Below are 53,676 nucleotides of genomic sequence, written 5' to 3' on the forward strand. Positions count from 1 at the left end.
CTTCCAATACATGTTGGAACACGGATGCAGGGATTTGCTCCTAATCAGACACATGAGCACAGTGAGGTCAGGAAATGATGTTGGGTGATGGAGTCTACAGTCCAGTTCCGCTGATGTCATTTCCAGTCAAAACACATTTCACACTGGAAGACTCCAGGTCCAGATATCAGCCTGCTTCATATTTCTCAGGCATTTGTGCATTTCTCAGATCACATCATAGATAATTCACACTATGCGATCATCACACGTCACGTGATCAGGCATCGATTTGCCTCAGATTTTAGGCTTTTTGTTGCCGATCTCCAGAAAACTGTCAGTGAGTGAAAATCAGACCTATCATTTGGTGTGTGGCCGCCAAAAGAAATGTTAGCATTTCTAGAACCTCCTCCAGATCGTTCACACAGAATGCTGTTTTGTGTTCTACTGCGCTGCTTTTCCATGGTTTTTCTATGAAAGCATGCACTAGAGGCAAATGTTTTTTTAGACCCTTTATCTTCCTGTATTCCTTTAAAGGAACACTCCACTTTTTTTTGAAAATAGGCTCATTTTACAACTCCCCAAGAGTTAAACAGTTGCGATCTCCGGGTCTGACGGTAGCACTTTTAGCATAGCTTAGCATAGATCATTGAATCTGATTAGACCGTTAGCATCTCGCTCAAACATGACCAAAGAGTTTTGATAACTTTCTTATTTAAAACTTGACTCTTCTGTAGTTACATCGTGTACTAAAACTGATGGAAAATGAAAAGTTGAGATTTTCTAGGCCGATATGGCTAGGAACTATACTCTCATTCTGGCGTAATAATCAAGGAACTTTGCTGCTGTCCCATGATATTACACAGCGCCTGAAAGTAGTCCCCAGCTAGGTAACTAATTATGATATAGCTGGGGACTACTTTCAGGCACTGCGTAATATCATTGCGCCTGCTGCACCCACGGTACAGCAGCAAAGTTCGAAATGAGCTCTCTATCGCTGCTGATTGCATTTAAACGGCTTAAAATCACTTGTTTTTAAAGAGCAATGTTTAAAAATGTATGCAAACGATAAGTTTTTGTGGCCATGTAGCACAGCAAAATCATGCAAGCTTGTAACAGCGATAGAGACGGTTGACAAATTTCTACTGGTTAATGGTGTCTACTGATATATCACCCACCACTATACATAACTCACATAAAGCCTGCATCACATGGACACTGGCCTGAAATTATTCATGATATTTATTTAGCTAAAGTTAAATTGGTTCTATAAATATCACAAAATTATATCCATATTTCATAGCCTTGTCTGTTAATGGCTGAAATACCACCACAGTTCTGTTTTGTAAGGGTAGTATTTCCTCACAACACACACTCAAACCTTCACTTCCATCAACCCAAACCCACTGAATGCTCAAGCTCCACATTAGACCAAACAATCACAGAGAAGAGAACAGGGCAAGGCAACAGAAATGGTCAATATTTACTATTCCAGCCATATAGCGATACCGGCCTGATGTTTTTGTACTTTAGTCAGGCCTAACTAGGCACCGAGGCAGTTTACAGTATACCACAGAAGCGATGCTACATGCCAGCAGTTAGAGAATTATACACGGCTGTCATCGGTTCCTCATCAACTCACACATGATCCGGGATGTGTTTGCGAGCAGTATGTTTAACCCGCGTGAGTTTGCATCACACGCACCTGATGGATTACATGTGTAAAGCGAATCCAGCTGAGGCCCCTGGGCTGGCATATACACAGCAGATCCCACAGACGTTTCGCAGTGAGTAAGCGATCCTATTGCAGCATTTCAAACTCAAGCCAGGGCAAACCTCAGAATATCGAAACTGCTGCATGAGGTATTTTTCCTATGCAGGCCATCGCTATTTGTTTTTCTTCAGTTCTTCTGGATTCTCATTACTTGTGAAGATCATTGTTACCCGCCTATAAGCGTCCCTCTTACTGACCACAATGGTTGGCATGGCAACCACATTTCCCGGCCTCTGTGCCAGGGTTCTGGTGACTGCTGGCGCCATTGCGACGCAGGCTAACTGAGGGGAACGGGGAGTAAAGAGGTGATGTGTTTGTAGAGGAGTTTGAGGAACAATATTATTACAGGCAGACTGGAAACTCATGGTGAGAGAGGAGTTTGCTTGAGCACGGTGTGTAGTTCAGCGTGCCATCCAATAATATCCCTGCAGTTGGAAAACACACATCAGTCACAACAAGAACAAGAGACCGAGAGACTTAGGAGAGAATGATCAAGAGATGTTTCTATTGCAACAAGCTTATGATGATATTAAGCCCATCGTGTGAGTCATACAGGCCTACTGGTTCACATACTGTGTGATTCTGTCCCCTGCCATGACAGTTTCAGTTCTGCGGTTTTCTCATTACAGAGTTACCCTGCATGAGCCCAGCAAAATTACAAATATGAATGAGACAAATATATAAACGATCTAAAATGACCCAGTGCTATCAAGAGTGGTAGAGCTTATCATACACTGTCCCCTAGTGGTCAAACACTTACAAGCATTTAAAAGATTCAGATTTTGTTGCTCTATTGTCCCCTTTAAGAATAACGAGCATTAACTTTGAAATTGTTACAGATGTGCAGATAGTGCTGCAAAAAAAAAAAAAAAAGAAAAAAAAAAGATAATTTAGTTGTCATAGGACAAAAAGTCAAATTATACCCCACAACTGGAGTAAGATGACCCTCAACCTGGGGCAAGAAGCCTTCAGGGTCTTCTGTGCCAATTCTGTGGGTCAATTCTTGGCAAATATGATCGTTTCACTACAAACTACTTGCTTGACTACTTGTTTCTAAGTTTCTTTCATATGTTGAACACAAAAGAAGATATTTTGAAGAACCAAACAATTGTTAAAAAGTAAAAAAGTAGGGGGCCATCGACTGTCTGATTACCAGCATTCTTCAGAATATCTTCTGTTATGTTCAACATAAGAAAGAAACTCATACAGGTTTGGAAAGACATGAGATTTTGGGGTGAACCTCCCCTTAAAAGGAGTGGGTATAGCATTCATCAGATGAATTGAGATGAGACTTTGTATCATCTATGGTCAAGAGAAAAATAAAATCTTGACTTAAACCTGCTTAGTTTATTTAGTCACAAACTTTTGAATGGCCATTTATGGAAAAGTCACACAGAGTATATAGTTATGGTATCTACCAGCAGGTGCTTACAGGGGCATGCTAACCAGCAACCTTGATACACACCCACCACCCTCATTCATTCCAAACTGGCCCAAAAGCTTCTCCGGTGCGGGCATCACAACTAGAATGTCAGGATCTGTTTAGACAAGCAAAACACAACACGGCTCCACTCGTCATGCCCAGCTAAATTCTCAGTGCCCACAGTCTAGTGTGAGCCAAGCGAGCTGGAGAGAATGAAGTGAACACGGCCGTAGCCAGCTATGAGGTCACCGAGGTCCGGACCTCGGTCATTTTTTTATATTCAAAAATAAAATCTCAAGCTCTCTGAATGATTATTTAGCCGTTTAAACCACCTCATATCACATGAGTGTTTGCAATTCATGTCGCTGCGAGAAGCTAGCGCAGTGAACGGGGCTTGAGAGCGCGTTGAGTGAGAGCGCGGGTGCAGTCTCCGTTTGTTGCCAGATCCACCTATTATACGTGTGGTTTGACTCGTTTTTCCAATTTATTGTGACACTTTGGGGCGTTTATAAAGTGGAAAGTTGAACGTTAGTGTTAGTGATATATTCTTATTTACAAAACACAAGCTTTGAACTTATTTCGGATATCTTTTTCTTTCTTTTTGTAATTGCTTGTTTTTCGTAGCAATATCTGGCAACATTGTACATTCATAAAAAAAGCTTATAGACAATCTGTAACTTAATTGCTGACAGGAAGATACCACAATCGGTAAGACAAACGCAGTGATCATCGTTAATATCTGAAAGAAATGTATAACACTATCAAAAACAATAGCATAATACAAATCTGTTTGTAACAGAATGAAATGGGCTACTATGCCAAATAACGTTAACGTTACTGGCCAGCAGACGTCTCATGCTCTTTAGTTAACCTTAAGTCATCAAAAAACATTAATTAAAGCAGTGTTTCTCAACTGGTGGGTCGCAAAAACGTTTTGAGTGGGTCGCGGAGTGTGCAGTCAAAGAAACAACAAACGTAATTCTGTTTTTTCTGACGCTAGACTATTATTTTGAAAGACGTGCTTGAAAGTGGTTGACTCTTCTAAAAGTAGGCCTACCTGAGAAAAACGCTTTTTCCTCATTCAGTATCTACGGTCAAATGAGATGTTGTCAAGTTTTATGTCGGTGTCATTATTCTAACGTTATTTTTATAACTTGTTATAAAATAAAAAATTCCCTCACCTAAAAAAAAAAATAATAATAACTTTCCAGTCCTGTCAGTCATACTGTGCTGGTTGCGCGCACTCTTCAATTACACCGCACATTTACCATGGCAACAGACCTTAACCCTCAAAATGCCACTTTATTTTCACTGTGTTTTTTTGTAATGTATTTCTAAATGACTGTGGTCTCATCACATACCAACTTATTAACAAAAACAGTTTTGGAACTGCTACCTTACCTTTACCTGTTACCTTATACCTCATACTCATCAGTATGTGCATTTTCTTATATACAGTGTGTATGTGTGTACATTTATATACACACATATATATATTATATATTCACTTAAATGACAATATATAATTGTCATTTAAGTGAAATTACTGAACTTAAATATACGAGCTTGATAAAAATGATCATTCTAGAAGAAATTTTCAGACGGCATATATATATATATATATATATGTCAATTTCCAAAAAAAAAAGGGTCGCAGCTTAATGTCCATGGTAAAATGTGGGTTCAATGGCCTAACCAGTTGACAACCACTGCATTAGAGCACAGCCAAAGTTATTATTACTTATCCATATAGCAATGTTTATTATGGAAATCTATTACAGTAATCAGTATTGTTACATAGCCCATTGTGATGCAATAAAGAAGGTCTAATTTAACAATGTTTATCCTCCAAAACAGACAGAACAGAGAGAGTGTAGAATGGCAAAAAGGTTCCGGCAAAATACATTAGATGTATTTCTTAAAAAAAAGCCTAAATTGAAAGACACACACACACACACACACAAACACGCGCACACACACACACACACACACACACACACACACACACACACGGAGAAACACTATAGCAAATAGCCTGTAAATAGTTTGTAACATGTAAAACATTATATTGAATAAAAAATATTTCACAATCATCTACATGTCTGTCTATTTTGAAGTTTAGGCTATAAGTAGTACATTTGTGGGTGTTATTATAGCACAATTCTTAACACCTTACTTCGGACCTCACTAATTTTCAAACCCTGGTTACGGCCTTGGAAGTGAAGTGTTCTTTCCTGACGTCAGCAACATCTCAGTGTCGTAAGTCTAGTGTAAATGTTTGCTCCATGAGCATTCTCCAGCCTCCATGCACTCTTTCCACTGCGTTCTCGAAAAGAGACACTACTTTTTTTCTACCAAAACACGTCTCTCCAAAGGCAAACTTTCGAAACTGTTTTATTTGATGTGCAATTCCATCTCAGGTCGACACAAGTGCACACTAATAATCTTACACACACTTCGCATTTTGTGTTGACGCCATGCATTTTTGCACAATTATGAATCTGTTTAGAAACAAAGAAAGCAACAATCTATGGAATATAGAAGCCGTTTCTACTTCAGTAAAAAAAATAAAAAAGGAAAGTGAAATACATTTTTAAATAGGCCACACTGTAAGATATAATCTCACAATTACCCTTTATTTTTTACTCTGAGGTAAGCAGGTTTCCAATAATGGAAGCACGTACATTTGCATATGCGCACATTGACAATTCATTATTGGCTTTTATATTTAGCAAAATTCTGGTACAAATATGTACCCCATCTAAAAAAAAAATGTCATTGCACCAAAGTACATTCAACAGGCATCTCTCAGGACAGTGAAAGTGCTTATGTGAAAAATCTACTGCCATTCCATACAGTGCAATATGAGTAAATACACAGCTGCTACAGTGATACGGCATGATTAATGACCTCTGATTTATGTAAACGCTTCAAACTCTCAAACATTCTGTGGTCCAAATATATGAACATAGGAAACCAACCAAGCACCATCTTTCTAGACAATTTAAGGAAACACAACTAATCAAATGTATCTGTAGTGGTATCTAAAAAACAAAAAAAACAACAACATCCCAAATGGTCTGACAATAAGGTAGCCCACCTCCCAACTGTTCTGATTGGTCAGATTTGTTATGTGCAAACCCTCTTTCAAAAATGTGATTTGTCTGTTAGTAAACAAAAGTTAGCAAAAATCACTTACATCAGCTTCAAATTCAGTGCATTACTATTATTGTTTGCTAAATGTGACCGACACAAAGCTACTAGTGCTATATGAACATATCAGCATCTGTGTATTGGAAAATACAGAGATTATTACATACTGAGAATAAGAGAATTACATAAAGCAATAGTGTGTTGTAGAAGAGCAGAGTGAGAGAGAGTCCCTTGACTATTACTTAACATAAAGCATGCACCATTTAATGTTTTTAGATTGCTCTCAGCACTGTTGTCTATAAAGTGACTCCGAACAACATACAATATATACATCATATGTAATCTTTCACCACACTACACATCTAAAATAAAAACTCTCAAAGTGGCTGGCCAGAGAAGAGCTGTTGAACTTGTGTCAGCACAAACAAGAAGCCCTCTTACACAGAGCAGTGTCCTCTTACCAGCCCACATGGCTTTACTTACAGGGCAGCATGATTTACTGTGATTCTCCCTCCAGCTATTCAGCACACTTCAAGTCCTCACAGGTTATTATTGTAGACGGCATCATTTCAAGTCATTTTTTAGCCTGGGTGTCCGACTGTTTGAATTTAAGACATTTATTATAAGCGGACTGTTTTCTGCAGAGGTAGTGTTTATTTGAATTCTTGTGACAGTCTGATGTCAGTACACTCTCAGAAAAAAAGGTACAAAAGCTGTCAATGAAGTACTTTTCTTTTTACACCTTTGTACCTTATTTACTCCTAAAAGGTGCTTCTTAGTGCTTTGAAGGTACACATTAGTTTTTCAAGTGTGCCTATTTTCTAAATTGTACACATTAGCACCTTTTTAAAATGTACCACCCCAGTGACAACCTTTGTACTTTTTTTCTGAAAGTGTATGATCTACTCGTATAAAAGCACATAGTACTTTGAACTGGTGTGAGAATATGAATAACATTAGCTTTCAACTGATGCACCACACTGGGTTTGACTTAATGAATAGCATTTCAGTGTTACACATAGGGACATGTTGACTGGGATTACTTTTATTGTCTAAGACTATAGCGCCACCAAGTGGTCTGGCAAATTTAGCAAATTTTTATTCAATGTTTTATCATACCCAAAGACTTGCATCTGTAAATATTACATTTAAACCTTATACCAGATCCATAACAGTCAAGTTATGAAACAAACCATGTATATATATTTCTGATGGTTTTATGTAAAAAACCCTGTAAATATGTGTTCTCATTGCACTGGCTACTGGATTTAAATTCAAGTTACACTTATATTCATATTATTCAACCTTATGAAGTAGAAGTTACACTTAAATTAAAAGTAAAACTAATTAATTGAATAATTACTACAGAGAAGATAGGTTGGATCCCATACTATGCTGTCAGTGGTAACGGTGAATAATGCAGAAGGGGGGTGAAAAGGCATTAAACCAATTGAATGACAAAGCAAGACAAAAATAAGATATATGAAACATGAACATGCACATGGATTAGAGTCAAAAATAAAGAAAGAAAATAGTATACAACTTAAAGATCAGTTAATTTTATTTGACTTTGTAACCACTTGCATGTAAATGGTATATTTACCTAGGTAGTATGAACAATAAAATTAAATTCTTACTTTACGTCATACTGATTTTCAATAACATTTTTTGCACATACCACTCATTTTACCCATTATTTAATCTACAAGTTAACTAGCGTAACAGTATTTAGGGGTTGAACCTTCTAAAATACAGGACGGTCAAAAAAATAATGAAAGACACAATGTACAGGCCTTAAAAAGGGGAAAATATATAATAAATCAAATACATTTCAATTAGCTTAAGCAGTACATTAGTTTCCAAGGGCAATTACATCAATGTCTTTACTCTCTTCCATCTGTGGTCACTTATGTGCGCACCATCTGTTATAAATGAATCTGAAAACTCAATTAAAAATTGCAAAACAAGACAAAATAAGCAAGGTATCTTTATACCTTTCCACAATATTCACACTTCGTCCCCTCTACAACTTTAAAAATTCAAGTGTATGTTTTCTCAAAATATCTCTCAGTGTGCAAATAGACATTACATGCATCTTCCTGAGTCTAGATCAACACGGCAAAAATGGGCAAAACAAAAAGCTCTCAATAATTATAGTGCAATTACATGTCAGCATAAAATACTTGCTCTAAAAAACACAAACATGGATTTTCTCTATCATACGGTATATTAATACTAATTCATGAAAATATTTTTAAGGCCTAAATGCCGTTACTGTAGTTAGGGGCCCCCAGGTAAGTTAGACATTTCACCCAAAAATTTAAATTGTCAACATTCACTCACCCTCACATGGTTATAAACATGTATGACTTCTCTTGAATGGGAAAGAACAGCATGAACATTCTGTTAAACATCTAGTTTTGTGTTTTACGTAATAATAATAATAATAATAAAAAAAAATCATACAGGTTACGACATGAGGGTGAGCAAATAATGACCAAATTTTCATTTCTGGGTGAACGATCCTTTTAAGGGACACAATGTGAAATAGGCACCCAGACTCTGTCTGAGACACAGCACAGGAACAGTGTTTTGAGGTTAGACATGCTGGTCCCTCACTATGACATGTTTAGGGTCAAGTTGATGTATTCCCTGCCTTATGTGCCCTGTGAAACTATGCTACCAGACTCCAGTGAGCGTGCGAGTCTCATGCTGATCGACACATTCCAGTTACTGTAGGTGCTCTGCTACGAGAACAACTGCTGCCGCTCTCTCCATGTAAGGAGAGAGGGATGATCCAGGTCACAAAGACTGTATGCTGAGTCGTACCCTGATTCTGTCTGCACTGACCTCCATCTTTTCCCTTTCAGGTTCCCAGCACATACAAACATTCACAAACACACTTTACCTATCATTAACCCAAGCTAGCTAACAGAGACGCATATTTACTGCTAGTATACAATGCAAATACTGTTACATATTTATATAGCTATATTATCTCAGGTTAAGTTTACTTTGGACAAGGGATTTTGATTACTGAAGGCCACAATGTAAATGTGATGCTGAAATCAGTTCAAGATAGGAGCTAAATAAAAAACATCAAAAACTGAATTTGTCTCAGCCACCATCTTCAAGTCCGTGCAAAAGCTTCTGCCCTGAATAAAGCTCAAGTGCTGAAGGGATATGTCCCAATACCATTTCAGACTTTTGCTGTGATACAAAGCCGCAGTGCTTGGTGGCTTGAATGTGTATGTACATGTATTAATGGAGCATAACATCTGCAACAAAGCTTCTTTGGTTATTGAATAAGCATATCGACATCTTCTGAGCGACATTCAAGAATCTCATAAAGATTGTGAACTGAAAATAAATAAAACTACAAAAGAATAAAACTGGATGAGTAATGGAATGATTGTGACAGTTGATGTGATGTGCAAAGAGAGGAGTTCCTCAGATCACAGGAAATGACATCACTGCCAGGGCGTACGATTTTGAGAATAATAAAGTTGATAAATTTTTGCATCTTACAGCTGAAGTGCGCTATTTCTGTGACACAAAGTTAGTTCCACCCCAAGCTCATTGGTTGCGCTGATGCTATAATGTCCAGCTCAACAAGTCTGCTCAAACAAACAGTTTGTTTTGTGCCAGAAATGACACACTTCAGCTTTAAGAGTGTCTTTTTGGGAATAAATGAACAAATTTTCTTTTAAAATCTTTCTCTGAATTTTCGGTGCCTCGCACATGACTAATAAACGATATGATGGCCATGAATTAAGAATTCGTTCACACAACTTAATTTGTTCCTTCTTAGTTAAATTGTACTACTTAGTTCCCTCCTTTTAATTTAGTTCAACTGTGAGGCTTATTTACCTAAAACAAGGGAACAAATTTTTAATTTGTGGCCATGATTTCTATATGGCATGTGTAGGGTTCCGTAGTGCATTACTTTTGTAATATTATTAATAAATAAATGCCTTAATTCATTCTTTATACAACCGTCTTCCTTGAACAAAGCAAAGTTTGTTCTTTGTTCTATATATATACACACACACATGAATCCATATGGGAGGTCAGCACTGTTTTCAGTCTCACTGAAGCTTCTTAACACATATTAATGAACCTGAAAAGCTTCAGGATCTTTTCCATTCCCTACACGGATATTCTAGTTTTGGATTTTAGCTGCCTGCTCCTTCTCGACCTTCTCCTTAGCTTTCTCTTTCTCCACCAGCTTCTCCTCCTTCTGCAGCATCACCATGATCTCTGCCACCTGGTTGGTGGAGATATCGATGTCCTCCTTATCAATCAGCTCTACCACCTAACACACAAACACACACGCCAGATAAATGCCAACATCAAAATAAAAACCAACCAAACAGGAAAAGGAAAATCAGTGAGAGACCAAACAAGTCCCCTGTTGTTACCTTTAAGACATCATCAATGTCTATCTTGCCATCTTTGTTTTCATCGAGTGCATCTGCGATGCTGAGCAGCTTGTGTTCAGGGATGTTCTGTATGTGCTTCATGACTGCAATGAGCTCGTTGATGCTTATCAGATTCTCCCTGTAGGACAGGAACAGACTACATACAGTGAATGTTTACTTGATAACACAAGGGGTAATATGGTGGAGGGCGAGTAAGTTCACGGATCAATCAATCGCATGCCAAGACAGCCGTGCAGGGTTCCCAGAAGAGTCGCTCATGATTGAAAGAGTTAATTAATGAGCAAATGATTCAATAATCTTTAAGAATTTTTGACTAAATCATACAAGACTTATTTGCAGAAGAAAAAACAAAGGCCTTAAAATAAGTGATCCATCTAATACTTGCAGCACTGAGAACAAGATTTAACAGCACAATCCTAATCACACAACTGATTAAATCCACAATAACCAGCATTACGGAAATGACAAGCAGACTGCTGATGGATTAAAATATTAAATAAAAAAACACACACACACTTCAGACCCCCCTCAGACCTATTTGTTTAAAAATATGGTGTTTAGTCCATATTTTTATGTTAATGCTTTTGATGAGGAAAAAAACAAAAATGGCGAGAGGTCTCTCCTGTCCTTACCTTGGCAAGTCACTATGTTTCTCAAAGAACAATCTAAAAAGAACAACAAAAAATTATTTTTAATTGGACTGGGAACCCTTTCTTTTGGATCGCGTTTGCAACCTGTTAGGTTGTTCTTCCACCACCATTTTACTGAGTCCATTGCAATATAACTGATGACACACAGAAACCACCATCAACATTCAACCCAATTCCATACAAACTCATGCAAATCAAGGACTCTTAACTTACCCAATTGGTGGTGTGGTCCCGCTGTCCATCTGTCCATCTAGCACCATCTTGTCCCTCTCCAGCTCAGTGACGATCTTATCCATTCTGCTAATCATGTGGTTGACCCGCTTTGACAGACGTTGGCTTGCTTTAGACTCCTCGACCACTTTCTCCTGTCCTGCTTTGGACAGCTCTCGCTTGATCTCCTCCAAGTCCTGTAGAGAGACATAGTGGATTTCACATGTTTAAAAGCTTATAAGAGAAATGAAAACGGGCTGTTGGTTTACGGTACATACCTCGCTGTACTCCTGCACATCATCCTTCAGGTCCTCCAGCTCCTCTTTCTCTTTGGTGAGGAGATTCTTCTGCTCCTTCAGTTTGGTGCAGGCGTCACTCAGCATGTCAATTTCTTCCTTAGTGATCTCCTCCCCCTGGAAAAATAACACCGTGTCCATCAACACTCTCTCTAGGGAACACGCACACATTTTCATACATGCACAACAGTGTTGGGGAACCTTAGAATCAGTGGTGGACGTGACATTTTAGTGCGGGTTAAGTGCAAACTTTGGAAATTTTTCAAAATCTACAACACATTTAATGTGGAAATATACACAAAATGGATGAAAATTACATATGTAATCAGCTTCAGTTATTTTTCAAAATAAAATCACTAAATAATATAATCTATTCCAAAGTCTTGTCACTGTGGGATGACTTCACTATACTAACTAATGTTCAAGGTCAAACAAAGTCTGAGCTTGCTCTGTTTCAAGATGACACAATGTAATGAAATTATCTATGTAATGCTTTGTCAAGCTACATCTTATTGTCCTTAACTTTTGAATGGTTGTGTAACTTACTGTAAAAGTGATGCTAGTTTGAGAACGGTTCAATTACCATCACACATCTGAAGTGTATTAGTTACTCCCCAACTCTGATGTAAAGAGATAAAGAGGTTGCTCTTTTATAAGAGGATCAGTCAGAGGAAAGGAAGGTCTTCCATACAACAAAGGTGATCACAGAAAGGTTACTAAAACCAACTGAAACACATGGTAGGGCTAATTCAGTGGGTCTCTAAGCAACATAAAACAAACAACCATGAGGATTTGCTGCATGTTTCATATGCCATGTGGTACAGACATGTACTCAAAGTGCTGGGGTGAAGTGGAAAGGAGGATGCAGATAAAACCACACGAAAAACTTCTGCTCTTTCAAATCACTGTATTCACACAATATTATGCATCACATAATATACACAATATATTACAATATCATTTGATTCAGTAATTATTTTGTGCCTGTTATGCTAAAAACAAGCCTTATAAGAGCCTAAGTCTAACTCTAGTTGAAAAGCTTTGATTATTGTAAATGTGGGGAAAGTGAGCAGTAAAGTGACTAGGAGAGCAGAGCATCAGTGTGGTGATCTCCAGATGGGAGAGCAGTTCAGCATCTAACCTGAATGCGCAGATACCTCTGCCACTGCTCAAACTGAAGAAATAAACACGCAGAATGACACAATATTCAAAAACAGAGAAAGAGCGGTTCTTGTGACATGAATGCACAAGATCCTGTTCTACACAATCAAGTCAAAGAAGTGGATTAGCTGGACCATTTTTACTGAATGATTTTAGCTAAAGAAAGTTAAACTTGTACTACAATACCATTTTATGTATTAACAAGTATATCGACACATTCAACGGCATTTCAGATATTCCCAATTCAAGCAGAATGTACTTTATAACCATGATAGAAAATAGCTGACTGAAGGCATTGCCATGATTGGCTGAGTGACTTGCCTTAAAAGGGTTATAAAACACTTTAAAATGGCTTTCACTACTCATTAACAAATACTTTTAAAAATATTTTATAATGCTTGACAGATTATCAGTAATGTACACTACTGTTTAAAAAGTTTGGGGTCTCTTACGCTCACCAAGGTTGCTTTTATTTGATCAAAAACACAGTAAAAACAGTAATACTGTGAAAGATTATTCCAATTTACAATGACTGTTTTCGATTTGATATATTTTGAAATGTAATTTATTCCTCATTCTAATATGCAGATTTGGTGCTCAAAAACATTTCTTATGATCAATGTTGAAAATAGTTGTTCTGCTTGATATTTTTGCAGGAACCAAGACACTTTTTTTTTCAGAATTCTTTTATGAATACAAAGTGCAAAAGAATACCACTTCTTGAACATTATAAATGACTTCATTGTCAATTTTGATTCATTTAATTTAATGCATAATTTCTTAACAGTAATCATTTCTTTAAAAAAAACAAATAAATAAAAAAAACTGACCCCAAATTTTGAATCGTAACGGACATTTAAGTTCCTCCCAAATGTCAGGAAATTTGTGTCATTTGTTTATATAAATATTTTCATACTTGATTTCTTGTTAACAATATTCAATAAAGGATATTTCATACATCTTCAGTGTTTATATATATTTAAGCGAGAAAACATTCTGTTCACCTCTTTTTGTGTTTTTGTGTGTGTGTGTGAGAGAGAGATTGTCTTACCTTAATACCCTCCAGCACTGGTGCAGTATCTCGTAGTGTTTCTGAACGGATGGCCACGTCTACACTAGAGAGAGCATGTTCTGCATCCACCCGTCGTTCTGCTTCCAACTCCACCACCTCAGTCTCCTGGAAACACATAAAATCTTCCATGAACATTTCAACTATACTACAGGTATGACGCAGGAATCACTGTCAGACTGAAAGTGACTAATGACCCGCGCAGCCTGCTCCTTTTCTTTCTCTGCAGCATCAGCCAGTCTCTCCAGCTCCCGCTCTCTGTTTTCCTGCCGGATAGCTGCCTCTTCCTGAAGCATGGCCTCCAGCTTGGTTTTGTTATCCACTTTAGAGAAGTCCAGCTCTGCCACCTTCACCTGCGCCTCTTTAGTCTGTGAATGCACAAACAAACAACAGAGTCATTACATAAATCTGAAGCGCTTGCTACATATACAACTATACATATTATTTTTTTGTGAAACTAACCTATATTTACTGTAAATATTATACACTGTGTAGTACATACCACAATCTCTGGCAGGTTCTGTAGTGTGGTTTTAAGCTGGTCCGCAGGGGACAGCGTGTCTGGCAGGAACATAGCTCGGGACAGCAGCAGCAGAGATGTGGGGATGTGCTGATTGAGATGAAGCTCCAACCACTGACATGATCAGAAAATGTGAAATACATAATGAGAAGACGTACTACTAGGAAGTAATCATTGTAAAGGAAAGTGCAGCATGTGTTACCTGTTTAAGCTGCTCTCTGAGTCTCTCCTCTGTCACACCCAGAGCTCTCATCCCTCTCACACGACATGCTGCCTGCAGCTCATTCACATTCAGACTGTCCACTCCTTCCTCTGATATCAGCTGTCAATCACACACACGCAAAGAAATCAGCTAGGAATCATGAACTTTGATGTTTCTAATTGAAAAAGAAGCTCACGAAATTCTGAGAAATTCAATTCATAGAAATGCATATAGAAATTCATGATAATTGTAATTTACTCTGAATTTTTATACACTAGATACATAATGACATAAGACTTTACATTTATGGTTTTTTTTAACAGCTGTGCTCACTGTAAATTGCTGTTGAATAAAAATAAGTGTATACAATACCATTCATCATTTTAATCAGCAAAGATGTATTAAATTGATCAAAAGTGACAGTAAAGACATTTATAATGCCACAAAAGGTTTCTAATTCAAATAAATGCTCTTTAGAACATTCTATTTTGAAAAAATGTGTCAACAATTTTAAGAAGCACGACTGTTTTCAATTTTGATAATATTAACTGCTTCTTGAGATAACTCCGTTTTTGAAAATTTTCAAAAATCATGTTTTTTTTATTATGTTATGTTTTTATAGTGTTTTATTGTATTAGTTAGTTGGGTTTTTTAGTTATTTTTTAACCCAGTCAAAATAACCCAACTGCAGTTTGATTGAGATTAATTGAAATGCACAAGGAAAAAACATGATTTCTGAGAATTGTTAAAAACAGCGTTATCTGTTTTTGCAAATTAACTCTTCATATATATATATAAATTAAAAAAAACATACTACTGATATAAACAAGACTCATTTGAGTAAAGACAGGTTCTAACCTTGTCGTCTGCACGGATGGTTCGGAGTTTCATGATGAGCTGAAAGCGCAAGAAATTGTTGGTGCCGATGGACTGCAGCTCCAGCAGCTTGCACAGAGCCACCAGCTGCGGCCGTGTCAGGTTATCTAAGGTCAGCTCATCCTCAAACAGCTTAGAGAAACGTATGATCTGCTCATTACTGGGTATCTCTCCAGAGTCACGGATCTGAGAGAGAAGAGGAAGGGGAAGAGAGAGATAGTTCTCATTCAAGAAAAAAACAAAGCTCTCATTCATTGTGCTTATGAGTATAAGCATCACCACATGGGGGCAATACAGCGCTGTGTTTTGAATTACTTGGAGAAGTAGTAGTGTTGTTTTTTTTCAGGATAAGTTCTGAGCAAGTGACTATGATCTACCTTCTGAAAGAAAGTGGAGAACTCCTCGGTCACGTTGCCTTTGGCTGCTTTGTTTCTTAGTGCAATCTCCTCGATTGTGTCCTGCAAGAACTTGGCCATCTCTAACTTCACTCTCAGCTCCTTCTTTAGTCTTTCCTCCTGAAAAACACAAACAATGACAGTGTGTGTGAGAGAGCGATATCATACGAGGTCAGGTTTGGTACAAGTAGATGCTTAAGATGTGTGACTACGACAGAAATACGATTAAGGTCTTTATAGTTTAAAACTTAAAAGGTCAGCGTACCTTTTTGGACTGTGTCTCAAAGGTGGACGGCAACATGTTAGGGAAAAGTTTCAGTGCAACAGGAAGCAGAAACTCCATAAATGGGACGATGATAAAGACCAGAAAGGGCAGAAGCCGGAAGACATCTGCACACGTCCTCAGGAACTGCAATTAACATGACAAAGGCAGTGATGTCAGCAGACTGCTACTTTGGTGATGAAATGCAATTATTGAGCAGTGGTAGAAATCTAATCTCTGGAATTAAAAATGAAGTAAAACCCCTGAAATCCCTGTCATGAAGGGCTAAGAACTGACTCTAAAGGGTGATCTGCTCTGTCAGGACTACATAAGAGAGTAAAATTAGAGCTCAAATCCTGCTGGGAGGTGAAAAGAATTACAGAGTCAAGAGTTCTCTCGAAAACTTTTCCTATCTACTGTTTGGGTAAAGAACCTCATATCCTGTTCCTATTTCACCCCAAAATCAAAAAGAAAGAAGCTTATTTTGTCTAAAAAGCTTTTGCTTAAAATTTATTTTCTACATTGCAACATTATTTTCATGAGCGTTAAGGACATTTAACGTCATGTCCATCAATTTCAATCAGTGTAATAAAAAAAAATAAAAAAAATAAAAACTCATTGTCATACAAAAGTTTATAATGTCATACATTATAAAGCACTTAAAAATCATGTTTGATAAACTGCATTATGTATTTTTAAAATAATAATATAATTATTTACAATACTTATTTTTTACATAAATGAGAATCACCAGAACAATAATAGGAATGACAAAAAAATATATATTATTAAAAATATAAATGGTCCTAAAAAATATTAATATTAACCTTAACATCCATTTATATTTATTTATTTTTGTCGAACATAACCTAGATGCTTTTATGTACGATTCACTCCTCCTTTAAAGTAAAAAAAAAAAGAAAAAAAAAAGAAAGAAAGTTAAAAAAGGACAGCTTGGACACATGAGGTAAAATAAAATAAAAGTAAATAAATAAAAACAATAATGAAAAATAGACTGCTGTACAAAAAAAAAAAAAAAAAGAGAAAATAAATGGATCTGAAATGTGAGTGAGCAGATAACACCAGAGACTAATTCAAGCAATCAGTGCATCCACTCCCCATGGCAAGAACTGATTTTCTGAATCACCCCATATCTAATATATAGTTGATAAAACATGAGGAATTCAGAAAATGAGAGGTTAGATAAAGGAGCTTCAGCTTTATAAGAGGGGTCCCTGCTCCCCTTATTCCACCTGTGTGTCAGTGGTCCTATAGGGAAGAATTTAAACCAGGCAGGCCTGAAAAGAGCCTTTGTGTTTGGCCCATTGACATGTATATCACCACAGGCAGAGAGAGAGACTGCGAGGGGGAGAGAGGAGGAAAACAGGGAGGCTTGGAGTGTGAAATATTCAGGGACGAGTGAGTGGGATGGAGAGGAAAGGCATTCCAAAGGAAGTGGCCGGGAGAGAGCAGGACTGAGGGCTTGGGAAGGGGGTTGATGGCTGACATCAAAAGCTAAAGGAAGCCACGCTGTGTGAGGCCAGTTGTGAATAGGCAGGATTAAGGATGAAGCAGGTCAGAAGAATAGCGAGAGTGAGGTGCGACAGATGCTAGCTGAGGCAGAGACATTAGCATACCTCCCAATGCTAATGTTGACAGAGCTCACAACATAAAGAAATCCTCAGTAAGCTCTTGATAACAGCTAACCATGACTACCCAAACATGAGTGTTATACAAGCTGTAGATGTTTTTGGACCAAATGCTGTGTAAAAAAAAAACAAGAAATCTCCCAAGGCTTTAGGAAGGCAATAACGTGATTTGTGCTTGTTTTCAGTTAATAAATAGATTTTCTGAAGAAAATGAGAAGAGTGCTGGTCTGTGCAAAACAAAACAACAACGACAAAAGCTTTTTAGTTAACGTTTGAAAATAAAGAAATGAACACAGCCATACATAATACAATTATTATTTGTTTACAACCCAAGGACAGACACTTCATTCTGAGACAGTGACAGAGTGACCTGTGACACAAAGCCTGAGCAATTTCCAGTACGTACTGACTTAGAACGCAAAGGAGGCCTCCAACGGTTATAGATTATATGCGTCACTAAAGTGTCACTTTACAACAGGCTAAGTCACGCAACTGTCTGAGAATTTGAGGCTGGGAAGGTATTAGCACTATGCAAACAGAGACGATCAAGTAATACAATATGTGATAGCAGCAATGTGCTGTGTGCTTAAATATAATACAGAAGAGCAGTAACCTTGTATTTACACTACCAGGTTTGGGGTTGGTGCTGTGACTGACGGGATGTTCTGGGTGGTTTTTTACTGAACTAAGTCAACATGTTTTGTCAGAAATGTTGCCAGAAATTATCAGTTCAATTGTTTAATAAAGGTAATGCAAAAGGCCACTAACGTCTCTTTTACTTCTGTCCTAAGGACAACATTTCTCAGCTGGACACCACTTTCCAGCCTGGGCTAGTGGCCAACTATGTGCCAATGTGAGCCATACTGATCTATCAATCATTAAACTATAAGAAAGAGATAGGAAGAAGAGAAGAATAGGAAGATCGTTGATTGAACATTGATGAGTTAATGAGATAAAACTCCTGAACTTTTTGGCCATGTAATTTTCTTCTGATCTCAAAATTACAAAAGCAGAGCACTTCAAACTGTACTATCATAAGGATGTATTAGCGTATTAGTGTAGATGTCTGCAGACCTACAAAATGATCCTTAGAAATTTTTTGTATTGTACTGAAATTTAAATATTGAAATTTAACTTGCTATTATAGGAAATGAGTGGGATTAAATAGATCCTAAATAAATGTACATATTTCATCTTATATAAAAGAGTTGTTAAATTGGACTTAAAGGAGTTTTTATCCTAAAGGCCTCAGGAATCCCATGTGAGCTAGTTAAAGTTTCTTGGGTCTCCCCTGGACTCCTGATTTACAGGGTAATCTCTAATGGCTGGTCCATGAAGACTCAGCATGGCACTAATTTAAATCATTAAGCTACAGAAGAGAAGAGATCCAGTCAGACTTCATAGGACTGAGATTAAACTACAGAAGAATGCTAACCACCCACCCCAAATCCTACTATTCACAACTTAATTACATTACACTGGGTTAAATCCATAGGGCAATGACAGACATATGCAATGACAGGTCAACTGACAACCCCAGAGTGATACATTGACAATTTTCCTTACATTTTTTATCAAAAATTACTATATGTAAAGACCCAGGTTTTTTATGTCATTTATGTGTGTGTGGGAAGTTTTGTTGCAAATACTAACATTTTGTTAATCTATTTATAGATTATTGCAATAAAGGACAAAGGTGTCTGATGTCTACTTCATTATTACCAAATCTCAATGCAATCATGTTGTCACTGACTCTTTAAGGATAAGGTTATTAGGTGGTCTTGGCCTTGGGGGAAGTTCACACTGACAACGATTTAACGTGACAAATTTGAGCAGAGTTCAACTTTTGTTTAAGCTTTGGCAGTTCTAATCTGACTGGCTGGCTGCTACTGCTACAACTTTCAGGAGTCAGGTACAGTTATTTATCATAAACTTATCAGAACAGAGGAATACTGACTGGGAATTACAATTTTTAAAGGGGTCATTAGATGCCAATTTTACACAAGTTGATATGATTCTTTAGGGTCTTAATGAAAAGTCTATAACATACTTTGACTAAAATGTCTTAATGGTAGTGTAAAAAACACCTTCTTTACCCTGTCAAAATCAGCTCTGTTTTCAGCACGCTGATCTAGTTCATGTTGCTTTAAATCCTAGTGAGTTCTGCTGACTCCGGCCTTCTCTTCCGTGGAGTGACGAGCAGACCATAGACATGAGTAGATTCCCTATTCGACCGCTCCAGATACATTGACGCTATGGGTGTGCGATATAACGATTTTTGATGGTGGACGATAAAAATGTCTCCACGATCTGTTTTTGAAGTAATATCGTAGTATCGTGCTGCAGCTTATGTCAAATACAGTTCTGGTCTCCATCTCTATATGCTGTACAACACGACATACAGCAGTAGAGTTACTCTGACAGGACACTGCACTTATTCGCGATCGCAAAAGTACATTATTTGCACACAAGCCTTGCTGGTTAAATGTTTCATCCGCGCGCTGGTCTGACTTTCGCTTTTTCTGAGCGCATACACCTGAAGCACACGCACTAAAAACCCTGTCTAACAGCGCCTGATTACTCAACTAACTTATTTTTTGCGCTAATACTGTCAAAACACACAAGGTTTACATACAGACTCAGTTGGTTATCTCTAAAATGAAAGTAAATAGTTAAGAGAGAAACAGATGCGTGTCTGTATATTAGATGCATGCAGGTCTTAAAGGGACAGGACAAAATAATTGAAATAATTAATGAATGATTTAATGAGCCCTATCACACATCGGTGCAATGCAACGCCAGGCGCGACAAGTGTTTTTACTAGTTTCAGCCCGATGTAGTTATCGGTTTGACCATGGGGTGCTGGTCTGAAAATGAGGTGTGTTCAGGCACATAGTTGGCGCATTGCTTTTTTGAGGCAAATGAAAACAATTGCGCCATTGACCGACTAAAACCTGGTCTAAAGTCAATGGCGCCACAGTACTTTTTTAATTTTTTTTATTTAAAGGGCATGTTAGTAATATGTGCCTATAGGTGGGTGTACAATGCACGTAGCCTACACCCTGCTTATTACACACACATGGACATGCAGCAGCACACAATCATGCCAAATATTAAAAATGAAAGGATTACAATGCAAAAGATTATTATTGTGGACATAAAGATAAAAATGCCTACATGTAATAATGGATGTCATAAGCATTGAGTCTGTAAATAGCGAAGCTGCCATGGTACAAGCGCAATTGGCTTTTAAAGGTAATGGATTGGTTTATTGCACCTTATGCCCAAAACACACCCATGACTCATTAAGAGAATATGTACAACACTTTTGGTCCATTTGCCTGGTGCGCCAACCGTTTTTTCCGTTGTTACACTAGCAAAAGTGGATTCAGAGACGCCAAGTGCACCTGCTCCATGCACTTCAGACTGTCTGCTTAGATCGTTAAAATAGGGCACAATGACTTATTCAGTAAAACATTTACTGCCAACTACTGGCAGTTTTAGTTTCATATTTAGAGTATAATTTCATTAAATTATAAATTTTTTCCATATTAATAAAAAAAAGTCTGAAAATAAAAATAAATCCATATAAATAAAAAAAACTAACTTTTTTTCTTTAAAATTTTAAAAAGAAAATTATTTTTTTTCTAAAACTACTTTTTGTAATGTCTACTTGATGCTTTTCTAATTTAAACCAATAATGGCTGTAAATTATATTTTGGGGGTGATTTCTCAGCCAAATGTGATGTGATTAATTTGCAATTAATTAGAGTAATTAATCGACACATCATGTAAGATTAAAAATTTTAATCACTTAACAGCACTAGCGTTTACCTGTCTCCTCTCTCGGCGTGACAGAATGTGTCCGTTCAGCACCCTCCAGAGCATCCGCACCGTAATAGTCGTATCCATCCATAGCAGGCGGAACCCATGATAGTAATGCTTCACCTCATCAATCACACGTTGACGTATTGTCCGTCTCACGGTTTCGGCATCTACCGTTGGGCTGTACACCGGTCCACCCTCCTCAAGCTTTTTATTCCGATCCTTCAGTGAACGTAAAGAACGCTCTACCTTCGAATCATCATGGAGACGGCCTGTAGTATGTACCCACCGGACTGGGGTGCTCTGTGGCCAGGCTAGCGTCCTGGGGAATGTGGAGTGGGTGTGGATAGGCAGGGCAGGGTCAGGTACTAAGATGGCACAGTACAGACGAGGTGACCTGGACAAGTGGCGCTGAAGTGCTGATGAATTGTCAAGGTACAGGACAGATGATGTATGAGGCCAGACGCTGCCTCCAAGAACACCAGGACTGCTGAAAAACAGATGTCATGCATCAGCCTAAACAATCGTTAAATAAAGATCCAATTTGAAACAATAAGGGGCACCCAACAGCATTTTTTAAGTAAATCTCTTATGCTCACCAAGGCTGCATTAATTTGATCAAATATACAGTAAAACAGTAGTATTGTGAAATATTATTACAATTGAATATAATTGTGTTCTATTGTAATTTATTATAAAATGTAATTTATTCATTTGTTGGCAAAGCTGAATTTTCAGCAGCCATTACTACTCCAGTCAGAAATCATTCTAATATGCTGATTTGATGATGAGGTAACATTTATTATTATCAATGTTGAAAACAGTTGTGATGATAGTTCATTTTTATTTTGATAGTTAATACTACCGTTCAAAGTTACATTTGGATGGTAATATTAATTACCACAGTATGTATGAATTGCACTTTTCTCCAAATAGATTCAGATAAAAATGAGAATCATGTCACTGACCCAGATCCAATTTAATTATCAGTTCCATTTACCTGTTTGTGGCTAACCGCAGTGCAGTGCAGTTAAAGCATGTGCTTTCTGATAACTTTCCTGGAAGAGATTCAGAGTAAAGAAAATACAACATTAGATAACACAGCACACTTATAAAGACCACCATGAAGGATGGACCAACAGAGTAATGCAATATAGCTCCAGAAACACCATGTGCAGACATCTGTGCATGATAAAAAAAAACAAAAAAAACAGATGATATGATATAATATAAGGGGTCACAGAGAGTGCTACAGGCTACAGGCCAGCACGGGATCATGGAAAAGGACAGAGAAAATACTTGATCCCATGCCAGTGTTGCATACACGGACAGGGGAAAATATCACCACTGCCAAGAGAAAGGACACACAAATGAAGGTGTGTAAGGTCTCAGATATATCAGACTATATCAGAAACTGAGCAATGGAGGCACTTATGCATATGAAGGAATCCAAAACACTTTCAACTTTTCACTAACAAACCTTAATTCAGGGCTTTTCTAGCTTTTTGATGACAAGAAAGAACCCTTCAGTTCAATTTGTTCCATAATTTTTTCTTATTTAATACAATTTTATAAAGAGAACAGAATTACATTGTTTCCCAATTTAAATAATTATCTTTTTGGTAATTATCGGAATAAAGCAAATGTATTGTTTTCTGGAATTATATATATATATATATATATATATATATATATATATATATATATATATATATATATATATATATATATATATATATATATATATATATATATATATATATATATATATATTATATATACACACACACACTATATTGCCAAAAGTATTGGGACACCCCCTTCTAATGAACATGTTTGAGTAATTTCTATGAGTACAAATCTTAATGTTTAAGCATATAATGATATTATAGGGAATTGTGTGCTTCTAATTTTATAGCAACAGTTTGGACCCTTTTCTATTCTAACATGACAGTGCCTCTGTATACAAGGCACGGTTCAAAAAGACATGATTGATTCAGTCAGTGTGGAAGAACTTGACTGGTCTGCAGAAAGCCAAGTCTTGATCCCAGCTGAACACCCCTGGTGTGACTTTAAATGCAGACCTTGAGCCAAAAACTCACCAAACACCAACAAATAACCCACTGTAAACCAGATTTCTGCTTGTTCAACAGGACAATCAAAAGGTGAATTATGTATTTTTTTTAAATCATAAAACATGTCATCCTGTCCCAGTTTAAAAAGCAGAGACAACATTTTACAAATCCCTTAATTTTTTGAGTTTCTGAATCAGGGCCTTTTCTAGTCATAGGGCAAACTAGGCAGTTACTTAAGGCACCTCCAACTAAAGGGGGCGCCAACGAGCGACTAACCCTACTTAACATAATGACACTTCATTTTAGCAAAAAAAAAAAAAAATGTAAGTGCATTTAAGCAGCTGAATATTATCATAACAATGTTTTTAAATATTAACAGTTATTTAGTATTTACTCAAGCAACATTTTAAAAACTGAATGACGGCATCATCAAAATCATATTTTTGGTAGGTTACCATGACCAAATTTGACATTTTTAACCAAATTTAAACAATCATATCATTATCTTAATCAAAAGCAAACATCACCAATAGGGATTTTGCCTATAGGGCACCAAAATGGTCTGAAATTGCCCCATTCCAAACTGTTGTCCAACACTTGTAGTGACAGGTTTGATTTCTATGATGCAAAATAGCAGTACTTCTTATGTGTCTCAAAGTATGATGTGTTACGTTTAAAGCAGAAGTGAAAATTAGATTTGAAAAATCTCTTTAATTAGGAAAAGTAAAGGAGTGGACTATAAATGCAGGATGTCCTTCTACTTACTTTACTTTTACTTTTAGTCATTTAGCAGACGCTTTTATCCAAAGCGACTTACAAATAAGAAAAAAGTAACTAAAACTAAAAGTTAACACTCTGTAAATACTCTATACACACCCATTTAAGAAAATACAGAAATTAAATAAAATTGACAAATGCATACAACAACATTTCAATAGTAAACGTATAAATGGAAAAAAATAAAAATTAAATAAAAAGCGATACTTAAATCCTTTGCCGGTGTCCCAGCCCGGTGGACTTACAGTAAATATAACTTCAGGAAACTCCCTTATCTGGAGTAAGCCAGTAAAGCTATTCTCACCCATTCTGACTGTATCCCACACACAGTTTTCCTCTCCCTGAAATACAGCAATCCATCAAACCTGACTTTCTCCAGAACCATTTCCCTCTCCAGTACACCATGCAATCTCTGGATTACATATACTTACGGTCTCGTGATTCTCTGATTTATCCACTCAGAGACAATAGGACAAGGCCAGACTCCATAATTAATCCATTCTCATCCCACTTCCCTTTAGTACTATGGTTTAGGACCTTTGCTCCAATGCTCAGGTGAAGTCTAATCTGGGTTGTGCTTTCCATAATGTTTGCTACACATGTAAGACCCCTGGCCCAGTGCAGTCTAATCCTATTGATGCCAGGATGTTCGTATGGAAGGATAAATGCTTTCGGTCTACTTTCGCTCTCTATATTTAGCTCTATAGGATATCTGGCCTCGCATCTCGAGGTCAATCTACGGCTGGCAGATGGCCTAGGATCTCTATCCTCTTGAACATCTCCTTGTGTTTGCATATAGAATACAAAGCTCTCTGAACAGAAGAGAACAGGATGCACTCTTCAAAATAAAGTTTCGAAAAGGGGAATATTATGTAGAAAGTAGTCCCTGGCTATATCATAACTAGTTCCGTAGCTGGGGACTACTTTCAGGTGCTGTGTAACATCACTGCACCTGCTGCACCCATGGTACGGCAGCAAATTCCCTCCATATCGGCCTAGAAAATCGCAACTTTTCATTTTCCGTCAGTCTTAGTACACGATGTAACTACAGAAGAGTCTAGCTTTAAATATGAAAATTATCAAAACTCTTTGATAATTTGAGTGAGATGCTAATGGTCTAATCAGATTCAGTGATCTATGCTAAGCTAAGCTAAAAGTGCTACCGTCAGACCCGGAGATCGGCTGAATGCATTCAAAAACAGTAAAACTCCACTGTTTAACTCTAGAAGAGTTGTAAAATCAGTGTTGTCATGCTTATTGGTAATCCAAAGACTGAATGTTATGAAAGCTATTCATGGTAGCATTTGTTTACCTAACAATGTACAGTATATTCAGAACGGACCTCTAATTTATAGTCTGTCAAGCAGAGCTGCGGTTAATCATTTGCCAGACTACACCGCTTCAGACTAGCTACAAGAAAGAAAGTCCACACATGGGAGTTACCGGGGCTTCTCAGGAAGCACTTCAAGTATATTTCGAAATCAATTAGAGATTGTGGCAGCAATGTTGTGGTTGAGAAAGTAGGCAAAATTATAAGAATTTAGACAAGTTATAAGGCCATAACCGCTTGCTACAGCTGCAAGGTCCAGATATTTGTGGTTTTTATTACCTTTTACTTGTGCTTTGCAATTTCCTTTATTTATTTAAAGAAAACTGTGAACAATTTATGACTGAACTGTTTTTCAATTAAGTATTAATTAAATGTATTAAGTTATCATGGCTTCATTAAACGGTTTTGATAAGCTTTGAATTGTAATTTTCAATTATTGTAAATATTAACATTGGTTTTAGGGCTGCCCGATTAATCGCATGCGATTATGAACGCGATTTTGCGTAGCTTGTCAGTGAACTACGGCTCTGTGTATTAAATGCTGCTCCATCTGAAAGCAGGTGATGGAGATTTACCACTAATCAAAGAACCGGCTTTACTGATGAGATACGCATGACAATCGCATGTGATTAATCGTGCAGCCCTACGTTGGATCAATATATGATACATGTCTAATCAGGGAAATTAAAACAAAAATGACAGATAAAAAATAAATGGAAACTTTACAACTCAGTCCATATGAGTGATGGATCATGCTAAACAGCAAGTGTTGCAGTTTGGTTCAATCGTATAAAAACTAAATCAGATATTATCCTTAGTATTCACTAATAGAGTGTTTCTGTCTCTGAAGAAAGAAAATTACGTCATTGCATGGTATGCTCGAGGCAGAACCACGCAAGAAACTTATTTCTCAAGGACAGACTTATATTTTCATTCACTGACAGACGCCTCTCCATTTTTGCTCTCCTGCTTTAAAAACATAAGAATATGTTTTCAAGTAGATTCAAATCCTGAGCAAAATAAGGTCTGTAGTAAATTTAACTTGACAGTACTTGGACATTATGTTGTCCAAAATAAACAGCACACTCACAAAAAATAAACACAACAGCTTCAAATCTTGCATTTTCACTATAGATGTGTGTAATATACACTGTAGAGCAAAATATCCAAATATCGGTGTGTAATATACACTGTAGAGCAAAATATCGTTTAGGATGGACCATCACACTTACGTTATATATATATATATATATATATATATATATATATATATATATATATATATATAAAACGTAAGTATGATGGTCCATATACATCTTAGAAAAGCACGATGTGTGTGTGTGTGTGTGTATGTATATATATATATATATATATATATATATATATATACAGGGTGCAAAAAGCTCACATTAAACCAACATTCAAATTTAGGAAAGCACTGGCAAATCTAGCATTTCAGATTTGCAGATCTGCTTATGTGAAGCAACCAATGAGAAAGAACTAGCTAGGCCCCTATAAAGTGCAATTCTATTCTGCAAAACAGAGATTAGCAAAGGAGATTGTGCATATATATATATATATATATATATATATATATATATATATATATATATATATATATATATATATATATATATATATAAACACGTTATCGTGCTTTTCTAAGACCGGTCAATAATAAGGAAGCAGCCATTGCAGTCGGCAGAGGAGCCTGTCCTCAGATGACCTCCAGTACACACAAGAGCTAAGCAGCCTGAGCAAAACATGACGCTCTAAATCGATACACAGCCGCATTACACATAGATTATGACTATACAAAACATAAAATGCCACGTGCGTCAATTTTCAGACATTAAAAGATATTTCTTTTCGATTTAAGTCGATGGTTTTGACGTTCTCAGACAGGAGTGTCTGTCTGGCTGCGCCTGCTATTAACTTACTGCTGTTCGATCCTGTAATTCATCTTAAAAGCTCCATAATTAAACGAAACGCAAACGTTTCTTCAAAAGTGTGGAAACGACTCGCGTGTTGACCATAACAATGAGCTGACACACAGTCCAGCGGTCAACAACGGTTACAGCTATAATCTTCCAGAAGTGATTTACAGTAACAGAGCGTGATGACACACAAAAGCACAAGCACGTGTGGCGCGCGCAGTTACAGCGAGCCTCCATTATCTGTAGAGTACTGGACGCATGCCTCATACATCTAGCACACGAAAACGTTCAAATAGGATGGTTCTCGGTGATTATGACTGTTTCAATCTGTGAGGCTGTACAGTTAGCTTGTTAGCTAATCACTTAAGCCTCTCGTTTCTCCAGTCGTTCAATAATCTCGCGGGCCAGGTTTGCGAGCAAAGTTAACTCTATGATTTACACGACTGTAGTACCTGGAGGGAAGACATTAAAAGTATACATGACAGGTCTGAAAATGTCCGGTTTATAAATAAAACTGGTCACGGTACGCCTAACGTTATATCAGTTCATTAGGCTCGCTGTTCGCTTCAATACACAAAGGCAGAGGGAATTACTATATTAACCATTGTGTTACTAATCTATGTCCTCTAATTAACAAAGAATAGTATTACCTTTTCTGAATTCGTTCTTTAACGACCTAGATGTTTTCAGCAAAGGAGTCCGAGATCTGGTGAGCAAAATCGATGCCATGCTGTTCCCGTCTGTTTGGATGAAAAGACGTCAAACGTTAATGTATGATTTACAGTAATGCTGAGTGGACGTAAAGAGGCAATACACTGGCGGTTTATGAGCTATCCACAGAAGTCATAGTCCTGAGCCCTACTTGCCTCGGTTTGCAAGCGTTCGGCATTTGCTTCCGTCTTCCTGTGGGGTGAGCTCAGCCGCCAGGGGGCGTGTTGCTGCCTAATATGAAGGTGACAGGACTGACCGAGAAGAAAAGATGGAGCGCAATCAAATGCAAAAGCAGGTTCTTGAAACTCTAAATGAGTTCATACACAGTGAATGATTAGCGTTCTGACATCCGAAAAAAGTTTGGCATGGTGTAACTTTAAACAACCCCTAAATGTTACTGGCAATGTTGATGTGTGCACAAACAATTGACGCTTAATTTAAATATGTAATAATACTATACAGATTTTTTTTAAACAAAAAACCGATTGCTAAATATTCTTCTAGAAACGGAAATTAAATGGGTATACTATAAACTACTTTTGAAACATTTTAATGGTTTATGAACTCTGGCCAATGAGGTCTATATGGGTCTTGGCGCCAATGTTGCCAGATCTCCGTATAAAAGATAGAAAATTAGTATGATAAAATATGCTCAAAAATACGTGGCTTGTATTACTAAAATGTCTAAATAAGGGAACTTAGTTTCATTCCTTCCCAAAGGGATAATTGCGTGCTTCATTGGTCTATTTATTGTAGCACGATGCACATAAAAAAGGCATTTGCTGCAATGGACTTGTGCTATCATGTAATTATATGGAATGTTACACATACAACTTACCATCTAAATCAATGAATACATCTTTTTTTCGGTGCATTTACATAAATATTTTGGAAATAAGAGCAAAAACGCAACCAATGTCTGTAAGCGCCTTAATAAATCAACAAACCAAAATACGATTGAAATAAGCGGACATGGCAACACAGTCTGGCGCGCTTATTTTCTGGTTGCCAGACACTCTAGCTTGAGTGCAAATCGACCACGCGCTCAAAGCATATTAACTGGAAAAATTTAAAATATATTTAAAACAAAAATGACATATTACAGTATTTATTTATGTTCAACCAATAATCGCAACTAATTAATTCCAAAACGTTGTCGTTATTTTTATACAACGACGTAAAACTCAGCATTCGCCACATTTTCTGTGTGCAACTGGCAACAAGATCCCTCTTGCTTCTGACGTCACATGGTGAGAACTGCCCTCCTCTGCTCAATTCCTCGAGCAGTGATCTGTGCCGCTTTGCCATTTTTCGAAATAAAAACAAAAACAGATGATCTCAGAATCTCACGGCTTCATCTCAAACAGCGAACCTGCGATGAAGTTGGGAGTGCGCCATGGATAAGTGAAGATGTTCAACGGAGAGTCGGCCGCGAAGAGAGTGATATTTGAAAAGGCCGGTTGAATTGTGCCGTCGCGTGTCAGCCAATCGGATGTGAGTATTTTTGGCGCTGATTGGGATGAGAGAGTTTCCCGCAAGCTTCTCAATACAGGTCGGGAGTAATGGAGATGCAGTAAACAGGTTTATTTTCCCACAGGAATAAATCGTGGCACGTCATAATAAGGGGGATTGCTGTCTATTACACGCTGGGGTGGGCTATTAGAGATTTTCTTTCACGGATAAGCGAGTCGTTTTGTAGTATGTCACTGACTGAGGCAGCTGCAGCTGTGCCTCACTTGCTAGCTGGCTAAGCTGTAGTTCGCGAGGTTTGTCAGCTTCAGTTCGAAGAATAAATTATTCCTGAGTTAATAAAATACACCATGTGGTTATAGTATGTATCACAGCCCCAGACACATCCTTAGAGTTTACATATTTAATAGCGTAGATCTGTTTGGATCCGCACAAGTGTTTTATGTGTCTTGGCGATTCATTTCTTTGCTAACATCATATTAGCTCTAACAGTTACACTGTTTCTTTCACGGACCTATGGCTTGAAATGTTTTACTCCACTTTGTATATATTTCCTTACATCCGTCTGGTCTCTGAAGTATTGCAGCATTTTAACCGAGAGCACAATTCCCACGGAAGGTGTTTTAGTTTAATTTTGGTGTAAAAGTTTGTATTAACGTGAGTTATTTTCTTTCAGTTTGGTGTGGGCTTTTAGGACGGTTAGGAGAGTCCACCACTGACTCCTCTATAATCTTCCTTCATTGATGTTAACGAGGCATCCTGACCGCTCATCCTGAATAACAAGAGCTCGATAACTGCCTCTTGTTTAGGACCGAATGGACATTTACATTTGAGCAGTCACTGTTTTACATAAAGCTTTGCTTGGGTTTTGTTTTGATGCACTTTTTAGATATGATTCGTTTATTGCCGTTGTTCTTGTTACAATCAAAAGCGGTACGGTTTTTTTCTTTCATTTCGCAGTGTTTATTTTGTATTGAATGGATTGGTTTATATCAGTGGGTTTTGTTTCAGGATTCGTTTGAGGAGGTGGCGTAGGGGTTTGAGCATTGAACTGAATCAAAGCGGCTGGCCACCCACCGGCGCACTGCGAATCCTTCATGGAAGCCATTTTAATGTGGGACCAAACCATTCCAGTTCTCAAACTCCATCCTGCCATCATCCACTCAGTTCTTTCACCTAAACGCAGTGTCCCACACGAACCGTAACTACTGCTTATTTGTGGCTACCTGCAGCTTGCAGTAGTCGCCACAGGTGCAGTGGTTATAACAATTAATTCGTATTTTCGATAAACGTCGGTTATATTTGTTCTCGTAATCTTTTTACGTTTTGTATTTTCAAAATGTACCTGTTAAATATATACGTGCGCACGCATATATATACATAAACACAAGGGTGTAGGTTTACTTTCGACATTGGTGGGGACACAATAATGGGTTATAATTCATATAGTTTACAGTTTTTTTTGGTTTTTAATAATGTTTAACAGACAATAATTACACAATTTTGATTTTGTGAACCAACAACATCAGCATCAGAGTGCTGGGTGTCTTAATCACACATTTTAATATTAATCGAATTGGACCCAGGATGATTCTGATAGAATACTCTGCTGTTGCTGTAGTAACGAAACTGATTGACAGATAAACTGCACGCTCTTATAGCAGGGTTGTTTTTTATTTTGTGGATATTTCAGCTACTAGTTTGATTTGTATATTCAGTTGAAAATCATTAATTTAAAGTTAAAGACTGTCCGCAGCGACTCAGGACTCATGTTCCAAATCCTGCTGCACCACAGAGTGCCACTTCCATAGTTTACCGAAAAAAAAAGAATTCACATTATATTTGTCCCGAATTATTGTTAATGTTCATGACTTTATCCTAGGCTGAAAGATCGTATCTTTACGCACAACATTTGTCTTTCTGTCTGTATGCTTTATATAGGGAGCTAATTGTTTGCTCTGTTTTGTCAAACAAACACCATACTTCAAACTCATCCATGCAACTTTGTTCATTCCTGAAATGGGCTTTTATATTAACTGTTTTGGACTGCTTTCTTGAATTGGGTGCAAAACCTGTGAGTTGCTCTAAATGCTGCTGCACTTCTCGTCCGGTGTGTGACTACATTCTGCACATGGATTAAATGCACGTCCTTGAAAGCGTGCAGTTTTCTAACGCATTTACTTTAACTTGTTAGGTAATATCAATGATATGACGTTTCAGATGCATCTGAAATAACAAAAACATATTTAATTGTTTGATCAAAATTATTGCTAGGGACAGTTTGGTAGTGGCTGGCTATTGGTAGGGACACATCCCTAGCGCCCCCCCCCCCCTAATTCTACGCCCCTGCATAAACGCATACATATTTATGTGTATATATGCTGCATTATTTTTTATATTTTTATTTAGTCTAATTCATGAATAGAAGTGGACCTAGGCTTTTAAGGTGTGGTCCATAATGTAGTTGTTTGCATATTTTAAAGCAAAGGTTGTCACCTTTTTCTAACCCAGAGGCCCCTTAATATTAACAATGTATATTTTAATTCATAATAATCACACAGCTGTATGGACTGACCAGACCATATTTTGAGTATATTTGTGTTTGTGTGTATGTATGAATATATATACATACAGTAGTCAACATTTGAAGTGGATCAAAAAGAGTTAATCAAAGTTGTCCTAAGACAAGAATGCGTTTTGGTTTTAGTACAACTTTGATGAGAGGTTTTGATCCACTTCAAATGTTGACTAAATTTGATTTATTTCAGTTTACATGTGTAAATGTGCATACTTTTTTTAAATTAATGTGCCCTTTTTTGTAATATATTTGAGGTTGCTGATTGTAAATGTTTCATTTTGTAAACACTATTGCTTTTTGTCTTTTTCAGGCCCCTGGTTAGTAATGACAGATAGTAAGGGGACATCGCTGCCTGCAATGCCAGAGCCCAGGAGTCCTACCACCATGAAACAGTCCTCTGATTCACCTGGTGGATGTAAGAGTCGGGGTGATGGGAGCACTGACCCTACTATGCTCATGGATAAAGCTGCTACCCAGCTGGCAGCTACACCTCAAGAAAGTGTTTTGCAGATGATTGGCAGTCATGGTCATAACCACACCCATGAGCGGCTAAAAGACCTGACTTCCCGCTTGTTAAATGGCGATCAAGACAAAATTCCAAAGCTCTGTGCTGCCACAGCTGCACAACCTCTTCTCAAAGGGGTGGAGCCTGTTCCTCAGCATGCCAGCCCTCCAAGGAAGTCCAGTGTTTCTCCTGAACTAACTTTTAAAATAACCAAATGTGTGGTAAATCTAGGTGGGAAGACAAACCGATACGGAGCAGATTATGCAGAGGAGGGAACAGAGGAGACAAATGCACCATTGAGACTTTCAGAAGGTTTTCTTGCCTCTCCAACAGCCAGGAGAGAAAGACGAAAGAATAAAGGGGGGCTTATGAGGAAGAGAACTCCACCAAATCACAGAGAGTCAATTTTAACCCCTACTGAGAGTTCTGATCAATCCCCTATACTGCACACCACCATAAATTCTAATGACCTCATCACCGAACCATGTGTTCTCCCCACTGAGTCTGATGAGCAGACTGATGGCGAGATACCTGCTAGTGTTACTCCCATCCCAACCCAGGTATAGCTTATTGGCTCTTAATGGTTCTTCAACTGTCTTAATGCAAAATAAGTTGTTTGTCATAAGGAAAATGTGTTCTTGTGGAGGGGATTCTCTTTTTTTCATGAGTCTTACAGTTCTTCATTTCTGTCTTGTAGGGGCCTGTGTCTGACTGTGAAGTGAATGATGTTGCACAGGTTGTGGATGATGTGGAAGTGAGTGGTACAGAGACAGAACCCCGTGTGCAGTTCTCAGTGGGTGATGTTATCTGGGGCAAAGTGTCTGGATACCCTTGGTGGCCATGCATGATCACTACAGACCCGGAGATTAACATGCACTTTAGGTCAAAAGGTAAGATGTGATCAGTTGACGTATTGTTCTTTAAGCAGTTTCTGTTACCATATTGTCAACCACAACAGATTTGCATCATTACTGTCTTACTCAGTTTCTAACCTTTTGTGGCAGTGCTTGCTAATATGATGTAACATTAGCTGCACCTTTTTATAATGATCCATATTTTTAGACATGGAAAAGCAATGAATATTATAACTCAGTAACATTAGCAAAATTGTTACTGCAAACTGATAGATATAGATAAAAAAAAAAAACAATGAGTCTGATGTGGAAAGTAATACTGTGAGAAAAAGCTTTTAATTTAGTTTAAAAATTGCAAAGGCTACTTGAGAGTGAGTTCAGGAGTTTAGATGCCATGGCACTGCATGTTTTTCCACCCATGGAGGAAAGTCAGAATCTAGGGAACATCAAGGAAACAGCTGAAGTGGCTCAGAAACTCAAGGAACAAGGTCATTAAGCGATTTAAAGATTACAAGAAGTGCTTTTTTGTAAATAAGAGATGAATCGGGTGGCCAGTCGATTGTTATGGTTTTGGTGAGTAGGCCGTAACCAGTAACCAAGCTGTGAAGTTATGAAAGCAGGTACCAGTGATTCAGTATCTTTTGGGCTAAGAATTGAGCAAAGATGTGCAGTTTTCACAGAGTTAAAAGAATGCTGTCTTGACGAGGTAGTTGAAATGATAGGCTGACAGCATCATCTAGATTTTGAAAGGTTTGGCTAAATTTGGAAAGAACCATAAATGTGAAGTAATGTAAACAGAATGTATTTAAATATTAAAAAGAAGAGCAGAAGAAGGGCTGAAAACAGAGCCCTGAGGGGCTCCAAGAATAAGAGGTATAGTGAGTCATCTGGGTGCTGTGTCTGTGAGGCAGATAGATAAAAGTTGAGAGTTGCTAAGAGTTGTGACAGTGTCAGAAACAACACTTACATTTGGTCCAAACGGATGGTTTGAAAGTACTGATAGGGGAGGGCACAGATCCTTTGGAAATTGTTTGCACAATGGTGACCTTGAGCTAACAAGGAGAGAGAAGTACTGGCTTCCAGCTGTCAACAAGGCAGCATGAGAAAGGTAGCACCTGTAAGAATTGGATTTAAACTTAGTCAAAACCTTAGACCATTTTTTTTTTAATTAATATTTTATTTTATTTACTTTTTTTTGCAGTGAATAGCCGCACAGGATTATTGTACCATGTACAGTACTTCGGAAATGCTCCAGAGAGAGGATATGTTTTTGAAAAGAGCATTGTCACCTTCTCAGGAAAACACCAATACCAGTCACTTAGCCGCAGCAACAAACTACCTATTGATATTAGTGGAAGGAAGGTACAGTAAATATTGTGTGTATTTTTCATTAATATTTTTACTATATATTTGTTGTATTATGAGATTCCTTTGACGTTGTTGATGTGCTCTCTACAGCGGGCAATTCCTCGTAAGTTTCGGGAACAGTGGGAGACAGGTGTGTCACAGGCTACAGAAGCATTGTGTTTACTAATAGAAGAGCGACTGGCCAAATTCAGCTTTGTTTATGAAAATGGCAAAGCCCAGTTCAACCCTCGCATGCTACAAGAGCTTCAAGCACAGCGCAATCAGGAACCACAGCAAGACCAAGATCGGAGGGAGTCTCAGGAGCTTGTTAGCCTCACTCCTCCTGACTCCACTCATTCCAGCCCCAACTCCACAACAACTACTACCACCATCCCAGGCCTCTTCTCCGCCCCCACAAACAGCAGCACTTCATCAGGGAAAAACACCCTCCCCAAAAAAGCACCTAAAACGTCAGGGAAGAGGGATCGGCACGGCAAAATACTGAAGTGGAAGAAGACTGAAGCTTCCTCTGCAAAATATGTCCCTGGGTCTACTGTTCAGGTAGCAGTTTATAAGATTGGACTTGTTTATCTCAGTGTAGAATTAGTATTTCAGTTTAATTCTAGAGATGTAATCTTTCAAATCTTTTGGCATTGTAGAATCACTGCACTGTATCCGAACACCAGAGTAAAATAAAGACAAAGATTGGGAAAAAGGTGTGTTTTGTCTCGCTGGATAATGATAGTTTTAAATACTGTTGTATTTTGTGGTAATCACACTTTCTTTTCATTTTATCTTTACATATAAGAAGGACCTGCTCTGTATTGATCTAGACCTTCAGCCAAAAGCTCCTCAGAAGAAGCCAAGACAGCTCAGACAGAAGTTTCCTGCTGCACCAAATTCAGTAAAGAAGAGGAAAGTAAAAGCTGGTGTCAGTATTTCTGACACTTTAGGCACAGTGTCCACTAATCCTGGATTTTCAGGTGAGACATGTAACTTAAAAGACATTTATAAACTGTAAATTGCAAACAATTACCTAACCAGTGATAATTGCTGTTTTTTGTATCTGGAAAGATTAAAAATATATAGACAATTATATCGTTTAAACAATGTACACTATTGCACACATTTCTTTTAAATGAAAGCCCTCAAATGTTCAGGGTTGTTGTTCATATATTTTTGTTCTTGTAGTAATTTCCTGTGTTTTTCTTTGATCAGATATAACGGTATTAGCACCAAGCCCAAAAGTCTTGGAGGAAGATGTTTCTAAAGGTGTGTAGGTGGTTTCATTATTAGCAACTTTTCAGTTTATGGAAAAGGTATATGGTTCAAACCTGAAATTCTCCTTTATAAAAGGTTTCAAGTAAGCATGCATTCTGACTGCTTCATACAGGAAAGAAAATAGGCTACAAACGTTTACGAGAATCCAAGAATGATGTGGAGCTGCAGCCTAAAAAGAAAACCAAGCTTGAAAAAGAGTTTAAAAAGCAGAAAGGCCAAAAGGTATAGTATGATGTGTGTAGATATTTTAGCATGAAAACAATTATTGAACATTTAAATTATTATAAAATAAAATAAAAATGAATTAATAATAATTCAGCTATTAAATTAATGATATTGTTTCCATTCCTTCTTTTCTAACAGAAGGCACCATCAAATGAGGCTGCTGTTGGTAAACCCAGGGGGAGGAGGCGGAAAGCCGACAGGGATGACAAAATGAAACAACCTAAAAAAGCGCCAAGTAAATGTACAAATTGTTTTGAACTACAGAAAAGGCCCAGTCTAAATACTGCTCGTTTTTGTGTCATTTTGTACCCTACAGTTTCTCTGTTTTTAAAATTATCTTGGTTTCTCAGGGGAGGAGTCTCCTGCTAAAGCCAAGCGTGTCAGGAAAAGGAAACAGGAGTCAGGCAGACAATCTTTTCTTGTCTCATCCAAAAAGCACCGCCCATCATCATCTCCTGAGCCAGAGGTATGTGTATTTGTTTATTTTTTTTCAATACTTGAAATATCATACTTGGAACCTGATCATTTGTGGACCATTTTGTAAAATGTGACGTGCATGCAGTGTTTCTTGATTTGAATGATTGACTTTGTTTGGAATGGGAAATGGTTTCTGTCACTTTTGCTTACAAGATGTCCTGTAAGTAAATATATTCTGAATGCATATTTTAGAGTTCGCTGTGTGAGCAGAGACCCGATTCTCCCAGTGACAGTACAGACGAATCACATCACTCAAAGAAGACAGAAAGAACTGCAGGTGCCAAGAAGGAAAGTGTGTGTCTGGTGAGTGAACTCTCTGTGTAGTGTTGTGCAATACCAGTAGTTGTTGATCGTGTAAATGCAATGGTCAATTGTGGATTTATGTTGGGCAGTTTGTTCAGTGTGAACTCTGCACACAGACCACAAAAAAATATAAACAAGATGTAAATAATAGCAGTAATGTTTTCATTATTCCTGTTATTCCACATGATGAATAGAAACAAATTATGTAATATAATTTTATTTTAAACATATCAGGAAGATAAAGTGGGTTGAATCCAAGGAGTTTTAAAAGATTTTAGAATAGTTACATGTAGGGGTGGGCGATATGGGAAAAATATCATATCACGATTTTTTATAGAAATATCACGATTCACGATTTTTATCACGATTCTTTGTTAGTTTTATTATTTTGGTTTTACAAGTTGTCTGAGCATTACAGCCAAACTAGAAAGACAAAGATGCATGGCAGATATTTAGGCCAAAGTGGGCGAAGATAAAAATCTTTGTCATCATTCTATCTTTCTTATTAAAAAATAAGAACAAAGATACACATTACAAATACACATAATATACAAATAAAACAAACAGTGCTTTATTTCCAGGTACAATAGGTGTATTTAGCAGAGCATTCAATGAAATTGAATGAACAAATATAAAAATAAAACACTAGATAGACTGATTCCTAAAGCAACTGTATTAAAGTTTTTCAGTCAAGAATAGTGAGTGATTTTTCTCTTTGTGTTTTGTTGTTTTGTTAACGTTAAATGAATAGTTCCCCCACAAATTAATATTCTGTCATCTGTCTGTCAATTCTGTCATAATGTTGTATTTTTATATCATCATTTACTCAAAAGTTGTTTTAAACCGGAATGAGTTTCTTTCTTGTGCTGAACATTTATAAATGATATTTTGAAGAAGGTGGAAAACCAAACAGTTGCTGGTCCTCAGTGACTTCCATAGGATTTTTCTTTCCTACTATCAAAGTCAATGTGGACCAGCAACTGTTTGGTTTTCCACTGAGTAAATAATGACAGAAATTAAATTTTAGGGTGAACTATCCCTTTAATGACAGTCAACAGCACGTTTAGTGTCCTGTTCCTTTAAGAGCTGCACGCATCTAATATACAGTACAGGCACGCATCCGTTTCTCTCTTAACTATTTACTTTCATTTTAGAGATAACCAACTCAGTCTGTATGTAAACCTTGTGTGTTTTGACAGTATTAGCGCAAAATATAACTTAGTTGAGTAATCAGGCGCTGTTAGACAGGCGTTTTAGTGCGCGTGCTTCAGGTGTATGAGCGCACGTCAGACCAGCGCGCGAATTAAACATTTAACCAGCAAGGCTTGTATGCAAATAATGTACTTTTGCGATCGCGAATAAGTGCAGTGTCCTGTCTGAGTAACTCTACTGCTGTATGTCGTGTTGTACAGTATATAGATACGGCGGCGCCAGAACTGTATTTGACAATGTGTGCTGTAGCGCGATACTACGATATTTCTTAAAAAGCAGATCGTGGAGACATTTTTATCGTCCACGATCAAAAATCGTCATATCGCACACCCCTAGTTACATGCACTTGCAATGTTGAATGCTCTGTTGTTAGACCATTTAAGCATGTTAATAACACAAATAAAATATTTAGCATACTATCTCTGAAAAAAAATGAGCAGTGATTGATTATACTATATTTATTCACAACATCATACATTCACACACATTCACTACTTTTAACAACACATAAAGGTGCATGGTATATCTGTCGATCAGACGCGTGTTTATTAAGCTGTGTTCAGCTCTTGTGTGGTATGCTGCATATTCATGAGTGTGTTTTACTGTTCCACAGGTGTGTGAGCAGCCCGGGGAGGATCTGGTGATGTGTGAAGGACATTGCTGTGCCTCATATCACCTGCACTGTATTGGGCTGGATCGGTCAGCAGAAAAGGTGCTCTGCTCCGCCTGCAGCTCGGGTGAGACATGCATGGTAATGGAAAAAAAACGCTTTCTCACTATTGTGAGCTATCATTTACTTTCATGTTTTTCAGGTGTGCATGTGTGTTTCACCTGTAAGAAGTCTGAAGGAGAGGTACGGCGTTGCTGTGTGCTTCACTGTGGGCGTTTCTACCATGAGGCCTGTGTGCGGTTGAGCGCTCTGACTGTGTTTGAGAACCGCGGCTTCCGCTGCCCCCTGCACACCTGCCTCAGTTGCCACTACAGCGGCCGAGGTGCTGGCAAGGCCACCAAAGGTACTTAAACTGGCATGCATATTTATTTAATTTATTCATTAAAACATACAGTCCAGGGTTCCAGACTGTAACCATTTTTTCTGCTGATGCGAGTAAATTTTGCAAGCAGTTGCACTGGCTCGACCACTATATTGTTGAACTCGCGGTGCCATTTCTGTTGCATATGAGAAACATCACACGGCAAACGAAACAGAAGTGTAACAAAATCCCGCTACTCGTTTGAGCTACGCAGAGCAGACAGTTTATCAGCTCAGACCGCGACGCAAACAAATTTTTCCGAGCTCAGAGCAGCTTTACTCGGGAACTAAAGTTGATTTTGCAGCACTGCACAGATGCAACAGTGCTGCGAGATCCAGTGAGAAGCATTTGAATTCGCCGCACAATGAATAAGGCTGCTGCGAGGTGTAGTGAGAATCATTCAAATTCTGCACCGAAATCTGTTGTAAACCGATCAAACGGCACTGACATAGAAAACCAGAAGCAGTAACGCTAACCATGGTGTGGCAGAAATAGTCGAATGTTATAACATTGTTCATTTCAGGGTTTGTACAACCTTTTGAGAGAGAAATTCAAGCAATTTTCAATGGCTTTCAAGCATTTCACACAACTTTTTCCAGCACTTTAAAGCTCCAAAATTATACTATTTGAATGTTATTTACAATGGGATGACACACATACTGTGGTGAACAAACACTTCTGTACAATAAAAAAAAAAAACATCAAATCACCATTAGGCTATAACCTGTAGATAGCAGCAGAGGAGCACTTATTGGCTTATTAGTCATTCATACTTTTTCCTTTTATATTTTGAATTTATAAAATCACTCAAGAAATCAGATTTAGTCCGTTTTTTTTGTATGAAGTAAGAAAAGTCACAAAGTGCTTTGAAAAACTTTTCTTCAATTTGCGACTAAATCACACACAATCACTGAAGTTGTTGGTCACTTCCATATAAGACTATAGAAGAATAATGGTACATTTATGGTACAATATATACCTTTTCTACATCATAAATGCGATTTTGTACGTTACTGTTAAATAAATTTTGTGAGCTACCTAACTCAAGTTTAGTGCTTTACTGTAGGGCTGTCGCGATTCGTCGATTTTATTTGATTTTTAAAAATCCTCGACTTTTGCTCACGGCGACTAACTGGCAAAATACCAGAAGTGGTGCGTTTCACAGAAGAGAATCCATAAAACGTATTATTACACTTTTCCAAGGCTGCAATCGCTGCATGATATATTAAACCCATTTAAAAATCATAATTATGCATAATTCACAAATGCTATGATTTAAATAATTATCGTATTGACCCGAATATAAGATGACCCTGATTATAAGACGACCCCACTTTTTCCAGATGTACCTTTTGGAAAACCAAATCTTGTTTTACTGAGAAAAAAAAAATTTTCAACTTCTGTTTTGACAGTATGGTAAATATACTGGATTATTGTTATAAATATTATAAAATGTACCAACAATCACATTTAGTAAACAAGAAATGAGCATGTAATATTATTAGTAACTGCACTTATTAATGCAGAGCAATAGTATTTTTATCATATATATTTGTCATATCCGATATACAGTTGGCACAAGAATTGAATACTTTATACTAGATTTGATGTGGAGTATTTTACTAGTGAAATGAATGTGTTTAGGAATAAGACTGTGTAATATGGAGTGTACAATTTTTAATCAGCAGGATGTTATAAATGTTTTTAAAAAGAGCAAGGTGGGAAAATCCTCTGGACCAGATAAGATTGGGGATGTTTATTAAAAACGTGCAGATCAGCTAGGTCCTGTTTTTTTATAATATATAATATATTAAGTTGTGGAAAGAAGCCATTGTTGTGCCTGTAAGGAAGACAAGTTATCCTAAGACTCTAAATGATTTTAGACCTGTTGCTCTGACATCATTGGTGATGAAATGTTTTGAGAAATTTGTCAGGGATGAACTTTTATTGAAAACTCAAAGTCTTTTAGATCCATTGCAGTTTGCTTACCAGGCCAGAAGGGGAGTTGAGGATGCCTCATCCACCCTGTTAAATATGATTATGAAACATTTGGAGGGAAGGAAATCCCATGTTAGATTGCTCTTTGTAGATTTTTCGTCAGCTTTTAATACTATTCAGCCCTATGTTTTAGTAAAGAAATTAAGTTCAGAGTTTAAATTAGAATTTAAGTTAGTGGGGTGGTTATTAGATTTGTTTTTAAGTGGTAGAATGCAGAGAGTAAGAGTAAACAGTACCTTTTCAGATACCCTTATTACGTCCACAGGTTCTCCCCAAGGATGTGTTCTCTCACACACAGACAGGATCATTTTAAAAGTTATATGGTAATGGATTTTAGATCCAGTCCTTCGTCTCCTCAACCAACTAGTGTAAAAGGTCAAATGGTGGAATGGGCCAGTAGTTACAAGTACCTTGGGCTTATCATTGATAATAAAATACGTATTGATACTCATGTTGAAGCAGTATGCAAAAAAGGCCAGCAACAGTTACCCTGTCATTGAAGGCTCTCTACTTTTAATATGTGACCCTGGACCACAAAACCAGTCATAAGTGTCAATTTTCCAAAATTGAGATTTATACATCAACTGAAAGCTGAATAAATAAGCTTCCCATTGATGTATGGTTTGTTAGGATCGGACAATATTGGGCCGAGATGCAACTATTTGAAAATCTGGAATCTGAGGGTGCACAAAAAATCTAAATACTGAGAAAATTGCCTTTAAAGTTGACCAAATGAAGTTCTTAGCAATGCATATTACTAAACAAAAAATAAGTTTTAATATATTTATGGTAGGAAATTTACTAAATATCTTCATGGAACATGATCTTTACTTAATATCCTAATGATTTTTGGCATAAAAGAAAAATCAATAATTATGACCCATACAATGTATTTTTGGCTATTTCTACAAATATACCCCAGCGACTTAAGACTGGTTTTGTGGTCCAGGGTCACACATCAGTAGGACTCTTATGACCATGTATTATAAATCTTATATTGAATCGGTGCCCTCTCTGTGAAACCAGGCCTATATTTTACAAATGGGTTGAATTATATAAGAGCTAAATGAATCTCCAACAGAACTTTTTTTAAGCTGATGTTGGTTTTATCACTTGATACATAAAGCACATTTCCCGTTGTCCTTTTGCAGGAAAGATGATGCGTTGTTTGCGCTGCCCCGTGGCCTATCATGTTGGAGACCTGTGTGTTGCTGCAGGGAGCGAGATGATCACTTCCTCTGCCATTGTGTGCACAAACCACTTCAGGCCTAAGAAAGGCTACAGTCACCACTCTCACGTCAATGTCAGCTGGTGCTTCATCTGCTCAAAGGGTGTGGCTTCCACTCTCATTATTCAACACATAAGCTCCGTTTTATTCCTTTTTTAATGCTGGGCATCCAGAATTAAACATTAAAACATTGCAATGGATGTAAACAATACTAGAACCTCATGAATTAGAATTAGAGCATACTTGATTTGATCATGATGGCACAATATAAATGTATAAATGTGTGTTGAAGGTGGCCGTCTGCTGTGCTGTGAGTCATGTCCAGCTGCATTTCACCCTGACTGTCTGAACATCGCTATGCCTGATGGCAGCTGGTTCTGTAATGACTGCCGCTCAGGAAAGAAACCCAAATACAGAGACGTCATCTGGGTCAAACTGGGAAACTACAGGTCTGTCTCCATCAGCACCACACACCTTTAGCTTTATTTAATGTACAAACTCATCTGCTTACAGTGGATTTTTTATTTATTATAGTTTATTTAGTGGTTTTAGTGGTTTCTAGGGCTAGAGAATGACATTTAAGGTTAGGTTAGGTTAACTTTATTTGTCTCCTGTGGGAGAAATTTGGCTTGGACAAAGGGCGTGCTGCACAAAAAAGACATAAGACATGCATAAAAAATGCTCAAAGTGCCTTACAATTTAACCAGGTGAACTTATGCAGATAAACACTCCCACCCTAATCCACCCCCTCCCCACACCCTTAAAATGCATTCCCTTTTAATCGTTTAAAAATTTAACTGACAGCGGGATAAAATAATATTTATACCTATTGTACCTACACAATTGGACCCTGAACCTCCTCCCTGAATTCATCAACTGATATACGTGGTAAAGCACGTGTATTTTCAGATAAAATACTTCTAGCTTGTCTGCTTATGGTGTGATCAAACAGCTCCTGTGGATTATGGGGATCGAGAGTACCCATAATTTTACCCGCTGTCCTAACTAAGCTGGAGAGCTGTGCTTTTGATTTAACTGTTAGATTACAAAACCAGCTAGTTATGCCATACCTAAAAATCGATTCAGTCACTGCTCTGTAGGATATCAACATATGTTTACACCCAAATAATCTGCACAAAAAAATGAAAACGCTGATGAACTCTGGTACATACACTTATCACCTGTGTACACCAGCTCATATCACTATCAATGTGAACTTCGAGATATTTAGATGAGCTCACCTGCTCAATCTCATGGCCATAAATGGCTACAGGTCCACCAGCATTTCCACAGTCTTATGTTAATCTACAGTTTATGTGCATCACACAAGGCCACAAGATTTTCTACTGCTGCACAATGGGTGTTTAAATAAATTTTGTTAGCAGACTAAGTAGAACGGTGTCATTGGAAAATTTCACTGTGTATTGATTTGGATCCACACTGACACAGTCATTTGTATATAATGTAAAGAAAAATGGGGAAGATGCACACCCCTGAGGGACATCAGTGCTACATACTGCTGTCAGATAAAGCAGAATTAAACCTCACCTGCTGTGGCCTATCATACAGAAAAGAATGATACCACTTAATTAAAAAAGGTAATATGCAGTCGGACATTCAAGATGCTTCAAAATAAGATGCATTATTGTTGCAATGGCATCACTTGTGATTTGTTATTTTTATATAAGTAAACTGATATTTATCAAGCAATAGGTCCACATCTGTATGTAACTTTTTTTTTTTTCTTTTTTTTTCTTTTTTAATTAATAACATTTTATATACCCTTTTATTTAACCATACTATGACCGACAAGACCAGGGGACAGAGAAAACAAGAGAGAGAAAGAAAAAAATAATAATAATAATAAAAAAAAAAATAATAATAATAATTATAATGATAATAATAAAAATAATAATAATAATAATAAAAAAAAAAAAGGAATTAGAAAACAAAACAAACAAAAAAAAAAATTGTGGATAAAGTCAACAGAGAAGGGGGAGAGAGAGAGAAAAAAAAAAAGAGAATGGGGGATAGAGAGAGAGAGGGAAAAAAAAAAAAAAAAAAAAAAAACATGTATGTAACTTTTCTAACATAAGCTTCTCAAACGCTTTAAAAACATTTGAGGTGAGTGTCACCGGTCTGTAATCATCATCCTCCCAAGGGCACCCCTTTTTGGGTACCGGGATGATTTTTGAACAGATGAACAGATTTTTTTCCACAGTATGAGTATCTGTAGAAAACTGAAATAATTTAAGCCAGGCCGGTGACATTAAGATTTTGATCAACATAAAATAATGGGCAAAATAATCACATAGATCATAGCCATGCCACTGAGGCTTTTTTTTTTAAATGGTACTAGGTGGAACGTTAACCACCTAGTGCTAGCTAGAGAAACTAGTTGCCCGACAACAAACAAATGACCGTTCCTGTGTGGCGATGCCACTACATGCATTTTACCGGATTTTTTTTGTTTTGTGTGTGTAAGTGTAGTTTATTCTGAAGCAATAGTCTCATCAGTGCTCTATTAGGTCTTTCTTTAATCAGCATATTTGTGATATTTGCCTTAAATTGATTTCTAGGACACTTTTTAATTTTGTGAAGGGCAATATTTTCCTAACCTTATTAAATGTACGTGTCATCATTTACGTCAAATTCTTTTCAGCAATTCAAATTTATCAATTCATTTAGTTAGAATAATAAGACACTCTATGGTTGTTACCATTCAAATGAAATCAGTATCAACAACTCCATCTTTCCACTGCAGAGGATCACACAGAAACTGCCATTTAAATTATTCAGACTGTTTAATGAAGATAAGTGGTTCCATAAATGCATTTACACAGTAAAATTGCAAATGCATAATGTTATAAGATTTTAACTTTTTTCAAATACAAATATGAAAAGTTGGAAAAATGCAGCGATATGAATCCAAACCACCAGTAGGTGGCGGCAAGTCACTGTCTTAATGAGTGATTCAAACGATTCATTCAAACGGCTGATTCATTCCGTAAATGAAGAAAGTGACTGTCTTCATCAATGTTTCACTGAATCATTGACTCTCGGATTCGTTCAAAACACTGAAGCATTCAGTAACAAAACACTGCTGTGTGTTGCTCAGAGATGCAAGTTGTTACAGTTTATACAAGTTCTACAGTTAATATGGGATAATGGGTTAACTTAATATAATATGGCATACGTTTGAATTCAAGGATAGTTCAAATTTGTCACTCGTTCCTGTCCAGTGATAGCAGAATTTACATGGCTGAACCGGTACACAGAGCACACAGGTTTTTATCAGGTGCAAATAAACTAATGAAGATGGAGAATGGTAGCGCCAGTGCATCTGTGTTCGGATGCTGTCAAAATAAAAGTCCCGCTGTCAACACTTGTCGGATATCAGATGATCTGTTGACCTTGACGATATATCTGTTGTCTATATGCATTACAATGTACTGTCAAGCAGTACATACAAACTACATTATTGCAAAGGTGATTTTCTTGTCCTAAACTTTAACCTCATTTGAAATTCTAGATGGTGGCCTGCAGAGATCCGTCACCCTAAGAACATCCCTACCAACATCCAGCACCTGCGTCATGAGATTGGAGAGTTTCCTGTCTTTTTCTTTGGCTCTAAAGACTATTTTTGGACACATCAGGGCAGAGTCTTTCCTTACATGGAGGGAGACAGGGGAAGCAAATATCAGCATACTGGCATTGGAAAGGTCTTTAAGAATGGTAAAAAAAAAGAAAAAAAAATCCTTATTTTCTTATTTTTATATCAGTATTGTCAGTACATTTGTGGAACGGCTCTTCTGTATTTATCTGTACAGCCCTGCTGGAGGCTGAAGCTCGCTTTAAGGAGATTGAGATGGAGAGGGAGGCCAAAGAGGCTCAAGAGAACAACAAGAAACCTCCTCCATATAAATACATCAAGGTATTTATACAAAATTCTCATACCTCAGAAAACCTGCAAATAGCATTTGAATTTGAAAGTGTGTTTTCCAGGTTATGAAAATTCAAGATTCAAGTCTAGTGACTGTCCAGCATTCTGCCATGAAAATTTCTATAGTAATTTTAATGTTATTAATGTCTGTTTATATAGTTTTGAATAGATTTAAGTTTTGATTTTCATTAGGTGAATAAGCCTTGTGGGCGAGTACAGGTCTACACCGCGGACATCTCTGAGATCCCCAAGTGTAACTGTAAGCCATCAGACGAGCGCCCCTGCAGCTTTGAGTCCGAGTGTCTGAACCGCATGCTGTTGTACGAGTGCCATCCTCAAGTATGTCCAGCTGCAGAACGCTGCCAAAACCAGGACTTCACCAAACGCCTCTACCCCGAGACCAAGATCATCCGCACCGCAGGCAAAGGCTGGGGCCTGGTGTCATTGCGAGACATTAAGAAAGTAACTGAGCTGGCTTTTGAACATTTTAACAGAGGAGATTTACTTTGTGATTGCTGATCGGCTCTTTTGTGTGTTACTCAGGGAGAGTTTGTGAATGAATATGTGGGTGAACTGATAGACGAGGAGGAGTGCAGAGCCAGAATCAAATACGCTCAGGAGAACAACATCACACATTTCTATATGCTCACTATTGACAAGGTAAATGAAGGCGCCATGTGCGTACAAGCACAGACCGCTCCTCCTGTGCTGGGTTCATGTCTGATGATGGCATGTTTGAACCCTGTACAGCAGAGCCAGAGAAACAGTGTTGTATTGGGAATGGCACAAAACAGCCTTATGTGGCATTACAGGTCACAACACTACAGCTCATCCCATAGATAACAGCCTATGACAGCTTAATGGATTGTGACAATTTCTACCTTCATCATGTGTAATATTCCATTTTTGTGTGTGTGCACAGGATCGGATTATAGATGCAGGACCCAAAGGGAACTACTCTCGCTTCATGAACCACAGCTGCCAGCCCAACTGTGAGACTCAGAAATGGACAGTTAATGGAGACACACGCGTCGGCCTGTTTGCTGTCTGTGACATCCCTTCTGGTGAGCTCATGCTCATGAAAATATAGAAATTTGATGGCTTTTTGTGCAAGACTGGTTGATATGTTAACTCCCCAGCCCGGTATTTTAACTAGCTTTTTATTCTATTTTACTTGTTGTATTAAACATTTAGAATCGGCTTTGCAACATTTATTGAAATAATTGTTCCTCTGAAATTGCTTAAAAGAACCCCCACATTGTGACGTAGACATGTTGGGGTGTGTTTGAATGAGCGTTTTAGGGGGGTGTGGCAGAGTCTTAACTTTGATAAAGAATATCTCTTTGGTTTTGAGACTTTAGTCTTTGCAACTTCAGGGATCTTATCTATGCACAATCAGCTTGTAACACTCCAAAGAGAAAGGAAAACTTGAAGTCGCATCATATGACCCCTTTAATACACTTGAAAAACAAGACTTCAAAATATTATTCATTTATTATACATTTCTGTTGCCCCAGCCTAATTTTGTGTGCTTTATCTAGATATTTATTTATATTCAATTTGATTTACTCTGTCACATGGGAAAAACTGGTTTGGCAACTTCAATGTTTTCAGGCACTGAGCTGACTTTTAACTATAACCTGGACTGTCTGGGGAATGAAAAGACTGTGTGCCGCTGTGGAGCGCCCAACTGCAGTGGTTTCCTAGGTGACAGACCCAAGGTGAGTGACTGTAAAACCTTTCATTTCAGCTGCCTCTGTCGTTACTGATGTCTTGCTGGGGTGGTGTAGTGGTTAAAACTCAGGCCTGCTATTCAGAAGGTTTAAGCTTTGTAAAGTGTGAGCTGTCACCATTGTGCCCTTCATCAAACACTTAACACTTAAGCTTGTCCCTGTAATACCTGTAAATGTTGATTTGGATAAAAACCTCTGCTACATATCTACTTTTTCCAGTTCTTATAGTTGAGGAGTGAAAAGTAATGTCAATCAAAATACTGTAATGCTCTCTTCACCCAACTTCAGAATGGTCATTCTTCTGAGCCCAAAGCCAAGCATCAAAAGAAAAAGCCCAAAAGGAGAAAGTCCCGGAATGAAGGCAAGAAGTCTGAGGACGAGTGTTTCCGCTGCGGTGACGGAGGAGAGCTGGTTCTGTGTGATAAGAAGGGCTGCACCAAAGCCTATCACCTCTCCTGTCTGGACCGCACCAAGAGACCATTTGGTAACCATTCCTCTATAATGGCATATGTTATGTCATTTAGGAATAGCATATATATATATATATATATATATATATATATATATATTTATTTATTTATTTATTTATTTATTTTAGGGCTGTCAACGTTAACGCATGTGATTAATCTAAAAATTTTAACACGTTAATATTTTTTTAACGCAAATTAATCGTTTGATAAGGTTTGACCCCAACTTCTTGCCGTCATCACAGCGCGGAAGGAAATCATTGCCTGCGTCCCAATGTGCGCACTATCCATCCTAAATTCTATGTGATATTAGTCATTTTCAATACTATTTAGGGCAGATAGGGTGGATAGTATGCACATTGGGGATGCAGGGATTGTGTGATTTATAAGGCGCAGGGCTCGACAAAAGTGAAGCGAACGCAGAGAGAGAGAGAGCGAGTATCCGAGAGCGAGACATTGCGTGAGTAGGGGTGTGCGATATGACGATTTTTGATCGCGGACGATAAAAATGTCTCCACGATCTGCTTTTTAAGAAATATCGTAGTATCGTGCTGCAGCGCACATTATCAAATACAGTTCTGGCCTCCGTCTCTATATACTGTACAACACAACATACAGCAGTGGTTACTCTGACAGGACACTGCACTTATTCGTGATCGCAAAGGTACATTATTTATACATTAAATAGTACATTATTACTCAACTAATTTATCTTTTATACTAATACTGTCAAAACACACAAGGTTTACATACAGACTCAGTTGGTTATCTCTAAAATGAAAGTAAATAGTTAAGAGAGAAACGGATGCGTGCCTGTACTGTATATTAGATGCGTGCAGCTCTTAAAGGGACAGGACACTAAACGTGCTGTCGACTGTCATTAAAGGGATAGTTCACCCTAAAATTTAATTTCTGTCATTATTTACTCACTCACATGTTGTTCCAAACCTCTATTAATTTCTTGTGCTGAACCCAAAAGAATGAATTTTGAAGAATGAGGGTAGCCAAACAGTTGCTGGTCTACATTGACTTTGATAGCAGGAAAGAAAAATCCTATGGAAGTCACTGAGGACCAGCAACTGTTTGGTTTTCCACCTTCTTCAAAATAGCATTTATGTTCAGCAGAAGAAAGAAACTCATTCAGGTTTAAAACGACTTTTAAGTAAATGATGGTATAAAAATAAAACATTATGACAGAATTGACAGACAGATGACAAAATATTTACTTTTGGGGGAACTATTCATTTAACGTTAACAAAACAACAAAATGCAAAGAGAAAAACTGAAAATCTTTAATACAGTTGCTTTAGGAATCAGTCTATGTAGTGTTTTATTTTTATATTTGTTCATTCAATTTCATTGAATGCTCTGCTAAATACACCTGTTGTACCTGAAAATAAAGCACTTGTTTTATTTGTATATTATATGTATTTGTAATGTATCTTTGTTCTTATTTTTTAATAAGAAAGATAAAATAATAAGTAAAATAATGACAAAGATTTTTTATCTTCGCCCACTTTGGCCTAAATATCTGCCATGCGTCTTTGTCTTTCTAGTTTGGCTGTAATGCTCAGACAACTTGTAAAACTAAAATAGTAAAACTAACATGACAAAGAATCCTGATAAAATCATGAATCGTGATATTTCTAAAAACAAATTGTGATATGATATTTTTCCCATATCGCCCACCCCATTGCGTGAGAGAGATGTATACTCATATGTGATAAGGGTACAGCGTACCAGTGTTGCCAGGGTCGCGTCGCGGATTTCCCGCACAATTGGGCTATTTTGAAAGTACAGTCGTGGGAAAATTTACAGAGCCGTGGGGTGCGTTTTTTTGGGTTACTTTTAGAATGTACTGCAGCCGCCCAAAGTATACACATGTGATCGCAAAAGGAAGTTATTACAAACACTCGATGGTGGTTTAAAGTGAGTTCTGAGCAAAAGTGTACTATTAATCTCATAAACTGTCTTATGTAGCATGATGCTAATGTTAGCCTCTAATGCTCCTGCAGAACAGGTCCAATTCTTCTTCATAATGCATTTTATCATAATACTTCATGTAAGGTCGCAAGAAAATGTTTTGTATTTATTTAGAAATACTTTTGATAATAGTTGGGTAAATGTGTACTGGGATTTAAGCAATGTGGCTTGGTAAACGTTTTATATATATATATATGTATATATGTATGTGTGTATATGTAATGACTTACATTTGTGCACTGTGTTGTCTTCCAGGTCGCTGGGACTGTCCCTGGCATCACTGTGACGTGTGTGGAAAGAACTCTGATTCTTTCTGCCAGTTGTGCCCTAACTCTTTTTGCAAGGCTCACCAGGAGGGGGCGCTACGGTCGCACCCGCTCACGGGCCAGCTCTGCTGCCAGGAACATGAAGACTCTGATATCTGCCCTCAGACGGAGAACCCGGTGGAGCACAACGCTGAAGTACCCTCATCCACCAAACCACGCAAGTACAGGCGCAGATCGACGGCCACAACCAGCAGTAAAGAGCCTCTCAAGAAGAGGTCCAGAAAGACTGCAGAGGTGTAGTGGGATATTGAACTATGGAGCCTGCCTTTTCTCTCACTAATCCCACCCTCCCCTTCCTCAGTACCTGCCCCAAATGATTGAGTGATATTGACGTCGCGTGACTGTTCTGCCAAGCCGAAAGCACTGTACGTGTCTGATCAGGGAAGAGTGTTAACACTGTAGAGCTCATCTGAGCTGCCGAATCAGGTCCCCTCCACTCACTCTGCCTCCTCAGGTTCCACTCGTATGTGTGTGTGTGTGCGTGTGCGCGCATGCACTGACAAATAGACGACAGAGCCGGCAGAACGAACACCTCAAATAAACAGCATTACAGACGCCAAACTTGAAACCTTTTTACACCTTTATGAATCTCGGCATAGATTGTTTTGTTTTTTTTAAACAGTAGATATGTATATTGAAATGTATATGAAAGACCAAAATTATAATAATACTGGATTTATTGTTAGTAACAGGTGCCAGGAGTCTTGTTTTTGTTTTTAACAAGTGGTATCTTTAAATAAGACACTATGGGTAGCCCTTGAATTACAATTTTAGAGTCCGTTCATTTAACTATAGAGCAGCACAAATATTTTTGGTTTGTTTTTGTTGTTTTTTTTTAGTTTGGTTCATTTTTGTAGCTCATTTTTGAGTCTTGAGTAACCAGAATGTTAGGATGTTAAATCTACCTATTCAGAGTTTTAAAGGCAAATCATGATGGGCTTCTTGTGATACTTACAAGAAATAAAGCTTTTTAAAGCAGTTATGTGCTGTTTTGTTTGTTTGCTTTTGGTCTTTTTGCTGGATTTGTGAAGCTGCAAATGTACTTTAGTTGACACTTTAACCAAAATCATGCATTAAACTTGAAAGGGTAGACAGAAAGATTTCTTAACTTCTGTCAGTTTCTTCAAACGTCAATTCTATTTCCTTTTGTGGTTGTTGCAGCACTTTTTTTTTTTTTTTTTTTTTTTTTTTTTGAGTGCGTTTGAAAAAAAAAAAAAAAACTGTCCAAAAATGTCCTCTTGCAATTCACAATGATAAGCTTATAATAACGATTTACAGTTTGAGCTGTCGGGTTGAATTTCGCGGGAAATATCAGTTTATGAGAGATGTCGATATACCCCTATTATGGATTTTTGAAAACTACATTGCAGTGTGTAGCACAGTTCTAAGTGAATCAAAACATCCTGCAAAGTTTTAAATCTGAAATGGCACCTTGTATAAAGTTGTCTCTCAAAAGAAAGAGCCGACTCTGAATAATTGAAACTAGTCCCAAGCCTTATCGTGTTGACACATGAAACATTATTGATCATTTCTCAATGTCAAGGAAGGATCCTCGGAAGCCAGAATTTCGAGGATGCTACGTCATCGACATCCGTCGAAGGACTGTTCCAATGTCGAGGATCCTCGGAATTTCAACCAAGGACTGAGTCCTTCGTTCGAAAAATATCCCATACACAGGAAAGGATGCATAAGTGTAGCCTTCGCGCTCTTCGCGCGCTAAAATCACCCACAAGCCTATGCGCGCAGCTTTGCTATCTTGCTCAAAAATTCAAAATGTTGGACGTTAGCGGAGTCGGAGCGCCAACGGGGCAATATGCGTTCAAATGTAAGTATATTTACAAATTACTTAAAAAACATTTTTGTATTAAAAAGTATTACTACCGTATTGATATTATAAAATCTAGAAATTACGTTATTGATAGCTAACTGAACCGGACCTGTCATTTCATTTCACAATTATTAGCCGTCACCGGCATTTCTTTAGTAAATAACTAACTTAGTT

General features: G+C 37.6%; 2 protein-coding genes across 13 annotated transcripts; one reads left to right on the forward strand and one right to left on the reverse strand.

Moving 5' to 3' along the window:
- Positions 1 to 7,860: 7,860 nt before the first annotated feature.
- On the reverse strand, positions 7,861 to 28,951 carry letm1 (leucine zipper-EF-hand containing transmembrane protein 1). Of its 7 annotated transcripts, none has more exons than XM_079440076.1 (17): positions 28,869 to 28,951; positions 28,653 to 28,742; positions 22,884 to 22,941; positions 21,893 to 22,373; positions 16,413 to 16,556; positions 16,130 to 16,267; positions 15,735 to 15,938; positions 14,877 to 14,996; positions 14,657 to 14,788; positions 14,352 to 14,522; positions 14,137 to 14,262; positions 13,066 to 13,098; positions 11,907 to 12,041; positions 11,632 to 11,825; positions 11,401 to 11,433; positions 10,748 to 10,886; positions 7,861 to 10,641 (listed from the first exon to the last, which is right to left on the reverse strand). In XM_079440076.1, the coding sequence occupies exons 2-17, from the start codon at positions 28,729 to 28,731 to the stop codon at positions 10,489 to 10,491; spliced, it is 2,340 nt and encodes a 779-aa protein (XP_079296202.1). In that variant the 5' UTR covers positions 28,732 to 28,742; positions 28,869 to 28,951; the 3' UTR covers positions 7,861 to 10,488. The 7 variants fall into 7 exon arrangements, with proteins under 7 accessions (XP_079296202.1, XP_079296201.1, XP_079296204.1 ...); XM_079440075.1 differs by having other exon boundaries at positions 10,748 to 10,904; XM_079440078.1 differs by lacking the exon at positions 13,066 to 13,098.
- Positions 28,952 to 29,958: 1,007 nt separating this feature from the next.
- Positions 29,959 to 52,812, forward strand: nsd2 (nuclear receptor binding SET domain protein 2). 6 transcript variants are annotated; one of them, XM_079439760.1, is made up of 24 exons: positions 29,959 to 30,207; positions 33,072 to 33,826; positions 33,964 to 34,156; positions 35,322 to 35,482; positions 35,579 to 36,028; positions 36,127 to 36,183; positions 36,276 to 36,450; positions 36,686 to 36,739; positions 36,861 to 36,970; positions 37,112 to 37,214; positions 37,324 to 37,439; positions 37,643 to 37,753; positions 39,579 to 39,702; positions 39,778 to 39,978; positions 43,146 to 43,325; positions 43,515 to 43,671; positions 46,755 to 46,957; positions 47,053 to 47,156; positions 47,358 to 47,627; positions 47,709 to 47,825; positions 48,088 to 48,229; positions 48,780 to 48,886; positions 49,187 to 49,382; positions 51,604 to 52,806. In XM_079439760.1, exons 2-24 carry the CDS (start codon positions 33,086 to 33,088, stop codon positions 51,912 to 51,914), a joined length of 4,383 nt encoding a protein of 1,460 aa, XP_079295886.1. In that variant the 5' UTR covers positions 29,959 to 30,207; positions 33,072 to 33,085; the 3' UTR covers positions 51,915 to 52,806. The 6 variants fall into 6 exon arrangements, with proteins under 6 accessions (XP_079295886.1, XP_079295890.1, XP_079295887.1 ...); XM_079439764.1 differs by having other exon boundaries at positions 37,112 to 37,208; positions 51,604 to 52,655; XM_079439761.1 differs by lacking the exon at positions 29,959 to 30,207 and adding an exon at positions 30,214 to 30,265 and having other exon boundaries at positions 51,604 to 52,812.
- The last annotated feature ends 864 nt before the right edge of the window (positions 52,813 to 53,676 follow it).

Source organism: Barbus barbus (genome assembly GCF_936440315.1).
Source record: "Barbus barbus genome assembly, chromosome: 18".
NCBI lineage: Eukaryota > Metazoa > Chordata > Actinopteri > Cypriniformes > Cyprinidae > Barbus > Barbus barbus.

Coding starts and splice junctions, on each gene's coding strand:
- nsd2 (XM_079439760.1), top strand. CDS start 33,086: ATGACAGATAGTAAGGGGACATCGCTGCCTGCAATGCCAGAGCCCAGG. Junction 33,827..33,963: donor TTACTCCCATCCCAACCCAG/GTATAGCTTATT, acceptor TCTGTCTTGTAG/GGGCCTGTGTCTGACTGTGA. Junction 47,826..48,087: donor ATATGCTCACTATTGACAAG/GTAAATGAAGGC, acceptor GTGTGTGCACAG/GATCGGATTATAGATGCAGG.
- letm1 (XM_079440075.1), bottom strand. CDS start 28,731: ATGGCATCGATTTTGCTCACCAGATCTCGGACTCCTTTGCTGAAAACA. Junction 22,942..28,652: donor AAAGAACGAATTCAGAAAAG/GTAATACTATTC, acceptor AATCTCTTCCAG/GAAAGTTATCAGAAAGCACA. Junction 12,042..13,065: donor AGAGGTATCTGCGCATTCAG/GTTAGATGCTGA, acceptor TTATTTTTCCAG/GGGGAGGAGATCACTAAGGA.